Source organism: Panthera leo, chromosome A3 (genome assembly GCF_018350215.1).
Source record: "Panthera leo isolate Ple1 chromosome A3, P.leo_Ple1_pat1.1, whole genome shotgun sequence".
NCBI lineage: Eukaryota > Metazoa > Chordata > Mammalia > Carnivora > Felidae > Panthera > Panthera leo.
The window spans coordinates 60553302-60614249 of record NC_056681.1 but is presented as its reverse complement, the minus strand read 5'-3'; the positions used below and the strand labels follow the sequence as shown (position 1 = coordinate 60614249).

At 39.2% G+C, this 60948-nt stretch overlaps 4 protein-coding genes across 8 annotated transcripts in view; 2 read left to right on the top strand and 2 right to left on the bottom strand.

The window, feature by feature from the left end:
• Positions 1-566: 566 nt before the first annotated feature.
• Positions 567-11467, bottom strand: MITD1 (microtubule interacting and trafficking domain containing 1). 3 transcript variants are annotated; one of them, XM_042932015.1, is made up of 7 exons: positions 11244-11467; positions 5057-5158; positions 2795-2931; positions 2628-2714; positions 1810-1925; positions 855-915; positions 567-742 (listed from the first exon to the last, which is right to left on the bottom strand). In XM_042932015.1, exons 1-7 carry the CDS (start codon positions 11392-11394, stop codon positions 647-649), a joined length of 750 nt encoding a protein of 249 aa, XP_042787949.1. In that variant the 5' UTR covers positions 11395-11467; the 3' UTR covers positions 567-646. The 3 variants fall into 3 exon arrangements, with proteins under 3 accessions (XP_042787949.1, XP_042787951.1, XP_042787950.1); XM_042932017.1 differs by lacking the exon at positions 11244-11467 and adding an exon at positions 7765-8011; XM_042932016.1 differs by lacking the exon at positions 5057-5158.
• A 55-nt stretch (positions 11468-11522) lies between these two features.
• Positions 11523-32564, top strand: MRPL30 (mitochondrial ribosomal protein L30). Of its 3 annotated transcripts, XR_006200624.1 has the most exons (9): positions 11523-11637; positions 15809-15886; positions 17544-17624; positions 21809-21955; positions 22186-22259; positions 22338-22497; positions 30645-30768; positions 31363-31472; positions 32549-32564. XR_006200624.1 is itself a non-coding variant. In XM_042932019.1 (7 exons), the coding sequence occupies exons 1-6, from the start codon at positions 11566-11568 to the stop codon at positions 22468-22470; spliced, it is 585 nt and encodes a 194-aa protein (XP_042787953.1). In that variant the 5' UTR covers positions 11523-11565; the 3' UTR covers positions 22471-22497; positions 30645-30944. The 3 variants fall into 3 exon arrangements, 2 of the variants coding, with proteins under 2 accessions (XP_042787953.1, XP_042787954.1); XM_042932019.1 differs by lacking the exons at positions 31363-31472; positions 32549-32564 and having other exon boundaries at positions 30645-30944; XM_042932020.1 differs by lacking the exons at positions 30645-30768; positions 31363-31472; positions 32549-32564 and having other exon boundaries at positions 22338-22556.
• On the top strand, positions 23629-28710 carry LOC122215949 (the record flags this gene model as incomplete). The annotated part of the gene is given in 1 exon segment (XM_042932014.1): positions 23629-28710. A coding segment is annotated over 1 exon segment (5082 nt), but the record flags the coding sequence as incomplete, so codon positions are not given.
• A 27787-nt stretch (positions 32565-60351) lies between the features above and the next one.
• Positions 60352-60948, bottom strand: part of LYG2 (lysozyme g2) — a 7845-nt gene continuing 7248 nt past the window's right edge. Inside the window, exon 5 of the mRNA XM_042930205.1 lies at positions 60352-60606. Within this exon, the coding sequence (XP_042786139.1) occupies positions 60488-60606 (119 nt within the window). The 3' untranslated portion in view covers positions 60352-60487. The remainder of the gene's footprint in view (positions 60607-60948) is intronic.

The following is a 60948-nucleotide window of genomic DNA, read 5'->3' as shown; positions in this document are numbered from 1 at the left end:
GTTATTAGAACTACAAGCCCATCTCTCTCTTTTTTTTAAACTTTTTTTTCAATGTTTATTTTTGAGAGAGACAGAGCGTGAGTTGGGGAGGGGCAGAGAGAAAGGAAGACACAAAATCTGAAACAGGCTCCAGGCTCTGAGCTGTCAGCACAGAGCCCGATGTGGGGCTTGAACTCGGGAAGGGCAAGACCATGACCTGAGCCGAAGTCAGACGCTAACTGACTGAGCCACCCAAGTGCCCCAAGCCCATTTGTCTTTTAAGAGTACTCTAATCCATGAGTTTTTCCTCCTGGACTCTTTATGTCTTACCCAGAGGCAAGATTAACATCCAATTTATCTTCCTAATAGGTTCTCATTGTTTATTGATTCATTCCCCAATAGTCAAATTAAGAGAAAAGCTGGTAAAATGTTTAAATTAATCATATGACTAGAAACCCTGTAAATCCACTAAATAATGTATTTATAAAAAATATTTAGGATTGGTTACATAACTGAACAATGAATCCATAAATTAGTAGAAATGTAAAAATTTATTATTGAATACATAATTATAGAAATGATCTGTCCAAAGTAAAAAAAAAAAAAAAACCCAAAATCAATGTTCACTTAAAATATAAATATATAATGCAAATTAAGTTACTGCCCATCATATTTTTTTTGTGTGCTTGTTATGAAAAATGTCCACCGTTGTTTCATGACATGGTCTTAAATCAAAATCACAATATCCAAGGGAAAAACGACTCTAAGAAGAGAAGAAAAGAGGTGTTTTGTTTTTTTTTTATAAAAAAGACCAAAGCGATTTGTTAAAATGTTACAAAAAGTGCAACATACTTACTCATAAGACTATATCCTACCTGTGGTTTCTTAAAATAATCAAGTCCCCTTCCAATCTTAATCATCCATCCATTGTTAAACCTATTGAAATAGTATACAGTATTATATTCCAGACATTTAAGTCAGACAGTTATCAAAGGTGTAGTGTAGTAAGTGTCAGCAAAATTTCCCCCTAACAAAGAAAATCATTTTCTCCAGTGGCATGAATTGAACCAAACTTGGAGTTATTCATGGGCCGTGTCTACAATGAAATAAAATGTCCAAAGAAACCATTAGTTGGTTTGATTAGATGGTAACAAGTTTGTCAAGTAAATTATATCTTATTCTTGAATTTCAGATCTCTGATAAAACTTTCCTGTTCTGCTAAGTGTATTCAGGTCAGGCTATGGTGTGTTGCAGGGGTTTCCCTACCTAGAGATGGAGGACATACGCAGGATGAGCTCTGGACCCCGACCTCTGCTTCAACCACAGCAGCTGCATTTTCAGCTGTTTTGCATTTAGGTTGTGCTTAAGTTTTCATTAAAACTAAAGGTGCACTCACTATAAACATATGAAAGCTACTGTGTGAAACAGAGGAACATATTACTAAAATACCTGCATATACTGTCTCCTTGTAGACACTGCTGCATACTGTCATGCCTATGAGATTATTTCATAAAATATAAGTGAATACTAAAAGCATCAGAATATTAAATATTACCACCAGAAAATTATCCCAATACCCCAACACTATATGTATGCTTGAATAGAAAAGTACTTCCTCTTCTCACATGAAACAGAACATGTAAACTATTCCATTAAGAGATATGAAACTCAGATATAATAAGCCAGATTTTTTCCTAAAAAGTGAAAAGATACTAAAATTGTGCTTTATTTAAAATTTTAATAAACTGAATATTTATATGCAATTATATTGCATTAAAATAAATAAGTATATTCAACTGCATAAAAATTAAAATATTGCTATACACTAACCTAATTTCTCGGTCATGTACTGAAGAAGAATATTCTAATTCCAACAGCACTCCATGATTCTTGAGTGACTCTTTTATTTCTTGCAGGCCACTACTTTGCTGCTCTTTCCCACTACCCTGTTAATAGGAAAAATATGATTTTCTGTTCAGTTATTACTATTTTAAATTATCATTAAGCTACACAATGTGTATCATAGATAAAATGGGAAAGATTCTATACTAGTTTCAATGTCTATTATCTCAAAGAAGCAATAAAAGTATGAAGCAGTTTAATGGCAGTTGTTTTTATCAAAATAATTGTTTTTTTCTAATGTACACATAACACGATTCTATCCTATCTCCTAAAATGTGTTTTAGTAAGGCTATTTAGTTATTAAGATGGGGTGCTTTCTTCAAGTTAATCTTAAAATTCTGGTTTATTTAGAAGCATTCCTATTTAAATCAAAATCAAGATAGAGATGCTCACTATCATGCTATGATCCACCAGAAGGCCAATACAGTAAATCAAGAAAAAGATATAATCATTGGTAAAGAGACAAAATTGTCAATAGTGCAGACAGTGTGATCATCTCCTAGAACATCCAAGAAATTAAACTGACAAACTATTTGAATTATAGTTTAGCAAAGTAGCCAAATGCAAGATACAACAAAATCAGAAAAGTCAATAGCATTTTTCTGAAGGTATTTTAGGCCTATTGTTGTACAATTCCCAAAGAAATAGCTCTAGCTGAAGCACTGTGTCCACATTTCCTTGCTCAAACTACATCTCCTAGCTAAACAAAATTCATGAAGAAAGAGTAAATGCTTCCAGATACCTACTTCATCCAGAGAGGTGAGAAGATGAATGGTTTTTACTTTACACGGTCTCTTAATAAGCATCTCACAAAATCGAAGAAAGTTATACAGCTGAAAGACATCATGATGGGTTATTACTAACTCATACATTTTAAGTAACATTTCATCATATTTTTCTACATTTCACCTACCTGATGAATCTGTCTAATATAAGGATCTTGTATCCAAACTTCTGTAACTGTTTCATTAAGATATTCTTGAAAAAGTGACTCGTAACTGAAACCTGTTGCATTCTCTTCTATTTTAATCTGCCGATGATATTTTCCATCTAAAAAACACAAATTTCAATAATAAAACCAGTGACAATTTATTTTCTTTTTATACTATTTACATATAGTGATTAATCAGGATCAGATACAAGTTAATTTTTTTAACTCCTCCACTCAGCAAACATTTCTGAATGCCTCCTACGTGTATATACGAGGCACAATGCAAGATGCTATATGTACAGAAATAAATAAGGCAAAGAATTCCATAAGTGAGTTCTGCCTTCATGGAGGTCAAATGGGAAAGTCCAGAGATTTCTTGGAAGAGGTTCTTGAGCTGAATCCTATAGACCAGGCAGTTTATTCAAGAGAAGTCTATATGTATAATGACAGCTGATAATTCTGTCACCATGAGTAGAACCATAAGCTATATAACTCAGTGGCTATGTGGTCCTTCTCTTCAGATACAAGTCTTTCTGTGTCCTGCAATTTAACAGCTAAAGTATTAAACATATAAATACATGGAATTTAGAAGTCTTTCTTAGAACTTATACAGTATTTAAATTTTTTTTTTGATGGTTTTTTTTTTTTTTTTTTTTTTTAATTTTTTTTTTTCAACGTTTTTTATTTATTTTTGGGACAGAGAGAGACAGAGCATGAACGGGGGAGGGGCAGAGAGAGAGGGAGACACAGAATCGGAAACAGGCTCCAGGCTCCGAGCCATCAGCCCAGAGCCCGACGCGGGGCTCGAACTCACAGACCGCGAGATCGTGACCTGGCCGAAGTCGGACGCTTAACCGACTGCGCCACCCAGGCGCCCCTTTTTTTTGATGTTTTTATTTATTTTTGAGACAGAGAGAAACCAGGAGCTGGAGAGGGGAAGACAAGGAGACAGGAACCAAAGCCAGCTCCATGCTGACAGTAGAGAGTTGATGTGGGGCTCGAATTCATGAGCTGCGAGATCATGACCTGACCCGAAGTTGGACGCACAGACAACCGAGCCACCCAGGCGCCCCATAGGGTACTTTAAGTAGTAATTTTAGCACTTCTTAACAACCCAAGACTAGGATTGCACAGGGTCAGTAAAACAGTTCCATAGTTTTTGTTCATTCAAAATGAATGATTATTGAGTAAGTTATCAAAGATCTTTAAGATTTTTTAAAAAAACATGACCCCTAATGGTAGTTCCTAATTTATGTGATGGTTGCCGATTTAAAGTTTGTTTAAAAAACAGTAGTTTGGATTTTTTTCCTAGTATTTCCACAGATATAATGTTACTAGCAACTATGCATCAGTTTTCAAGCCAAGCTACCCACACAGGTTAACTTAACCCAATGTATTCAAACCACAATGCTGATGGTACTCTATTTCATCAATGTTTTAAAAGGAAATTTCATTGTGAGTTTCAATTTGGGGTGAAGGAAATACAATTTTATTCCCACTCAACAGAGGAGCTCGCTGGGGCGGGGGGTACCCAGGGTAGGGGCTCATATGGAATACTAGGAAGAGGTAGGGGAGGGCCATATAAGGATAGCAAGGAAGAGCAGCTGAGGTCTGGAGGCACTGGTTTTTTGAGGACAGTAGTAACTTTGGCTAAAAAAAGTAGGATTATGCCAGGCAAAGGTGGTAATGACCATTTATAGACATATGTTTGTAAACTGGATGCTCATAAGTAGATTAATAGTAAGTAGGGAAGGACAACTAGTGGCATCTCTGGTCATTAGGAATACTTCACTCCTGAAATGTTTTCATTCACAGCAAAATCCTAAAGAAGCCCCAGGAGTTTCTTTAGCTACTTTAACATTTTGGTCATTTTAGAAAGCGAAATAGAAATAAAATACAGGATTTACATTTCCTATTTCTGCGTAGTATTATTTCAACTGCAGTCCACACATAAGCTTCATAAGGATCTGCAGTGAATTCCTTAAAATGGCATGCAAAGTTCTGCAGTATGTATAGCTTTCATCAGATATTCTCAAGAGGGTGTGTGAAAATCACCTCCCCACCTAAAAGGGTTAAGAATATAGGTTATGTATAGGGAGGTGGAAATGCAGAATAAAACTATAGGCTCCCAGGGATAAATGGTCCAGACCACAAAGACTTACAAAAGGCAGAGCCAGAAACACTGGATGAAATGGGCTTTGTCACACTTACTTATGGACACATTCTATAAAACAGCCTCTTTACCTTCTTTTTCTTGATCCGTGTATTTCTTCACTATTTCTGCTCTATCCATGTAGCTAGAAATTTGTTTTCTGAGATTACATTTCTTTGTAACATCTTTGGTGCCTACAAATTAAAAAAATACACTCTCAAATTTCCAAAAAGTTTTTCTATTTAAACAGGCATTATTTCCAGTTTCCCAACTCTTCCACAAATTTCCTGTCCTATTTAGCATGGTTTGCCTCAATCCTCAAATACACAAATGGGCTCAAATTTGGTTTGATCACCAAGACCTCCATTTTTGCACTAAGCATCTGAAACAGCTTTATTTAGGAGTGGGAACTCTAACACTGTGTCTCACTGCTGGGGATACCAAATTTGATGAGGTGATGACAAAGGTGGCTTATTTTCAAACCTGAGTCTGAGAACCATTTCGTCCTAATCAACCTTAAGTCTGAAATCTTAACATAATCAAAACACAAGAAACAATACCTATCTTTCTTCCGCAAAACCAGCTTCTCTTCCAGACTTACCCATTATAGTTCATGCTCAGTCTTTTTCACAGTCACCCAAAAAATATAAGGTATTTTTTGAATACATATTATCAATAAAACTTACCCCAAGTCCCTCGCCCCCAAATCACTTCTGGTTCCCTCATTCCTTCTTTTTGATATTACTTATATTTTCCAATAATAATTTCATTTTTAAACTCCCACTTTTTAGCAACATTTTACCTTGAATTAATTTTATATTTATGGAAAAGCTGCAATAATGGCACACAGTATCCTTTCACCCAAACTCCCCTAATGTTAACATATCATGTGAATATGCTACAATTATCAGGGTTAGGAAATTAACATTGATACAACATTACTAACTCATCCACAAACCTTATTTGTATTCCACCAATTTTCCCACTAGAGAAAGAGAAAGTTCATTTTCTGGTCCACGATCCTGCACAGCATTTAATTGTCATGTTTCCTTAGTCTCCTCCAATCTGAAATCGGTCCTTAGCCTCTCTACCTTTTATGATTTTGACATTTGGGGAAAACAGTGCAGTGGTCAGTTATTTTGTAGGATGTCTCTCATTTGGGGCTGTTGGTGTTTTCTCATGATTAGATTGAGGTTATGCATTTTGGGGAAGAAAATCATGAAAGCATGCCCTTCTCGGTACATGATGTCAATATATGTCATTACTGGTGAGTTCAAAGATCACTCCACTGTAAAATCACTATTTTGTCCTTCATAATTGATAAGTATCTTGTGGGAAGATATCCTGTTTCTCATCACTCTTTCACCCCCTAATTTTAGCATCCATTGATAGTCCTTGCCTGCAACAGTTATCACTGCAGTGTCTGTCAAACAGAGATTTTCTATTTCCATCATTCCTAATTAATTTATAAACTGGAATGCTACTATAAGGAAGAGCTGTCCATTCTCCCCCATCTATTTATTTATTGAGTGATCAATTTGTATCAGTATTGACTCATGCATATTTATTTTATTTTATGGGTTGTAATCCAATACTATTTTTTTTAAGTTTTTATTTAAATTCCAGTTCGTTTACAGTATAATATTAGTTTCAGGTGTATGATATAGTAATTCAGCACTTCCATACATCACCCAATGGTCATCACAAGTGCACTCCTTAATCTCTATCCCCTATTGTCCCATCCCCCTACCCATCTCCCCCTGGTAACCATCAGTTTGTTCTCTATAGTTAAGAGTCTGTTTGTTTCTTGGTTTGCCTCTCTCTCTTCTTCCCTTTGCTCATTTGTTTTGTTTCTTAAATTCCACGTATAAGTGAAATCATATGGTATTTGGCTTTCTCTGTCTTATTTCACTTAGCATAATACTCTCTAGTTCCATCCATGTTGCTGCAAATGGCAATATTATTATCTTGCCCTAACTTTATCAGCTTTGGCTTTGAGAGCTCCTGCATGTTGGCTGACCCCTGTACTTTCAACATGACCCATTATATTTTGAGCACTTCCTTGCTTTCTGGTGCAAAATGTTCTAAACTCATCTTGTATTTTCCCTGCCCCAGCCCTGGAATCAACCATTTTTCCAAAGCCCTAAATTCCTTTTATTGGAGAATGGTATGAAGAAATCCAATTCTGGGTGCTGAGTATACTTCCTGCCACTAGGGGAGTCCTGTCACTACTTCCAGATCCTTTCAATTTGTGGCTAGAAAGTAAATATATATAGGGTTACTAACACACACATATATCTGCCTTTATTTCCGTGTCTACACATCTGTATATAAAAAACCGTAAGTTCATGATGGTAACTTGGATCCCACAGGGTTCATACTAGCCGTCCTTATCTCCTTATGTGTAACTTCTTTTATTATCCACAATATATATACTGGCTTATTCAGGACTCATATAAAGTAATTTCTGCCTCTGGGAGAAAAACATTTACCAAGTAAAACACAATGTTTGTATATAATTCATTTTGTCTTTAACCTTACAGAATATGGTCAAAATACTATTTTCCAGAGATAATTGAGTTACCTATTTTCTTGTCCACCTGCTTCTATATCACAGTTGAATAATTCAGAGCAGCATTATTCCTTCCTCATCTTGCTACCCCCATTCCCATTCCTTCCTTCTTTGTACCTCTTTTCCACCACCCCACAAACCTCATTAGTTTCTGTTTTATCCTTCCTTTATTTTGAACAAATGAGGAGACACATGAATATCTTCCTTTTTACATGAAGGATAGCATACCATAGATCTCTTTGTCCTTTGTAGTTTTCACCTAACAGTGTATCCTGGAAATCACTCCATATCGCTTCCACAGATCCTCCTCATTGTTTTTTACAGCAGTATAGCACTCCATTGTGTGGATGTACCACACTTTATTCAACCTCTCTTCTTCCCAGGGTATTCAGGTTGTTTCCAACATTTTACTGATATCAATATGGGGCGCCTGGATGGCTCAGTCGGTTCAGCATCCGACTTCGGCTCAGGTCATGATCTCGCGGTCCGTGAGTTCAAGCCCCGCGTGGGGCTCTGTGCTGACAGCTCAGAGCCTGGAGCCTGTTTCAGATTCTGTGTCTCCTCTTTCTTTCTCCTTCCCCGCTCATGCTCTGTCTCTCTCTTCTCAAAAATAAATAAACATTAAAAAAAATTATTGATATCAATATAATTACTGAATTCTTTTCTTTTCAAGTCCTTCTACTTGAAAATTAGTATCGAGATCCCTACTTTCTCATGCCTATACTTCAGTATCTTAAGAAAATCCTAATCTATCCATTTATAATCTATAAATCTCTTGTGAGGAATCCTGTTTTTGCTCCTAAGGTGATATGAGAACTCATATTCTTCTACTAGGTTTATATATATTTCTTTAAACTCAAAAACCTTGAACTGGTCTCTTTATCAGGATTAAGCATTTTATGGTCTCTGTTACAAAGAGGCAGTGTGAATAGTGGTTAACAGCAAAGCATCTGGAGTCACATGGTTTTAGTTCAAAACTTGCTCTGCCACTTTTGGCTGTGTGACCATGGCCAGTTATTCAACCTGTCTGTATCCTCAACTGTAACACGGAAAGAGAAATTGTTCCTTAGACAGGGAGATGATTAATGATCAAAGAGACTGGCTTGTAGGAAATAATAAATTTTGTTAATATCATTATCACCTACATAATTTTTTCCATTCACCATACTCTGGGCTTCCTTTAGAACCAGACTATAATATCTCTTTTCTTAAATTCCACTGTTACTTTGCGACTGCCTATAAATATACTCTATTTTCTCTGTCCTCTGTAAATAAAGTAGTCCTTTCTTAACGATCACCCTCGATCAGCTGGCAGAATTTAACAATGTAGACCCATTCCTCAAACATCACATCTCAGTTTCCTAGGCTTACTTACAGCAGCCATTCCACTGGAACCTCACTCCCACATCTAGTCATGTCCTAATGCCAATTATTCAATATCCAGACTGTCTCCTCCTTTCTTAATATTGGTGTCACCCCTCTGGTTCCTTCAGGCCCTTCTCACCTCTCATCTTGATTCCTGCAGAAGCTCCTCGATTGGTCTGCTTTACTTCAGTCTCTTCAGGTTAGTATCTCCCCCACACTCTTGCCATATTCACTCATTTATTCAAGAATTATTTACTGAGAACTTACCACATGCCAGACATTGTTCTAAGCACTGGGGCTACAGCAGTTAATAAAACAGACATGATTATCCCCTATCATTCAAGTGGGAGGAAAGACAACAATAAAAGGAAGTTGGTAAAATATGTATGTTAGATTGTGATAAGTGCTATTAAATAAAATAAAACAAGGAAGAAAACAAGGGAGTCCTGGGATGGGGTTGTAACTTTACACAGGAAGTCAGGAAAGGCCTCACAGTGAAGGTACTATTTGTATAAAAAACTGAAAGAGAAGAGGGAGTATGCTATGCAGATATTTGGGAGAAGAGCATATTCCTAATAGAGACAAGCCCTGACATGCAACTCTAATTACATCACTCCTTTATAAAAACTTTAAATGGTTTCTCCTTGTCTATGGAAGAAGTTAAAATCTCCTGGCAGTGAAGGTCATCCACACCACACCTCAATCTACTTTACTTCTCACTCTTCATCTAGAGATACACAATGAACCAAAGTGAACCACTTATTTGGTAAAAATAGCACAGACAGAATTTAAACACTCTACGGAATTTCATTTCTGAAATTCTACTTATTCCTCAAAAGCCACCTCCACCTTTCCTCCCCCAAATGACCTTTAACTATTTAAATCCTCATTGTCTATCTGTCTCTCCTGGCACTTATTTCCTGTACTAGAGTTATTTGCATTTGTATCTTAACCTGTAAGATCAGGTCACTGTCTCTGTATAACCTCTGTAGAATCAGTAGAGCACACAGGAGCAAAACTATAGTTCTCCTGATTCAGATTCCCAGAATGCCAGAACTTGAGTAGTGCTTGACCTGGCAACCCTAGAGCACTGGAACTTAAGCAATGATCCACCTGACCAACACTGTACCCTCTCTTTTTTTGGCAGTCAGTATACCAGAGTCTTTAAAGCCTTGGGCTCCCAATTTTGACTAACTGTGGTGGAACTGAAAAGCTTAATTTTATGCTGTACAATGAGGATAACATCAGCTCCTACTTCTCAGGGCAATTGTAAAGATGAAACAAGATCATGATATTCATGTGCTCTGACAGTGCCTAGCACTCAGCACTCATAAATGATAATTACTTTCCTCCATCATCATCATCTCCTTCTTCTTCTCCATCATCATCATCTTCATCTTCATCATCATCTGGGCCTTCCCAAAGTAGTTTTACTAAAGCCCCCAACCCTGAAAAGCGCCCTCTGCTGTCCAAAAGCTTCTGTAATACTTAGGCTAAAAGGCACACAGGGGAGATCTTCGGCCAGACTGGGAGCTACAGGTTGTGGGGACCAGGGGCCGGACTTAAATCAGTTTAATACATAATTACTGAGTGTCTACTATGTGCCAGAGATTGTACTGGTTGTTAATGGTTATTTGGGTACTTCTCAACATTGAATAACTATATTAACAGATCGAGTTTCGCTGTGCCTACCCACAATCCTATGTATTTCTCACAACGAATTTCAGTACACCCGTTATTTATGAATTTTATTCTACCGCTATGTGATTTTATTTTTGTTTACTTCTAACGAAAATATCTAAACATAAAAGCAAAGATAATAGTGTAACGAACACCCTTATTACCGATCACATAGATTTAAGAATTGCTAGAATTCTGCCACATTTGCTCCGGGTTCCCCCCCCCCCCCCCCCTTAAAATTAAATTCAGACATTATGACAAATCCTTCCCAAGACAATTCGGTCTGCATTTCTAAAAATCAAGGACAGTTTTAGAAAAAAACATGCTACCTAACAAAGTCAATAACTTGTTACCCAATCCATATTCAAACTTTCCAAAAAGGATCCAAAAATGTATTTTTACATTTCTTTCGAACCTGAGTCCTATCAAGGCTTATATATTTAGATTTGATTCTGTCTCTTCAAAATCTAGAGTACTGACCCTGTCTTTTTTGATGACATCAATCTGAAAGAAACCAGTCCACTTGTCCTGTAGAATATCAACCTTCTGTTTTGACTGCTTCCTGGTGGTGTACAAGAAGGGTTTTTAACTTTCACTCTACCCCCAGAAACTGCGGATCCAGTTCCTTTCCTCTGGTATCCTCTCCACGGCTCCCTGCTCACCTCTCAGGACCTGCATGAGCAGGTCAATCCCCTCCTGGTAACACACCAGAGCCTGCTGGTACCGGGACTCCGAGTCCAGTTCCATCGCCCGCTTTAGCACCTTGAATGCAGCTGTGCTTTCGGCTTCCTGCTCCTGTCCGGATCTCGCCATAGTTATGGAAACTCCTCTCTGCTTCAAACACTACCAGAGCCGAACCAGCCGCTGCCGCGCCGGGGAGGTGAGGGGGGAGGGGGGAATAACGTGACAGACCTGCGCCTGCGCTCTCTTTTTATGGCCTTGAAGGGGCGGGACGTGGCCGGAACTAAAGTGCCGGGGTTGACTATGAGTACGCTATATGACGGCTGGGTTTGTGTGTTGCGCTTCGTGGGCGCCCGTCTGCTCTGCTTCCCCTCGGTGAGTAAGGTCAGGCTGAAGAATATTTAGGAATATTGCATTTTTGCCAGGAGTGGGTACCTGGGAACGCCGTGGAGATGTGGATTGATTTTCCTATTGGATTCTGAGTTTGCGGGTCGTAATAACCTAAATGAATTTGCGCCCGTTCACTGTCCCTTGGGATCGCGAAAAGCCAGTGGTCGAGCGGATCCGGTTTCCCAGTTCCGGAGCCGCGCGGCTTGCTAAGCCCGGCTCTGGACCCGCCTAGGCAAGATAGTTTAGTGGGGCAGGGAATTCAGGGTTGTTTTGGCAGTTTTTGTGCTTCTGTTTATAACTAATTTCGGTTTCCCACTGGGGGTCCGCGTAACTTGAATTTTTTGTTAATGAGGATAAAAGCTTGCTGATTGCATCTTAGAAGGCAACACCTTCGGGAGTTTGCAGTTAAAATATTTACCATTTTACTAAAAGCTGTAATTTTGCAATCATGTTTTTGATCGCCGCCTACCCAGAGCTGCCTGTTTTGCATATTTTCGCCAACAGGCGCTGATGAAGACTGCCTGTTACTTTTTAGGCGTTAGGAATTAAACATTTTTTGCGTTCAGAGATATCGGTTAATTGAAAGGAAAATTCTATGTTGTGCGTTTTCAGTGTTTTCCTTCCTTTTGTCAGTAAGTAGGTGTCTAAAACTGTTCGGATATTAACTGGGGGCAAAAAGTAGAAAATCACCTTGGTAGCCTTCCCCCCATGGGTATGTTAATATTTTACTGATAGCTTTCCAGAGTTTTTCTGTGTATACATATACAGTCACAGACATTTTCTTAATGGAAAAGGGATCATACTTCTCATGATGCATGTGTTTTCCTATTTTTGCAAGAGAAAAGCTACTGTACAGTCGAAGACAGTATAGTTGCTTCAAGGTCCAAGAGTTGTGTGAGTAATTATTACATTAACCTTTATTTTTTATTAAAACTTACAACTTTTCACTGTCACACCTTCTGAAGTCTGTAAGTTAAACTTAATTCAGCAGAAATTGATAGCGTACCTACTACACAACAGGTGCTGCCCTTGGTAGATGCTTGGGATACATCTGTGAATAGATAGGGCACACCAAGAAAAAAAAATTTTTTTTTAATTTATTGTCCTTGCGGAATTAACATGTTACTGGGTGGAGACAGACAGTAAGCAACAAACCTAACAAACTATGTTAGAAGAGAAGCGCTATGGAAAGAAAATCCAGTGGAGTGAGGAGTGCTGACAATTGTGGGGGGTCAAAATGTTAAACAATGGAATCAGGATAGACCCCACTAAGAAGAGATTTGAGCACCTTATTTTAGCAATAAGGGAACTAACTATATGAATATCAGGAGCATTCCAGGAAAAAAACAGTCCAGAGGAGCTTGTCTGCCTGGCAACTTCTAGGACCTGTAAGGGTGTCAGTGTGTATCCAGTGAGCAAGGGAGCAGTTGGAGATGAAGTCCTAGAGGTAGGGGTTAAGGACTGGCTATTGCTCTGAGACATTGGAGGTTTTGGTTTTTTAATAAATAAGCTTTTTATTTTAGGATAACTCTAAGTTTACAGAAAAGTTGTGAAAATAGTAAAGTTCCTATATACCCCACATCCTATTTACCCTTTTATTAACATCTTACATTAGTATGGTACATATGTTAGAATTGACGAACCAGTATTATTACACTGTTAACTAAAGTCCATATTTCATTCGAATTTTCTTAGTGTTTACCAGATGTCCTTTTACCCCATTTAGTTAGTAGTCATGTCTCCTTAGGCTCCTCTTGACTATGGCAGTTTCTCACTTTCCTTGTTTTTGGTGATCTTGACAGTTTTAAGGGAGTCAGGTATTTGAAGACATACTCCCATCATTTTGAGTTTTTAAGTAGTTCGTTTCTAGTGCTACAAAGTGCTCCAGGTTCATCTTAATATATTCCCTGCGGTAGCCCTATGATTATCCATTTCTCAAAGGAGCCCTGGTTCCTTTTATTAGAGAATGCTAAGATCAGGCGCTGAGTGTGTTCGTTGCTACTGGGATGCCATTCAGCTAACAGAGCTAACCCATATATATATATACACATTCATACCTGTGATTATTTCTATATCCATCAGTATCTATATTAAGCTAAACATGAGCTCAAACTCTCAACTTGTGTCATTGGATCACATGGATTATTCTGGCTTTCTCCTTTTATATGTTACCTTTCACTTCAACAGTGAGAAACCTGGATCATTGGAAGGTTTGGGGAAGAGGAGTTGACATGATTTGATTTGGGATTTTAATGAAATGGTTGCTGCTATGGAGAAGAGAGCTTATGGAAGTTGGACTGGAAACCGGAAGGCCCCTTAGGAGGCTTTTGCTGAAATCTAAATGATAAGAGAAAAGTAATAAAATGTGAAGCCAAATGAATTGGGTTAATATATAATGTTTAACTTAGGAGGAAGAAGTATGGTAGAGAAAATAATTTATCGTTACCTATTTGATTGCAGAGCCAGAGGATTAAATAAGCATCTCTTCTAAGGAAGCGTCGATACAAAATATATATAAACAACCAGCCAAGCAATGGCTGATGATTTGCACTAGATACTGATTTGAACTAGAAATTCTTATGCTGTATAGTAATCTTTGAAGTCTGAATGAGAGTTACGAAATTTTGATATACTTCTGAATTCTGAGTTGAGCAGACCATAGTTCTAACCCATTAATTGATTCAAACATTCATAAACAAACACTGGGTGCCTACTGTTCATCAGATACTGTGCTAGATGCTGAGAGTAGAAAATGAACAAGATAAAATTCTGGCTTTCATGGCACTAAGGATTTAGTAGTTGACTCTTCTAAAACTGATGCATAATTAATTTTGAGAGACTGGTTTAGTTGCTGAGAATTTTTCAAAAGTCTTGGCTCTTTTAATGGGACATCTTGCATTGATTCCCACAACTTCATTGTTTGTCCACATCACAAGAAAGACTTGATGAGCTTGAGTGAGCCAGAATCTGGTGGATTCACCGAAGTACAGCACTTACCCAATTTTAGTGTGTTAGGGTATTCTTATTACAACTTTGTAATAATTTCATAATAGCAAAAGCTACCATTTGTTGAGGGCTTCCTATGTACTAAAAACTGTTTTAGGTGTTTTTAGAATGATTCATTTGGAAGGTAGGTATTATATTCTGTCCTTTTGAAAAAAAATTGAAACACAAATTAACCTATGAAAAATGTACATGTAGTTCATAAACCTTATCTTTCTGCTTTTGTATACATCAGTATAATTGGTTGTAATTATTGCCTGTCTAAATAAACATGACTTTTTTACATCATAGAAGCAATGCATATTCATTAAGAATAGTTTAAAAATACAAGTATTCAAGAAAGAAAGTTATAGTTTACTTTTTAACAGAAAGGTATTATGATTTAGTGAAAATGCACTGGAGTAGGAATTAACGAGAATTGGGTTCCAAACTATATGCTCCTTGGATAAGCTGGATGCCCTTGGATTGGATTGGATTGAAGGTGGATGCCCTTCGAAATGAATGAATTTTCATTTTCCACATACATAGGCTAAGGTGGTCAATTCTAGAGGTACCTGGGTGGCCCAGTTAGTGAAGCATCCACCTCTTGGTTGCTCAGGTCATGATCCCAGGGTTTTGGGATCCAGCCACGCACTGGGCTCCATGTTGAGCTTTTGTGATTCTCTCTCTCTCTCTCTCCCCAGCTGACTTGCTCACTCTCAAAATACATAAATAAACATTTTTTTCTTTTTTTCTTTTTTTTTTTAAAGAAGGTTGTCAATTCTCATTCTAGGAGTCTGGATTTCTTCAGTCCCTTCTAGTCCTTTCATTTTGTGATTTTATAACAAAGCATTCTTTATCTGTGCTCTTTGGTGAAGAAATTAAGTAGTAGTGATTTCTTTGCCCATTTTTGTTGAATCAACCTAGTTTCTAACTCATCTGGCAAAAATGGAATGTGATTAATGTATAATTGCTACGTATGGTTTTGCTGAATTCTGAATAAAACATTTATTATAACTTCTTACTCTTATTGCATTAAAATAACTAGGATTTTACTGTTAAACTTCAGCCAAGTTTATAATTAACTTCTTTAGGTTTTTAATAATATGTAAGTAGGCACCTGTCCATTTCCAATACATATTTGACCCATGGATCTATTTTATGCTTGTCATAGCCTTTGAAGAGAACAGTCACCACACTCATGGCAGGGATTTTGCGCTCAATAGTTCAGAAGCCCCCAGATGGACTCCAAGTAAGTATTTCTTTTCAAGTATCATCTTTCTCTCTTTTTTTATTCCTTAAGAGTGATTTCTCTCTCTTGTAATTAACAAAACAAACAGGCAAGTTAAACTGTACAAGTTCCTTTTTTTATATAGTGTTTTTTAGTGTTGAAGAGCAGTTTTATTTATGATTTATGATCTGCTGTTTTATCACTAAAAATTTAAAAACACAAAAGATCTTTTCCTGGAGAACATGCTGGTAAAAAATGGCCACTGTTGATTCCCCTTAATCTTTTTAAAGTTTTAGGTTTTTCCCTTCAATTATGAAAAGAGTATATTTCCAATCATAGAAAAATATGGAAGAGCAGAAAGAAGAAAAGCCCTCTCCCAGAGATCACTAATGTTTGTATTTTCATGTAATTCCTTCTATTCTTTCTTACAAAAATTGTAGCAGTACAGCCTAACCCATTCATGAGGGCCAGAGTCTAGATACAGACCTGCTGCTGGCCATACATTGGTGCTTTACATACATTGTCTTAACCTTAGATTAATCCTGTGTGGTCAGTATTATTTCCTTCTTAAATAGCTGAGGAAATTGACTCTCTGAGAGGATAAGTGTCTCATTTCTCACAAATGGTGAGCACAGAGCCAGGATTAGAAGCCCATATTTTTCCTTTCTCTCCCTCATTCACTCCTACCTACTGTCTAGTTGTTTGTGGATCTCTGCAGGACAGAGAGGGCATGAAAGGAATGATTATTGCCCATCCAGAGGGGAGTTTCCTGATGGGAAGGATTGGCAGTGAATCCTTTTTCTTTAGCAGACTGAGAGCAACAGGACTGGAAGATTGTAGAAAGGGAATAAGAAATAGGAACTAGGAGTGTTGGCATTGTAGGGACTAGAAAGAAAATTGGCAACTCCTTTTCTTTTACATTGTATTGGTGAAGGTAAATTATTGCACATTGTCTAGAGCAGGCGTTGGCAAACTATGGCCTGCAAGTCAAATTCAGTCCACCTATTTTTGTAAATCAAGTTTTATTAGAACATAGCCATGCCTATTTGTTTACATATTGTTTGTGGCTGCTTTTACCTTACAGTGGCAGAGTTGAGACTTGACAATGGAAACCATACAGCCGTAAAGCTGGAAATATTTCCTGTCTTGTCCTTTATAGAAAAATATTGCCCACCCTGGTCAAGAAGTCTATATTTGACTCATATATGGAATTTAAGAAACAAAACAGATGAACATAGGAGAAAAAAGAAAAAAAGAGAGGCAAACCAGAAAACAGACTCTTAACTATAGGGAACAAACTGAGGGTTACTGGAGGGGATGGAAGCGGGAGGATGGGCTAGATGGGTGATGGGTACTAAGGAGGGCACCTGTCGTGATGAGCACTGGGTGTTGTGGAAGTGGGAATCACTAAATTCTACACCTGAAACTGATATTACACTGAATGTTAACTAACTGGAATTTAAATAAAAACTTGAAAAAAAAAAAGAGAAGTCTATATGTGCTTTTTGCTTTATAATGTTAGTGGTAAGGTGAGATGTATTCACTTAGCTAAGGAGCTGAGATAAAGGTTTGATAATTATAGGTTAAATAAAAACAGACTTTTGTCACCTAAAAATTGGTGAGTATAGATTTCTGCACTAGCCAGAGTTTTTTTAAAAATGTTTTCTATCATGTTTAGACTGTAACAAAAGGTGTGGAGTCTCTCATTTGTACAGATTGGATTCGTCACAAATTTACCAAGTCAAGAATTCCAGATAAAGTAAGAACAAGGGTTTGGCGGGGTGGGGGTTAGCGTTACTATTTTTTTAAGCATGTTATGTTTTCAAATGATACCTATTTGTGTAATATTGAAAACTTTTACATTGAATTATTTGTGGATGTCCATGGTAGTATAGAGTTTAAATAACACATGGTAGAATTTATCTAGGTAATGATTCTTTTTTTTTTTTTTTAATGTGCCACTGGCCTTTGAAGTAGTGGGGTTTTATCATCTTAGTACCTGTTTATTCCTGCTTACGATTTTTGCCTTAATATTTTGTGTTTTCATATCACCATTATCCTCAGGAAAACAGTGGGTCTTCCTCCGGCTCAGACTCTGTCTCTGTGCTTCTTTGTGTTCACTTTATATATTGAGTATTGCAACTTGGGATCTTTGCGTTTTCTTTGCTATACTTATGTGTGCATATCATACTTTTGGAAAACACTGGCTAAGCCCCCTATTAACTTCCGTTTTATTTTGTTTAAATGAATAGACTTTATTTCTTACAGCAGTTTTTGGCATATAGAAAAATTGAACAGAAAGTAAAGAGAGTTCCCATATACTCCCTCCCCCAACATATATAGTTACCCTATAATTAACATTTTGTATTGGTATATATTTGTTAGAATTGATGGACCAGAATTGACAGATTATTATTAACTAAAGTCCTTAGATTGCATCGGGGTTTACTATCAGTGTTACACATTCTGTGGCTTTTGACAAATGCACAATGTCCTGGGTCATTAGGGAATCATACAAATAGTTTCATTGCCCTAAAAATCCTCTGTTCTTCACCTGTTCATCCCTCCCTCTCATCTCCCAACCCCTGGAAACCACTGATATTTTTCCTGTTTTTATAGTTTTGCCTTTTCCAGAATTTCTTATCGTTGGAATCATGCACACATAATCTTTCAGACTGGTTTCGTTCACTTAGCAACATGCAGTTAAGGTTTCTTGACGTCTTGCCACCAGGATTGCTAGCTTTTTGTTAACTATACTTAGTCAAAAGAATGATAAATTGTGAGTTAGCTAAAACATATCTGGATAGAATTAAGGAAAAACACGAATTTGAAAGATCAAGTTATTTTCCATTAAAGTGGCTGGGGACTCAGAAATCAAACAAGTTTCTGGAAATAATGAAAGTTGCATTTTTATAACCTGAGTTGTATGGCTATGCAGTTCATTTCTTTTTATTACAAATAATATTTGGTTTTATGGATGTACTGTAGTTTGTTTAGCCATTCATCTCCTGAAGGACATCTTAATTGTTTCCAGTTCTTGACAGTAGTGAATAAAGCTGCTGTAAACATTTGTGTGCAAGTTCTTGTGGGGACATAAATTTTCAACTCGTTTGAGGTAAGTACCTAGAAATGCAATTATGCAGTTGATGGAATATATGGAAAAGACTACATTTAGTTTTTAAAGTCTGGGTTTTTTTGTGTTTTTTTTTTACCCCAATTTTTTGTATTGCAGCGAAATATATATACAGTGTACCATCTCAACCATTTTTAAGTGTACGTTACAGTGTTATTAAATACATTCATATTGTTGTGCAGTCATCACACCATCCATCTCCAGAACTCTTCATCTTACAAAACTGGAACTCTGTACCCATTAAATAATAACTCCCCAATCTCTTTTCCCCAGCCCTTGACAGCTACCATTCTCCTTTGATTTTTTTTTTTTTAAGATAAAATAGTGTTACCATTGACTATTTTGACACCTTTAATGTGCTTGATGTTCTTATATCAGAAACCTCTTTATTTTTCAAGTCATGGCTTTGCTGCTGCTATGCTTTCCACAACTGTATTGTCTTGTATCTTTTCATGTTTCTTAGTCTGTAAAGTTCTAGAATAAAAGGATAGATACAGACGTTAGCATTCCTTTAAAATGTGTAAGGCGTTGATTTTGATTGTCAGCTGTAGCAAATATGAAAATTCAAACTTCATGGAAATGATTCTGAGATGTGTGTCTTCAGCCCATGCCTATCTTCTGAACTTATTCCTGTATTCTCACATGTTCCTAGACCCTGCCTTGTGGATAATGCAGAGGTATTTCAGGTTAAACATATTTAGAATCAAACTCGTCTTACTTTCCCTCCAAACAACCAAATGAAATAGGATGCTCGTCCTGTATTAGTTATATCAGTTAATGCTACCATCCTTTACCTGATTTCCCAAATCAGGGTGGAGCTGTGTCCATCTCAACCCCTCCTTTTCCTCCACTCACCACAAATGCATCTATTTTACTGTCCAAAGTCCCCAAATGAGTCCCTTTTCTGTTGCAGCTACTGTAGTTCAGGCTCTTAAACCAGGGCTGCAAGTTTCCTGGTACCAGTCTCCCATTCCCACTTCATTTTGTCCTCTTATAAGTATATTCTTTCTCAGTCCCTTAAAATTGTAGTCATATTGCTTCAAGTCTTCAAGAGTTCTGTATCCCTTCTGGAAATTTCTGAAGGCTCAGCACAGTTGAGCAATTTAACTTTATCCTCTACATTGCTTTTCATGTTTTTTTCTACTTGAGCCACACATTTACCCTTGGTTTTCCCAGATATTTTGTGCTCTTTACACTGTTTCTTTAAATCTTTGTTTTTCTTCAGCATGCCTGCCCCATCCTCTGTTTACCACCATTCTTCTCACCCTGCATCTCTTCAAAACCCCTAGAAAATACAAATGAGCAAAAAAAACAAAAAGACACCCTGAATCCCACCACCTGGAGACAGCTTCCATATTCTTTTCTGTTATATGTTTTTAAAGATGTGAATCATCTCATGTAAAATGCTTCTTTAGCTGCTGTCTTCATTTAGCAATATAATGTGAGCCTCTCAGCAGATAAGTTTCTACAATATTATTTTATAATTAAATAATACCCTTTTTGGTCAGAGTGCCACCATGTGTGTGTGTCTGTGTGTCCATGTCCTTCCTTGGTCTGATTTCCCAGAGGTGATATGACTTGATCTAATGTCTTTGAGACCTTTATACATATATAAGTGTATGTATATGCACATATGTATATTACATGATTCTTAGAATCAGTCGTTATGTAGTGTATCCTGTGTACACACTCATGTACTTGGTACAGATGAAACAAATATGAGATCCTACTACACATAGTGGTGTGGAATTATTTTTTTCTCAAGAATGTATTATGGCCATCCTTCAATGTTAGTAGTTGCTAAGGATAGTTAACCTTATTGGTTTTTATGGCAGCATTGTATCCCATGGGATACATCATAATTTATTCAGTTGTATCATATATTACTGGTTTTATTATTTTGTACTAGTTTTAATTCAGATGTATGCCTTGTAATTCCATTTATTCCAGTTATTCCATTTATTCCAGTTATTCTATGAGGAACATGGATGTGGCCTTTAAATTTTTCATTATTACAAATAGTATTACCATGTACCTCTTTATTTAGTACATTTTATATACTCAGGGAAGTTTTTTGTGTGATAGCTTACTAGAACCTTTTGAGTTTTTAGAGAATCAGTATTAATGTCAGCTCTCTTGAGCTGTTTCTGACCCTTTGTAGGCAGTCATTTGTACTAACACGTACTCATGTGTTGTCATTGTAAGCTTATCTTTGATGCCCTGCCTGAATGGGGTGGAGGGATGCTACTGTGCCCTGCTTATCTGGTGCTAATACAATCTCCTGGCATTTGAACTCTTTAATGTCCTTTGGTTACTCCTGCTTTGCTTTTAAAACAAAACAAAACAGGGGCGCCTGGGTGGCTCAGTCGGTTGAGCGTCCGATTTCGGCTCAGGTCACGATCTTGTGGTCCGTGAGTTCGAGCCCAGCGTCAGGCTTTGGGCTGATGGCCCAGAGCCTGGAGCCTGCTTCCGAGTCTGTGTCTCCCTCTCTCTCTGCCCCTCCCCCATTCATGCTCTGTCTCTCTCTGTCTCAAAAATAAATAAATGTTAAAAAAAAAAATTAAAAAAATAAAATTAAATAAAATAAATAAAAAATAAAACAAAACAAAACAGTCTTTGCCTGTGTGATTTTTTTTTTCAGAGTATGCAATCCTTAGATTTTGTCTGAATAATCAGTTTGAAGATGAGGATTTCAGAAAGATTGGGGATGAGATCATGACGTAGATTTTGGGGGGTGGTTAAGAAAGGAAAAGGAAATACATAGAAACTGTGTAATTGAAAACTTACCATTTATAATTCTTCTTTCCTAGGTATTTCAGCCTTCACCTGCAGATCATGAAAAATATGGTGGGGATCCACAGCACCCTCATAAACTACATATTGTTACCAGAATAAAGAGTACAAAAAGACGTCCATATTGGGAAAAAGATATAATAAAGATGCTTGGATTAGAAAAAGTAAGCAGCTGTTTAAGTCCTCTTAAGTTAGTTGTTTAAATTTGCTTTAAATTTTATAATTTTTAAACTTTAAGGTACATTTTTATTACTTCACTCATTTAAATGTATTATTTAGTGTAATTTATTTGAAAATTTGATTCAGACAAAGTGAGTTTCACCTTAACATTTCACTGTAACATGGGACCATCTGCTTTGAAATGGATCCATAACCCTGTTTCCTTTGTTTATAGGCACATACTCCTCAAGTTCACAAGAATATACCTTCAGTGAATGCAAAACTGAAAGTGGTTAAACATTTGATAAGGTTTGTTGTTTGTTACTTCAGCTATTTAAAAAAGTGTATTACCTAGTATAATTCTAAAAGCATTTTCTTATGTCACAGAATCCAGCCCCTGAAGTTGCCGCAAGGACTTCCAGCGGAAGAGGACATGTCTAACACGTGCCTCAAGAGCACTGGGGAATTAGTGGTGCGGTGGCATCTAAACCCTGTAGATCAGGAAGCAGTTAAGTCCTAATGCCAGAGCAGTTTCATATTTAAAAATGTAAATCATTTTTATTTAAAGATAGAAAGTGTTCTTATTAAAATATATTTTAAATTCTAGCCATTTTCACTGGCTAAACATGGTGTGATTTCTTCCTTATATAGGCTTGGAAGTTTCAGTGCTGGTATTTGATTTAACTCTCTTTTCTGTCTGATAGTTTCACTGCAGAATGGGCTGGGGTGGTATTGTTTAAACATCTGGGTTCAGATGTCACCTTAGCAGTCACCATTGACTTGTTTAAAATATTGTTTTCTCTTTTAATTGAACGCAACAAATTCCTTGAGTGTCCCTTTGAGTGAGCAGTGTGTTACGTGTTGGGGAAATGCACAGCAGACTGAAAGGGCGGGCCTATGCCGGCCGACTCCATCTTGTTCTGTGTCCTTCACCTTGACCACACCTCCTCCCCTTGAGTAACCTCCCCCCTCACCTGTCTAACAGGACTCGGACCCTTCCCCAGCCAATCGGCTGAGGCCACAGCCGTTACCTCACCAACTGCCCCTGGGCCCCAATAAAACCTTTGTCCTTTTGAAACTCGCTCTCTCTCCCTGGTATCTCACCGCTGCGTCGGTGCAGGTAGGGGATTGAGCTCGAGCTAGCTCGAATAAAGGTTCTTTTGCTTTTGCATCGGACTCGGCTCCCTAGTGGTCTTTGGGGATCACGAATTCTGGGCATAACATTTGGGGGCTCGGCCCGGGATCCCCAAGACCCCTGAGGGACCCCCGACCCGGAGAGCCTGACTGGCCACGGTTAGTGTCTGTTTGTTTGTTCTGTCTTTTCTGTGTGAGCTCACTTCTGGAGTTCTGGTAGTGCCCGACGCGGTCTAAGTGGACGCACTGGAGGACCACGGGCCGGGAGTTTCGGAAGACGTTCCGATTCTCCCTTCTGGAGGGACGTGGAATCCCCTCAAAGGTCTGAGACGAGGCGGGTCGCTCCCGCTGGTCGGTGTGAGGCCGTCGTCTTTGGAGGGACGTGGAATCCCCTCATCGGTTTTGGAGGGACGTGGAATCCCCTCAAATGTCTAAGCTAGCTTTCAGTGTTGCTTCCATGGAGTTGGAAGATTTTCTAGGGGCCCTCTGTTTGTCTGTTTTTGTGTTTCTCTGTTTTGTTCTGTGGACTTACTGGACGGACGTTATGGGACAGACTCAGACTACTCCTCTAAGTATTATGATTGATCACTTTAAGGATGTGAGGGGAAGAGCTAACAACCTCAGTGTGGAAGTCCGAAAGGGTCGGTGGCAGTTTTTTTGTTCTAGCGAGTGGCCAACTTTCAATGTCGGATGGCCACCAGAGGGGACCTTCGACCTCCCTACCATCCACCGAGTCAGGAGTATCATCTCTCAGCCTAAGACGGGCCATCTTGATCAGCTCCCTTACATTATCACTTGGCAGGACCTTGTGGAAGACCCACCCTCTTGGCTTAAACCCTTCCTAGCCCCGCTCCCTCCGGAGCCAAAACCCATTCTTGCTTTGCAGGGGACAAAGAAGAAGAAAAGTCTTATCCAGCCTTCAGCACCCCTCTACCCTGTCTTACAGGGGGGTACTGAAGAAGAATTAATTTTTCCTCCCTCGTATAACCCCTCTAGGATGCTGGAAGAACACCATCCTCCCCCTCCGGGGGAGGCAGATGCTGTTCCGAGAGCGGGAGGCGGAAACGCTCCAGTGGGAAGCCCGCCCTTCACCAGACAAAGGGCTCAGAGGGAGCAATCCGCCTCCGCCGCCGACTCCACTATTCTGCCCCTGCGAGCCACCGGACCCCCAGACGCGGAGGGGAACCAGCCCCATCACTATTGGCCTTTCGCCACTAGTGACCTCTACAATTGGAAAGCTCAGAATCCTAAGTTTTCCGAGAAACCGGCAGGGCTTATTGATTTATTAGACTCTGTTCTTTTTACCCATCAGCCCACGTGGGACGATTGCCAGCAGCTTTTGCAGGTCCTGTTCACGACTGAAGAAAGAGAAAGAATCGTCAACGAGGCCCGAAAACTAGTTCCGGGCACAGACGGGAATCCCACCACCAACCAGGCTCAGATAGATGCCTCCTTCCCCTTAACTCGGCCCCAGTGGGATTTCAACACGGCAGAAGGTAAGGAGAGGCTCCGGGTCTACCGCCAGACTCTAATGGGGGGTCTCCGAATGGCTGCTAGAAAGCCAACCAATTTGGCCAAGGTAGGAAATGTACAACAGGGAAAAGATGAATCTCCGGCTGCCTTTTTAGAACGGATCATGGAGGCATTCCGTACCTATACCCCCATGGATCCAGAGGCTCCGGAAAGCAAGGCAGCTGTTATCATGGCCTTTGTAAACCAATCGGCCATAGACATTAGGAGAAAATTACAGAAAATAGATAGACTAGGAGAAAAAAGTCTGCAGGACTTACTGGTGGTAGCCGAAAAGGTATATAATAACCGGGAGCTTCCTGAGGACAAGCAGGCCCGCGCCATGGCGACTGCCAGCAGTAAGCAGACTCGAGACCTGGCCAGAATACTACTAGCTACCACTGCTGACTCCCCTGAGGAACGAGACCGCCATCTCCGGCAGCTGGCAGACGACACAAGAAAAGGTAAAAGAACCACCAAGGGGGGGAAGCAGAGGCTGCAGAAGGATCAGTGCGCATACTGCAAGGAGATAGGGCATTGGGCCCGAGATTGTCTGAAAAGGGCCGGCGGGAAAGGAAGCAAGACTGATCGAGTAAAAGTCCTAGAGCTAGATGAACTAAGTGATTAGGGGAGTCGGGGTTCGGACCCTCTCCCCGAACCCAGGGTAACTCTTAAAGTGGAGGGGACCCCTGTTGACTTCCTTGTCGACACCGGAGCACAACATTCGGTCCTCCGCACCCCACAAGGAAAACTAGCCAGCAAGAAGTCCTGGGTACAAGGGGCAACTGGTATGAGCCAGTATTCATGGACTACCCGAAGAACAGTAGATTTGGGAACGGGCCGGGTATCCCACTCCTTTATGGTAATACCAGAATGCCCCTACCCGCTGTTAGGACGGGACTTACTGACCAAGATTGGAGCTCAGATAACTTTCAGACAAGGGGGGCCTCAGGTCACCGATGGCAAGGGCCACCCCATCCAGGTCCTGACCATGAAACTGGAGGATGAATACCTCCTCCACCAGGAGGCGCTCCCGAGAGAGGATAATATAGACAGATGGCTACAAGAATTCCCCTCGGTTTGGGCAGAGACTGGGGGGGGGATGGGACTAGCCGCTCATAGGACCCCAGTCCTGGTAGAGCTCAAGCCAGGAGAGAGTCCGGTAAGGATCAAACAATACCCCATGTCACAGGAGGCCCGGAAGGGGATCCAGCCACACATCCGGAGACTACGAAGCCTAGGGGTACTAGTTCCTTGCCAGTCTGCCTGGAACACCCCCTTACTGCCGGTCAAAAAGCCTCACACAAATGACTACCGACCGGTACAAGACCTCCGGGAAGTAAATAAGAGGGTCGCGGACATACACCCAACTGTTCCCAACCCATATACTCTCTTGAGCTCCTTGGCGCCCTCCAGGGTCTGGTATACTGTACTAGATTTAAAGGACGCCTTCTTCAGTCTGCCGCTGGCACCCCAGAGCCAACCCTTGTTCGCCTTCGAGTGGCATGATCCGGAGGAGGGCTACAGTGGGCAACTCACCTGGACACGGCTACCTCAGGGATTCAAAAATTCACCCACCATCTTCGACGAGGCACTACACGAGGACCTGGGTGAGTACAGAAGGGAGCACCCTGGCCTCACCCTCCTACAGTACGTAGATGACATCCTGATTGCTGCTGACACGGCCAAAGACTGTGAGCGAGGGACCCAGGACCTGCTGGCTACCCTGGGAGCTTTAGGGTACCGGGCATCCGCGAAGAAGGCTCAGATATGCAGGGAGAGGGTAAGTTACCTGGGATATATCCTGGAGGGCGGACAGCGGCGGTTATCAGATGCCAGAAAAGAAACTGTCCTAAAGATCCCTACTCCCACCTCCCGAAGAGAAGTGAGGGAATTCCTAGGATCAGCCGGCTACTGCCGCCTCTGGGTTCCAGGTTTTGCTGAGATCGCCAGGCCCCTATATGAAGCTACCAAAGAGGGGAAAACATTTAAATGGACTGAAAAAGAAGAAATTGCCTTTAATCAGTTAAAAAAGGCCCTCCTAAGTGCCCCAGCCCTGGGCCTACCAGACATTATGAAACCCTTCCACCTCTTTGTAGACGAACATAAGGGAATAGCAAAAGGGGTTCTAACTCAAGCCTTAGGCCCCTGGAACCGCCCAGTGGCTTACCTGTCTAAGAAACTAGACCCAGTGGCTGCCGGCTGGCCGCCATGCCTAAGAATTATTGCGGCGACAGCACTCCTAGTCAAGGATGCAGACAAACTGACCCTAGGACAGGAGATCTGGATCACAACCCCACACGCCATTGAAGGGGTCCTGAAACAGCCTCCTGATAGATGGATGAGCAATACACGTGTGACTCATTACCAGAGCCTCCTACTCAACCCTCCACGAGTGCGGTTCCACCCCAGTGCAGCCCTCAATCCTGCAACCCTGCTGCCCGACCCTGACCTAGGTGCTCCACTACATGACTGTGCGGGAATCCTGGAACAAGTACATGGATTCCGGATGGACCTGACCGACCAGCCCCTCCCCGATGCCGAGGCTACTTGGTTCACTGATGGCAGCAGCTTTGTGCGAGATGGACACAGGTATGCGGGTGCAGCGGTGGTCACCGAAATGGACACCGTATGGGCGGAGGCTCTACCCTCCGGAACGTCAGCCCAGCGAGCGGAGCTCATAGCCCTCACCAAGGCGCTGATGCTGGGAGCTGGAAAACGGCTTAACATCTACACAGACAGCCGTTATGCATTTGCCACAGCTCATATTCATGGGGCAATTTATCAGGAGAGGGGGTTACTGACGGCAGAAGGACGGACTATAAAAAATAAGCAGGAGATACTTAACCTGCTTACGGCCTTATGGCTTCCTGCCAAGCTAGCCATTATCCACTGCCAAGGGCACCAAAAAGCTGATAACCCAGTAGCTAGAGGTAATCGAAAGGCTGACCAGGCAGCCAAGGCAGTAGCCCTTACTCCAGTCCCCACCATGACCATACAACTACCAGACCCGGGAGACCCAGTTTTACCAGACCAGCCCAAATACTCCCAGGAGGAGTTACAGCGGATCAAGAAACTCCCCATGGCCCAGGAGATAAAGGGATGGTGGTATACACCTAACAAGGAGCTCGTGCTGCCAGACCGGCTCGGAGTCTCAATATTAGAGCACATGCATCGGTCTACTCACATGGGGGCCCGAAAATTAAAAGACTTAATCCGACATGCCGGAATCAAGATTCACCAACAGGACACCAAAATAGAGCAAGTTGTATCTGCCTGCAAGACCTGCCAACTCACCAACGCGAAAGCCACATCAAATAAAAAAGGAACCAGGCTCAGAGGCACCAGACCGGGAGCCCAATGGGAAGTCGACTTCACTGAAGTCAAACCAGGAAAGTATGGTTATAAATATCTTTTAGTATTTACAGACACCTTCTCTGGCTGGGTGGAGGCATACCCAACCAAGCATGAAACGGCTCAGACGGTGGCTAAGAAGCTACTAGAAGACATCTTACCCAGGTATGGTTTTCCTGCCATGGTAGGATCAGACAATGGACCAGCTTTTATCTCTCAGGTAACACAGGCAGTAGCCAAGGCGGTGGGGGCAAACTGGAAATTACATTGTGCTTATAGGCCCCAGAGCTCAGGACAGGTAGAAAGAATGAATAGAACCCTAAAAGAGACCCTTACCAAATTAACCATGGAGACTGGCGGGGACTGGGTGACTCTCCTACCGTACGCCCTTTACCGGGTTAGAAACACTCCTTACACTCTGGGTTTTACTCCCTACGAGATCATGTTTGGCAGGCCACCCCCTGTTATTCCCAGCCTTCGAGCTGAACTTCTTGCAGAGTTTAAAGATCAAGAACTTTTTCTTTCCTTGAGAGGGCTCCAGAGGGCGCACGAGGATATTTGGCCGCGCCTCCGTGCCATCTACGAGGCTGGCCCGACCCCGACACCTCATCAGTACAAGCCGGGAGACTGGGTCTATGTCAAGAGGCACCACCGAGAGACTCTCGAGCCGCGCTGGAAGGGACCCTACATTGTAGTGCTGACAACCCCCACCGCTCTCAAAGTAGACGGCATCGCGACCTGGGTCCATCACACCCACGTTCAGCCAGCGGACCCCTCCTCGATCCGGAAGGACTTCGTCACGCGATGGGCCATCAGTCGGGACCAACACAACCCGCTCAAGCTCAAGCTCAAGTTACAGCACATTCGACCCACCTAATATTGGTAACTCTGTTAACTCTGCTTGTCATTGCTCATGCTACTGGGAGTCCCCACACCCCCCAAAACATCACCTGGCAGATCATAGATACCAGCTCAGGGACAATACTTAATTAGACCTCCCAGAGCCACCCCAGGGACACATGCTTCCCAGAACTTAGCGTAAACTTCCAAACTCTGTTCCCCTTGTCACCATAAATGCAGCCGGTCCCATGATTGGGTCCGTAAGTTACATGACAAGGGGGGAATGAAAGGGCGGGCCTATGCCGGCCGACTCCATCTTGTTCTGTGTCCTTCACCTTGACCACACCTCCTCCCCTTGAGTAACCTCCCCCCTCACCTGTCTAACAGGACTCGGACCCTTCCCCAGCCAATCGGCTGAGGCCACAGCCGTTACCTCACCAACTGCCCCTGGGCCCCAATAAAACCTTTGTCCTTTTGAAACTCGCTCTCTCTCCCTGGTATCTCACCTGCGTCGGTGCAGGTAGGGGATTGAGCTCGAGCTAGCTCGAATAAAGGTTCTTTTGCTTTTGCATCGGACTCGGCTCCCTAGTGGTCTTTGGGGATCACGAATTCTGGGCATAACAAGACCAGAACATGGTCCCTGCCCATCAGGAGTTTAGTCTCTTGCTAGAGAACAGAGATTCGGCCACAGTCATTAAACATTGGGTGTAGCTAGATTGACTGCTTTGTGCTTTAGTGTCTATAAGTATATATGTAGAGTTGGCTGCATTTTATTCTTAAATTTAATACCAAAAATAGTATCTTTTTCTAATTATAAATCTGAATTGGCCCAAATTTTATTGATGTTCTTTGAGTTCCTAAGAAACCTCTGCCAACAGTTGAGGTAATATTTAAAAGATGAGAAAGAAGGGAGAAATCTTTTAGGGAGAATTGTTTTATTTCCTTTTTTTTTTTTCCTATTTCAGATACCTGGAGGGGTTGGGAGAAGTAAGAATTGTAGGACAGGTTCAATAGTGGGAAGTTTTGTGGCAGCTAATCAAAGATGATGGTGAAGAATCTCTGAATTCTAGTTGCCTATTTCCCTTTGTCTTTTGTGAGGCTTAGTTTGGGCAACAATAACATTGGCATACTACTCATAATTTGTGTAGTATTCATCCTGTCATAGGTCTTGATGTTTTAGAGCATTCAGAATTGCTACCTGAAATGAGCCAGATATCATTAATTACTAAGCTTGAATGCAATTACAGTTTCAATTCAACAATTATGAAATATCTAGTATATGTAAGGCCTGGAGGAGACCTTAAAGCCAGAGGACACTAACTTTAGAGAGCTCATTCTAGTTACAGAAACCTGTATGCTACAACAAAATGTGTCCTTGCTGGAGGTGGTTTGAGGATAGCTGTGTTAATAAAAGCTGGTCCCTGCTAATTTATTGCCATCTCTTTCGCTATACTAATATTAATGTTTAAAATGGGGACAAGAACATTGGTTAATTTTTACCCAAAGATTCTAATAAAGTTTAGGTAAGTAATTTTAACCTCAACAGTCCATGACTAGAAAAAAGGACCTAAATGTTAAGTTGAATATTTGTAAGTAAAATTGTCTATAAGGAGAAAAGTATAAGGCACACATGGGTATAAGCTAGTGCATTAGTTTTCTATTGCTGTGTAACTAATTACCACAAACCCAGTTGCTTAAAGCAACACGCACTTAATCATCCCACTGTTTCTGTGGGTCAGAAGTCTGGGCTTAGCTGGGCTTAGTCACTTACGGTCTCACAAGGCTGAGTTCTCCTCAGCCTTGACTGGGAAAGGATCTGCTTCCAAGCTCTCTCATTTCATTTGCTTGTGATTGTAGGATTCATGGCAAGTTGTTTCTTCAAAGGCAGTCAGTGTTGAAGAGAGAAACTAGCAAGATGTGTGCTAATGAGGGAGCACAAGGCAAGCTGACAGACCACAAACACCCCCCACAACCCAACCAGGTGGGATATGTGTGATACTCCTCAGGCACTCCTGGCTGCCCAAGAACAAAGGAGAGCGGAAAACAAAAGGTTAACTGAAAGAGATCATAGTCCTTCAGGACCTAGGTCTCCGCTAGCCCTCCACAGTGGGAAACAAAGGCAGAAGGAAATGGCAGATAGAACTCCAGTCCCTTGTAACATGCAGCCCATTGACAAATACTTGAGGCTGGCAGAGTAAAATGTTTCTTTAGGAACACCCTACTGTCTTAATGTTTTGCTAGAAGGAAAAACAGCCTTAGCTTGACAATAGCTAGGCCTCCAGTGTCCTGTGAGTCTTTAGCATATGAAAATCTCCCTGGAAACTTCCCCTGGACTTTACCTCCCCCAACCCCATAGTATATAATCAGTCTTTCCTCATCGTCCAGGGCAGGGTGCTTAAATAAAATCACCTTTTTGCACCAAAGATGTCTTCAAGAATTCTTTCTTGGCCATGGACTCCGGACCCTGTGAATCCCACTAACACCTCCAAAAACCTCATCATGTGCTATACTCTTAGGTAATCATGCAAATGTAGTCATGTACATTCCATCACCTTTGTTGCATTCCATTGGTTAGAGGCAAGTCATAAGTCCAGCCAAACTCAAGGAAGAGGGGAATTACACAAATGTATGACTGCCAAGAGGCAAGGATCCTGGGGGCCTCCTTAAAGATTACCTGCAAGCATGGTAAGTCCATCGCCAAGTAGACCCATGGAAATCCCCATATTGTCATTCCTTTGCTTCATATCATTTCAAAACCTTTTAAGGACTTCTTGCTTAGTTTTGTCTTTGGGTCTCCGAGAAGTTACCTGAGCGCTAGCACTACTTTTAAGGACCATTCCAGTTCTCTTGACATCTTCTCAATCTAAAATTGCACCTCTTCCAGGGGCATCTTTTGTCATCGCAATACTAATACTTAGCATCCTAACTAGCACAGTTTCACCAAGAGCAGTTCCACCAAGTGGAATTGCACTGGCCATTTTGAGGAGCTTTTGACACAAATAATAAGATGGTGCATTTAGGAGGTACCTTACAACAAAAAAAGCGAAGAAATCCCATGAAGAGATTATTTGTCCTGTTTTTCTAAAAAAGAGATAATTTTGCTTAATATAGGTGGTATCCTCTCCTTCCCAAACTTCCAGGAGTAACAAGTACTGGTTTTTTGATCACACAGCTTGATAAAATTTTCAAGGGTCCAAGTTACTGTCTAAACCATCTGTCACTCTTTATATATGTATATACATCAAAACTTTTCTGCATCTAAACTTTTCTCTCTTGGGGCTCCTGGGTGGCTCAGTCGATTAAGTGTCAGACTTCGGCTCAGGTCATGATCTCATGGTTCATGAGTTCGAGCCCCACAAGAGGTTCTGTGCTGATAGCTCAGACCCTGGAGCTAGCTTCAGATTCTGTGTCTCCCACTCTCTGCCCCTCCCTCCCTCATGCTCTCTGTCTGTCTGTCTCTCTCTCTCAAATAAATAAACATTAAAAAAAAATTTTTAATAGATGAATAATTCTTCATATTCTGTTCTCTAATTTTCTTCATTGTATGGAGAAAAAATTTGTTGGTCACTTAAGTTAAAGATAATATAAAGTGTTAAGAATGTTATATGTTATACTAATTGTTAACACTTTATATATTATAAACAATATAAATCAGGTACAATAATTACAGAGAAATACAAATATGTATGTAGCATAATGAATATGATTTACTCCTTATTAAGATGGTAAATTTAATATGTATACTTTTTTTTTCTTTTAAGTATTTGAGAGAGAGAGCGTGCGCTCACACAAGAGAGAGCAGGAGAGGGATAGAGAGAATCTCAAGCAGGCTCTGTGCTGTCAGCACAGAGCCCAACACTGGGGCTCAATGAACTGTGAAATCATGAAATCATGGCCTGAAATCAAGAGTTGCATGTTCAACTGACTGAGTCACCCAGGTACTCCTACATCTTTTATTTAATATAATTATAAATTATACTTTTTTTTAAAAGTTTATTTATTTTGAGAGAAAGAAAGGAGAAGCAGAGAAAGAATCCCAAGCAGGCTCTAAGCTCAGCATAGACCTGAGGCAGGGCTTGATCCCATGACCATGAAATCATTACCTGAGTTGATACCAAGAGGTGGACACTTAACTGACTGAGCCAGCCAGGTGCCCCTGACAAATTCTATTGTAAAGCAATAGATACAAACTTAGGTTTATTAAATATAAATGTCCATGCCTAAATACATATAAAGGTATATTAACAAATTATTGCAATCTGCATGAATAATGTAAAATGAAGGTAAAATCAAGTTTGAGTAAACCAAGGTATTTTTGTCTAGAGAATCATTATTTCCTATTTTTTTTTTAATTTTTTAAATAAATTTATTTATTTTGAGAGAGGCAGAGATAGCACAAGTAGGGGAGGGGTAGGGAGAGGGAGGGAGAGAGAATCCCAAGCAGGTTTCGCACTGCCAGCTCGGAGCCCAATGTGGGGCTCAAACTCACAAAACTGCAAGATCATGACCTGAGCCGAAACCAAGAGTCTGTTGCTAAACTGACTGAGCCACCCAGGCACCCCTTTTTCCTATTTTAGATACTTAGCACATATCTTGTCCTCTCTCAAAACTATTCTTGATTTTGCCTTTCCCAAAGTCATACCCAAAATTTGAAACAGTAAAATTATTAAGATGTATTTTATTCTTAAACTGTCTATGGATTTTCTTTCTTTTTTTAATTTTTTTTTTATGTTTATTCATTTTTGAAAGAGAGAGACAGAGCACAAGTAGGGGTGGGCAGAGAGAGGGGGGACACAGAATCTGAAGCACTCTCCAGGCTCTGAGCTGTCAGTACAGAGCCTGACGTGCGGCTCAAACTCACAAACTGCGAGATCATGACCTGAGCTGAAGTTGGGCACTCAACCAACTGAGCCACCCAGGTGCCCCTGCCTATGGGTTTTCTAAAGTGGCCATCAGATAACAAAGATTTGCTGTTCACCACATAAAAGTAAAAGCAGTAGGGATGATTGTCTAAAAATTCTCCAAACTTGAGTTCAAAATGATTATGAGCATTTTTGTCTACCAAACTTAGTATTGACAGAAATCTGACAACTTAGAAAGAGTTGATCTCTCTAGATTAATTACATATAAGTAAAGTCTATTAAATATCTTTTAATGAATATACATTTTTTCAAGTTAAAAGAAATATGATTGGACACAAAGATACAATAACTACCTTCCAAAAGATTGTTTCCATTCTAGATTCACAAATTCTCCCCTCTCTCCACCCCCTTTCCTTTCATTACAAATCTGAACAAGCATTAGGGAACTGATTCAATTAAACGGAAATCATCAGAGGTCCATTGCTGTATTTAATCTTGTTATATCAGTAGCCAAGACATATACATCCACCTTGTTAAGAACTGTAGCAGCAAAAAAAGTGTGAAAGCTTCAGTTGATTTGGTTCTAGGGTCTCTACTACACTTAATAGTACAGACTCTTCCACTGACAACTAACTTGGTATTTTTTGGCGAGTCCCCTGACGTATGAAGTGTTGTTTCGGTCTCTTTATACATCACTGTCCAATACTGCAACACTCAAAACCCTATTACCTCTCTCCTATGGGTCTGTGGTGTCATGCATTAATCTAAGAAATTCAGACAAAAGGACCAGCCCTCTGACAGCATGGACCCTAAATACATTCCTGTTGGGATGTTAAATTATTTTTCCATTGTATTTATTAAATTCTCTGTTTAGTCTGTCTGTAGTCATGCTCGTTCTACTCTTTTCCCTGAGGTTAAAGAAATCCTGTGTTTTTCTTTCTCATCTCAGGTTTGAGGAGTTACTACTTTTGTTCAAACTTGTCCCCCATGATACTTTGTCACTAAGATCCACATCTCATTTATTGCCTTGTTCTCTGGTTCAGAGATAATGGAGTTCTTAGAGAGGGTCTCGGAGCCACTGACAGGGACTGGTACTTTTATTAAGGCATTTTCTTATTTACAATACTAATTTGGTAAAATCTGCCTGAATGCCATGTTTCAACTTAGTACAATGCAAGAAACTACCTTTCCATAGGATGAAATATAGAATAGGACTTGGAAAGGCCCCTCAACCAAAAACTCCCTCCCATCACTGTTAGGGAGTCTGACATTCCTCTATTAGAAATGCAGTCATTTAAAGAAAAAGCAAAATTGTCTTTATTTTCAGATGACATAATTTTACACATAGAAAAATTCTAAAGACCCCCCCCCACCAAAACTGTTAGATCTAATAAACAAATACAGTAAAGTTGCAGGATTCAAAGTCAACATACAAAAAACTCAGCGTTTCTATTAAATTATCTGAAAAAGAAATTGTTACAATCTCATTTACAATAGTCAAAAACAATAAAATACTTAGGAATAAATTTAACCAGAGAGGTAAAAGATCTCTGCTCTTAGGGGCGCCTGGGTGGCGCAGTCGGTTAAGCGTCCGACTTCAGCCAGGTCACGATCTCGTGGTCCGTGAGTTCGAGCCCCGCGTCAGGCTCTGGGCTGATGGCTCGGAGCCTGGAGCCTGTTTCCGATTCTGTGTCTCCCTCTCTCTCTGCCCCTCCCCCGTTCATGCTCTGTCTCTCTCTGTCCCAAAAATAAATAAAAAACGTTGAAAAAAAATTTAAAAAAAAAAAAGATCTCTGCTCTTAAAACCACAAAACATTAATGAAAAAAAATCAAATAAGATCTAAATGGAAAGATATTCTGTGTTTATGGACTGGAAGAATTAATGTTAAAATGTCCACACTATTCAAAGGCATCTATAGATTCAATGCAATCTGTATCAAAATTCCAATGGCATTTTTTTTTTTTTTTTTTTTTACAGATATAGAGAAAATAATCCTAAAATGTACATGGAACCACCAAAGACCCAGAATAGCCAAAGCAATCCTGAGGGAAAGAAAAGTGGGAGGCATCATACTTACTCATTTCAAGCTATATTACAAAGCAATAGTAATCAAGCAGAATAGTACTGGCATAAAATAAATGTATAAACCAATAGAACAGAATCGAGAGCATAGAAATAAGCCCATGCATATACAGCCAACTGTATTTGACAAGGGAGCCAAGAACACTCAATGGGGAAAAGACAGTCTTTAATAAATGGTGCTGGGAAACTTGGATATTCACATGTAAAAGAATGAAACTAAATCTTTATCTTAACACCACTCGCAAAGAATTAACTCAAAAGGGATTAAAGACTTAAATGTAAGACTAGAAACCATAAAACTAGAAGAAAACAGGAAAAAGCTTGACATAGGTCTTGGCAATGACTTCTTGGATATGATACCTAAAATGCAACAAAATCGATGAACAAGTGGGACTACATTAAAAAGCCTCTGCACAGCAAAGGAAACCATCAACAAAATGAAAAGACAACCTGTGGAATGGAAAAAAATATTTGCAAACCATATACCTGAGAAGGGGTTAGTATCCAAAATATGTAAAGAGTCCTACAACCCAATAGCAAAATAAATAGTCCAATTTTAAAACTGGGCCAAGGGCCTGAATACACATTTTTCCAAAGGGGATCTATGAATGGCAGGTACATGAAAAGGTGCTCAACATCACTAATCATTAGGGAATGCAAATCAAAACCACAATGAGTTATCTCATATTAGAGTATATACCATCAGGGGGCACCTGGGGTGGCTCAGTGGTTAAGTGTCAACTTTGGCTCCGGTCATGATCTTGCAGTTTGTGAGTTCAAGCCCCACATCAGGCTCTGTGCTGACCACTCAGAGCCTGGAGCCTGCTTTGATTCTGTGTCTCCCTCTCTTCCCCTCCCTGACACTGTTTGTCTCTCTCTCTCTCTGTCTCTCTCTCTCTCAAAAATAAAACATTTTTTAAAAAAGCTATCATCAGAAATATAAGAGATAACATGCTGCAAGGATGTCCAGAACATTGTTGGTGGGAATGTAAATTTGTACAGTCACTATGGAAAACAATATGCAGTTTCCTCAAAACACTAAAAATTGAACTACCATATGATCCAGTAATTCCACTTCAGGGAATGTAATTGAAGGAAATGAAAACATTGTTGAAGAGAGATTCTGCATCCTAATGTTTATAGCAGCATTACTAACATAGTCAATACATGGAAACAACCAAAGTATACATCAACAAATGAGTGGATAAAGGAATTGGGTATATGTGTATAACAAGTATTATTCAGCCATTAAAAAAAAGGAAATCTGCCATTTGCAACAATATGGATGGGCCTTGATGGCATTATACTGAGAGTAGTCAGAGAAAAACAAATACTATATGATCTCACTTGTATGTGGAATCTTTTTATCTTAAAAAAAAATTCATAGAAGAAAACATCAGATTTGTGGTTACCAAGGGTAGGAGGTGGTGGGATGGGGAATTGGATGAAGGTGGTTCAAGGTACAAAATTCCAGTTATAAGTACTAGGGTTGTAACATACAAGACGGCTATCCTTAACACTGCTGTAAGATATATTTTAAAGTCAGTACTGGAAGTCCTAGCCTCGGCAATCAGACAACAAAAAGAAATAAAAGGCATCCAAATTGGCAAGGAAGAAGTCAAACTTTCACTCTTCGCAGATGCCATGATACTCTACATGGAAAACCTGAAAGACTCCACCAAAAAATTGCTAAAGCTGATACATGAATTCAGTGAAGTCACAGGATATAAAATCAATGTACAGAAATCGGTTGCATTTCTAATACACCAATAATGAAGCAGCAGGAGATATCAAGGAATCAATCCCATTTATGATTGCACTAAAACCCGTAAAATACCTAGGAATAAACCTAGCCAAAGAGGTAAAAGATCTGTTCGCTGGAAACTATAGAAAGCTTATGAAAGAATTGAAGACACAAAGAAATGGAAAAACATTCCCATGCTCATGGATTGGAAGAACAAATATTGTTAAAATGTCAATACTCCCCCACCTGTTGGGATGAGCACTGGGTGTTGTATGGAAACCAATTTGACAATAAATTTCATAATAAATAAATAAATAAAATGTCAATACTTCCCAAAGCAATCTACATACTCAATGTAATCCCTATCAAAATAACACCAGCATTCTTCACAGAGCTAGAACAAGCAATCCTAAAATTTGTATGGAACCACAAAAGACCCTGAATAGACAAAGTAATGTTGAAAAAGAAAAAGCTGAAAGCATCACAATTCCGGACTTAAAACTGTATTGCACAGCTGTAATCATTAAGACAGTATGGTATAGGCACAAAAATAGATACATAGATCAATGGAAGAGAATAGAGAACCCAGAAATGGACCCACAAGCATATGGCCAAATAATCTTTGACAAAACAGGAGAGAGTATCCAGTGGAAAAAAGACAGTCTCTAGCAATTGGTGCTAGGAGAACTGGACAGTGACATGCAGAAGAATGAAACTGCACCACACAAAAATAAACAAAATGATGAAAGACCTAAACATGAGACAACAAATCATCAAAATCCTAGAGAAGAAAACAGGCAGCAACCTCTTTGACCTAGGCCACAGCAACTTCTTGCTTGACATGTCTCCAGAGGCAAGGAAAACAAAAACAGAAATGAACTATTGGGACCTCATCAAGATAAGCTTCTTCACAGCAAAGGAAACAAAACTAAAAGGCTAACGACAGAATCGGAGAAGATATTTACAAATGATATATCAGATAATGGTTTAGTATCCAGAATCTATAAAAATCTTACCAAACTCAACACCCCAAAAACAAATAATCCAGTGAAGAAATAGGCAGAAGACATGAATAGACACTTTCCCAAAGACATCCAGATGACTAACAGACACATAACAAGATGCTCAACATCACTTATCATCAGGGAAATACAAATCTCATTGTGGTTACCACCTCACACCTGTCAGAATTGCTAAAATTAACAACTCAGTAAACAACAGATGTTGGCAAGGATGCAGAGAAAGGGGAACACTTTTGCACTGGTGGTGGGAATATGACCACTCTGGACAACAGTATGGAGGTTCTGCAAAAAGTTAAAAATAGAACTACCCTATGACCCAGCAATTGTACTACTAGAAAGGATACAAAAATGCTGATTCGAAGAGGCATGTGTACCCCAATGTTTATGGCAGTGCTATCAACAATAGCCAAATTATGGAAAGAACCCAAATGTCCATCGACTGATGCATGGATAAAGAAGATGTGGTATACATACATACATACATACATACAATGGAATATTACTCAGCAATCAAAAAGAATGGAATCTTGCCATTTGCAACAACGTGGATGGAGCTAGAGTGTATTATGCTAAGTGAAATAAGTCAAAGAAAGATATCATATAATTTTACTCATGTGGAATTTAAGAAACTCAACAGATGAACATAGGGGAAGGGAAGGAAAATGAGATAAAAACAGAGGCAAACCATAAGAGACACTTAAATACAGAGAACAAACTGAAGGTTGCTGGAGTCGGAGGGTGAGGGAGGGATGGGTTAAATGGGTAATGGGCATTAAGGAGGGCGCTTTTCAGGATGAGCACTGGGTGTCATACGTAAGAGATGAATCACTGGGTTCTACTACTGAGGCCAAGACTACACGGTATAGTATCCAACTTGAATTTAAATAAAAAATAAAAATCAATAAGATAGATCCTAAGAGTTCTCATCACAAATTAAAAAAAATAACATTGTTTTTCTTTCTATAAAACATGATGGATGTTGACTATGATCATCACTTCACAGTATATATAAGTCAAATAATTATGTTGTGCACATTAAACTTACACAGTACTGTATGTCAATTATATCTCAGACTGGGGGAAAAGGTAAATAAATGTTTTTAAAAAGAGAAAGAAATGGAGTCCTTTAATTTCCTTGCGTCTTCAAGAATACAAGTGAAGGGGCAACTATTCAGAAAAGTTACCTCTGAGCTGCTATCTGATCTCCTCAAGTCATCATTTCACTGCAATGGAGGAAGGAAGTGGAAAAGTGGGGTCATCAGGGAGCAACAGCCTCAGCGGAGCACAGACAGGTGGAGCTCCAGGGAGGAAGCCAGAATTGGGTAGAAGAAGTGTAGAGGTGCAGGGCAGAAGCCCTGATAGAGAGGGGACCCAGAAGGGCACATTTTGCCTTATAGCAAAGTATGAGTTTGGATCATTTACATGCTAATAAAATAAAAATAGTACCTTAATCTCCTCTAAAGTTCTATAGCCAAAATCCCAACAGCCAGCTGAACCAACCTTCACTGCTTTGCTGTCATACCTGCCTCAGCCCAAAACTATTTCCTGTATCTCCCCAGCTGTTTCTGAGAATTCTCCCAGCAAGACCCTCCCATGAAATGATGGCCACAATGAGTGATGGGCCCACAGGAAACCATTTTGCAACCTCTTGGATATTGGCTTTGTAGGCTAATATCCTTTGAAGATCATTGCTGCAATCATTTTGGAAGCAATAATCTCTAAGGACAGGAGGAGAGAGAAGGTGCTGTCTCTAAAATGGAACATGCCTTCCTGAGAGGGAGAGCACAGTCCACTGGGGTGAGGAAAATAAGTATTGGAAATTTTATTTCTATTTGTTTTTTCATCTAATCCCTCAAATTTATGTTTTTGTGTATATTTCATAATGTCAGAATAAAGTGTATGTGAAAAATGAGCAAATGTATAATTGTATGTATAATCAAGAAACTGTTGATATATGTCTTTAGGTAAGCTACTTTAAAGAGATCATCTGTGTCTCTAAGGTTTTTTAAAGTCTCTGAGGTTTTTTTCAAAGGCATCACCCTGGAAAGGACTCCTCTTGGTCTGCCAGGTTGGAAATTCTTCCCTTGGACCAGTGTGGTGTCCATATGAGTTAAACCTGGCTCATTCAAACCATAAGAGAGTTATAAAAACTGAGAATAATTGATGGGGGGTGGGAGGGAGAGGAGGGTGAGTGATGGGCATTGAGGAGGGCACCTGTTGGGATGAGCACTGGGTGTTGTATGGAAACCAATTTGACAATAAATTTCATATTAAAAAAAAAAACCTGGCTCATTAAACCTCTACATTTGAATGAAAACAACCTTGGCAGGGTTAATCACATGATTCTTAGTTTGTGTGTTTGCTTTTTGCAACACCTGACTCCAAACAACTTTTGGAGGTTTCCAAATATCACATCTACCTTTCCAGGTAACCTGGCTTCATGGGTGATATTTAAAAATTTCTTTTAAGAATGTTTTAAATTAGGCTGAGAATTTTCAAGGTAACAGAATGAAGTAGGGGAGCAAGGTTTTGGAGAGTATAGGAGCTATTTTTTAAGTTTTTATTTTAATTCCAGTTTGTTAAAATTGTTACATTACAGTGTTATATTAGTTTCAAATGTACAGTATAGTAATTCAGCTATTCCATACATCACCCCTTTAAGGTGTTGTATTTTGCATTTCAAAATTAGCCACATTTTACATGTCTGAAACTGAATAGGGTTTTTTGTTTGTTTGTTTGTTTAATACATAAAGTATAGGAGGCATCTGAGGGAGGGAAGGCTTCAGAGAGATAATTTCAAATCAACATTTGATTGATACCCTTTTGCAGACATTTTAATCAGCTATATACCTTATGAGGTCAACCAGAAATTGTGGGAGGAGACATTGGAAGTGGCAAATCCAAGATATAGACAGAATGTCATTACTGCACACACAGAACATCATCAAAATTAAGGGCACATCCTAGCCCTGTTACTGGCTATGGAACTTCAGAAAGTAATTTAATCTCTGGGTTTCAGTTTTCTCATCCTTACATTGAAGATGATAAATATCATAAGAATAGAATGAGGAAATAAACATAAAGCTACTGATTTACTGCCTAGAACACAGTAGCTGTCGTTGTTTTTGTTAATAATATGGTAGGAATATGTTTTCTTCAGAAATTAACATGGTCATTGACCCTTTTAATATTTCACCTCTGCCCCCATGCTAAGGACTAGGCTATCAGTGACACCAGCCTGTGGGGAGAACCTTAGACAGGTCCCTCCTTTGGCCAAAGTTTTGAAGGAGAAAAGTGAATTTTAAGGTTCTTTGAAGTTCTAGCTTGGTAAGTGGGCATCCTCATTCTCCAGATAATTAGAATGTGGAATATAGACTGCAGCAGCTAGCACTGCACCTGTCTCCAGAGTAGGGGTTACTTCCTAAGTATTTGTGCAATTGAATTCTATCCATAATCCTGCCACTGTGCATAAGAATCTAAGCTCATAGGAGGCGCCTGCGTGGCTTGGTTGAGTGTCTGACTTCAGCTTAGGTCATGATCTGTGACTGTGCTGACAGATCAGAGCATGGAGCCTGCTTCAGATTTGTGTGTGTGTCTCTCTCTCTCTTTGCCTCTCCCCCACTTTCTCTCTCTCTCTCTCTCTCTCTCTCTCTCTCTGTCTCTCTCTCAAAAATAAATAAAAACATTAAAGAATTTGAGCTCATGGGACAGAATTGATGTGAAATTTTTAAAAAGGAGCCTGATATTTATGTGCTGATTTGGGGTATCTGGTGCCTAAAATGTTTATGCCCCTGTGCAGACATGGTAGTTAGTTTGCTTACCTGAGATTATCAGACCCTCTGGAAGGTTATCACTGAAGAGCTTAGTCTTGAACTTAGGTAGATCAACAAAACACCCATGCAGTTTCCTCCTTCTCAAAACCATCTGAAAATGAGTGTTGGATGAGGGGCAGAGAAATGACTATGTTGGCCAAGGCAGAGTTGCTATTCTCAAGGGCTGAACTTGCCTTTTGGAAATTCTGTGCCCAGCTCCAAATCTTCACATTGTACCAGAAGGCAATGGGCTAAACTGATGTTAAGGCCAGACCTGGAAAAGGGAAAAAGCAACGTACAAAAAGCAAAGAGCTTCTAAGGGAAAAGGTCTACGTTGTACCTACAGCAACTATGTATCGGTTTTCTTCATTATCATGAGTTTTAATAATTGAATATACTTTGACATTAAGAAAATCTTCCATCATTCTTCCTTCAATAAACAGCTTTGTGTGCAGAAGGATCTTATTAGTAAAGGTATTTAGACAGATCTACTCATTGAATATTGATCAATGTTGGCAAATTAATCTTATTCTCTAATTAATATACTCCATACTCTGATCTAATCCATGCCCTTCTGACTGTCCTACCCACCCCCCCCCCTCCCCACACACACACCTTCATGCTGAGCCACCTTCCATACAGAGCTCACTCTTAGGTATACCTTCATCTTTCTGCTCGTCTTTAATCAGAAGGCTCCTCTCCTCTCAGACCATCCACCATACTCTGAAGATATCTGAGGCTCTCACAACCTCCCTCTCTGACCCCCTACTGTGGGGATGAGACCTGGCCTTGGGATGTTACACAGGGTTTCACTGGTAAAGACATTGAAGACCTCCTGAGATCTCCACAACATGGATGCTCGACCCAAGACTCAGCTCAGGAGCACCAAGGCCCTGAAGTATCAGTAAAATCCATAGCCTCAGTATGCATGAGAATATGAGATAAAATGAGAATAGAACCTATCTCTTAGCACCACTCTATAAATATAGATATGCTTAAAACAACTCATGCACTACACATAAGAGCAAGTCTTTGCAAGAATGGTATTGAACGGCTATGAGGAAACCAGTGTTTCTTCACATTATAAACAACACAATACATTCAAAACTATATTGGGTTTAAGTTGTTTCTTCCCTTAAGATACTCTGACCAAAATTCTATAATGCACAGCAATCTCAAGTTCAGTTAATTATACTCTTAACAAAAAAATCAACATAAAAATGTGTACATACTCAAATTTGACTTTAACTTTTATGCTTTTAGGGCTTTTTAATGAATACAAGTTCACATATTGGAACAGATCACTTATCTGATTGTTTTAATTTTAGACAGCATGGACACAAGCTCAAAGGACATCTGAGCAGAGACCTCTTTTTTTTTTTTTTTTTTTAATAAAACTCCAAAAAATCCTCAGAGATGTAAGTGATAAAGAATTAACTTGTTCTTTACCTGTGAAAGTGCTAATCCAGACTCTCTGGCTCCAATTCCTTAAGTTTGAGGTAATAAAAATACTTCCACTGAGGTCACTTTATAAAACGTCTTTGTTTTAATTTTAGAATCCAGTGCAATAAAGAACTAGGAAGTAGTGACAGAAGAGCTGGGGAATGGAGGATGGGGGATTCCAAGCCCATGGCAGACCCTTAGCAATGGGAGGAGATTGGTGCAGACCCAAGGATTCAGGAGGGGCAGATGACCTGGGGAGCAGATGGAGGAGCATAGATTCTGGGGAGAGAAGGCCGTGTATGTGAGAGAGTGAAGGACATGATGGGAAAGAGAATTATGCAGGATAGGAGAGGATGTGTTTAGGAATGGAGCCATGTAGAGAACTGGGGAAGCCAAACCCCCAGCTTTCCATGGCATTGACTTGGGATGACCAAATGGCTAAGACGTGATGCTCACAGCCATGACCCCTAAAACATTCCACATGTTTTTGCCAGTTTCAAATTATAGCGAACAGCCTACAGTTACTTATTTCATTCTTTAAAAATTAGAAAAGGCATTTTAACATTCAGAATGTATTTGGCAAAGCTAAGCCCTACTTAGGTGGTTACTTTTTGTGGCTATTAAATTACAGTTTGTCAGTTAATGAGGAACTCACCCCCTATACAACCCACAAAGAAAGAGAAGCAAGTAGAACAGAAATGAGCAAATGCATCCATGCCCAGACTTCAATCACTCTCTGTATGTGCAGCTCTTCTCAGAATGCTGAAGCTTGCAGGTCCTTATAAAGCTTTCTAATTCCCTGACATCAAAGGCACAATTAGTAACCATGTCCTCTCCCACCCCTTTCTGCATTTCACACTTTCAAAGCTTCAGCCATGTTTTAGCCTTTCATCTTCTTAAAAGTAAACAACATGGCTTTTTTTAAGAAACATATTAAATAAACCCAAATAACACTGATGTTCGTGTGGCACTGTATTTTGTTTGAGACTTTAATCTCTGTTTTGTTCTCTCAGTTGCCAGGCCTTTGTGTTCTTTTTTTTTTATTTTTTTTATTTTTTTTTATTTTTTTTATTTTTTAATATATGAAATTTACTGTCAAATTGGTTTCCATACAACACCCAGTGCTCATCCCAAAAGGTGCCCTCCTCAATACCCATCACCCACCCTGCCCTCCCTCCCACCCCCCATCAACCCTCAGTTTGTTCTCAGTTTTTAACAGTCTCTATGCTTTGGCTCTCTCCCACTCTAACCTCTTTTTTTTTTTTTTTTTTTTCCTTCCCCTCCCCCATGGGTTTCTGTTATGTTTCTCAGGATCCACATAAGAGTGAAACCATATGGTATCTGTCTTTCTCTGTATGTCTTATTTCACTTAGCATCACACTCTCCAGTTCCATCCATGTTGCTACAAAAGGCCATATTTCATTTTTTCTCATTGCCACGTAGTACTCCATTGTGTATATAAACCACAATTTCTTTATCCATTCATCAGTTGATGGACATTTAGGCTCTTTCCATAATTTGGCTATTGTTGAGAGTGCCGCTATAAACATTGGGGTACAGGTGCCCCTATGCATCAGTACTCCTGTATCCCTTGGATAAATTCCTAGCAGTGCTATTGCTGGGTCATAGGGTAGGTCTATTTTTAATTTTCTGAGGAACCTCCACACTGCTTTCCAGAGCGGCTGCACCAATTTGCATTCCCACCAACAGTGCAAGAGGGTTCCTGTTTCTCCACATCCTCTCCAGCATCTATAGTCTCCTGATTTCTTCATTTTGGCCACTCTGACTGGCGTGAGGTGATATCTGAGTGTGGTTTTGATTTGTATTTCCCTGATAAGGAGCGACGTTGAACATCTTTTCATGTGCCTGTTGGCCATCCGGATGTCTTCTTTAGAGAAGTGTCTATTCATGTTTTCTGCCCATTTCTTCACTGGGTTATTTGTTTTTCGGGTGTGGAGTTTGATGAGCTCTTTATAGATTTTGGATACTAGCCCTTTGTCCGATATGTCATTTGCAAATATCTTTTCCCATTCCGTTGGTTGCCTTTTAGTTTTGTTGGTTGTTTCCTTTGCTGTGCAGAAGCTTTTTATCTTCATAAGGTCCCAGTAATTCACTTTTGCTTTTAATTCCCTTGCCTTTGGGGATGTGCCGAGTAAGAGATTGCTACGGCTGAGGTCAGAGAGGTCTTTTCCTGCTTTCTCCTCTAAGGTTTTGATGGTTTCCTGTCTCACATTCAGGTCCTTTATCCATTTTGAGTTTATTTTTGTGAATGGTGTGAGAAAGTGGTCTAGTTTCAACCTTCTGCATGTTGCTGTCCAGTTCTCCCAGCACCATTTGTTAAAGAGACTGTCTTTTTTCCATTGGATGTTCTTTCCTGCTTTGTCAAAGATGAGTTGGCCATACGTTTGTGCGTCTAGTTCTGGGAAGAACCATATGATCCTGTCAATCGATGCAGAAAAGGCCTTTGACAAAATCCAGCACCCTTTCTTAATAAAAACCCTTGAGAAAGTCGGGATAGAAGGAACATACTTAAAGATCATAAAGGCCATTTATGAAAAGCCCACAGCTAACATCATCCTCAACGGGGAAAAACTGAGAGCTTTTTCCCTGAGATCAGGAACACGACAGGGATGCCCACTGTCACCGCTGCTGTTTAATATAGTGCTGGAAGTTCTAGCATCAGCAATCAGACAACAAAAGGAAATCAAAGGCATCAAAATTGGCAAAGATGAAGTCAAGCTTTCGCTTTTTGCAGATGACATGATATTATACATGGAAAATCCGATAGACTCCACCAGAAGTCTGCTAGAACTGATACATGAATTCAGCCTTTGTGTTCTTTTGATTGAGGTCAGCATCTATTCCAGGCATTTGTTTTTGAAAGCATGAAATTGTTAAGGGGTATTAGACCAGAGAGAGGGGTGAGAGGTATTTTGGGGGTTGAGAGAAATGAAGTTCTGCACCCCACACCTAAGTAGAGGCTCAGAGTGACAGAGCCCAGAGAGGGACATCTAACAGGTCTCACTCCAGACACAGGACTTTTACAGAGATTCCTGTGTGCTAGCAGGAGTCTGAAGCAGCTAAAGTGTTTGTGCTAAAGAGGCCCTTTCTTTCTTTCTTTCTTTCTTTCTTTCTTTCTTTCTTTCTTTCTTTCTTTTTTATTTTTTTTTTTTTTGCCTTGTTATGCTGGATAGGACCACCACTAATTATTGAGTAGAAATGATAAGATCACATATCATTGTATTTTTCTGAGCAACAATAACTCAAGCTCAACACGAAGACTTGGGCTTGGAGTAGGCAGGTGGGCAGAACCAGGAAAACTTCACACAAACACCACTAAGCTGCTACGACTTTCATTTATTTGTTCCTTTCAACAGACTAAACAGTACCTGCTTGCAAGCCAGGGGAATGGGATGGATGGCTGCTCGGTCCAGAGATTGGTCATCCTTCTGTCTGCATTAGCTGCTGCTCACTGCTGGCTGGTACACTGCTGGCTGCTCACTGCTGGCTAGTGCCCTTTACTGTGGATGTCTTCACAAAAGACTGGAGTCCTTTTATGGTGTGTGGCAGTTTATGGCTGGTTCAGTGCACTTCAGAGTAAAAGTTTGTCGGAGAGGGCGGGGTGTGGTGAGCTGGGCTTAATATGCAAACTAAAATGGCCCTCAGCACTTGGAGGGCACCTCTCAGTATATGGTCCGCAGCAGATATGAATATCATTCATATTCTGATTGGTTTCGCCTCAAATTACCAAACTAATTTCATAACTGTTTACATATTGTGCTTACAAGTTATGCAATTTTTTATCAGTATGTTTCAAAACATGGCTGTACTTTCTAAAACATGCTCATTACAACTTATCTACAACTTTGAGGTGAAACTTTAATAGCAAGAGAGCATTCCAAATGGGAAAGCCAATTTCAAACAAGGTCAAGACTTTATAACCTACATTAAAATGTAGGGTGAAATACCTTTTACAAGTACCAATTTATATATAACACACTAGCCTTGTTTCTGATATAAGGAAAAAATCTTTAATTTCACCAATAAGTATGATGTTAGCTATAGATTTTTTTTGTTGTTGATGTCCTTAGTCAGATAGAGGAAGTTACTTAAATACTGGATTGCTGAAAATTTTTATCATGGATGCATGTTGGATTCTGCCAGCTACTGAAATTTATGTATTTCTCTCATTCTGTTAATATGGTGGATTACTTAGATGATTTTCAATTTTAAATCATCTGTGAAGTACTGGAATAAACTCCACTATATCATGATTAATTACCCTTCTTACACATTGCCAGATTTGGTTTGCTAACATTTCATTATGGACTATGGCATTTAATTTTCTTTTCTTGCAGTCTCTTTATCTGAGTTTGGTATTAGGGTTAGTGTGTACTCTTAAAATAAGTTGGAAAGTATTCTTACTATTTTCTGAGAATTTATGTAATACTTGTTTTAAGTCTTCTGTAAACATTTGATAAAAAATTCTCAGTAAAACCATTTATGCCTGAAATCTTTTATACTGGGGGTTTTAGGTAGATAGTAGATAGGAGAGAGAGAGAGAGATACAGAGATTGATACAGAGATAGAGAAATAGATACAGAGATACAGATAGATATAATGGTTGAGGTTTTTTATTCCATTCTAATTTTTCAAGATCTTGTCTGTTTCTTTTAAATTGCTAAGTGTATTTGTTTAAAGTTGTTCAGAAATTCTATTACCATTTTATTTTTAGAAAATCTAGCAATATCCCTCCATTCCTTCATTTCTTTTTTTTAATTAAAAAAATTGTTTTCCATTCCTTCATTTCTAATATTGGTGGTTTGTGTTTTCTTTCTTGATTAGTTTGTAATCAATTTAATCAAATTTGTTAATATTTTGAAGGAACCAACTTTTGGTTTGGTTAATTTTCTCTATTTTTTGTCTGCTCTGTCTCATTTATTTCCACTATAATCACTGTTATTTCCTTTCTTCTGCTTAATTTTGGTTTAATTTGTTTACTTGTTTTCCAGTCTCTTAAGGCATAAATTTATATCATTGATTCTAAGCATTTTTTTCCTAATGTAAGCATTTATTGTTTTTTAATTTTTTTAATGTTTATTATTATCGAGAGACAGAGAGGCACAGAGAGTGAGCAGGGGAGGGGTAGCAAGAGGGGGAGACACAGAATCTGAAGTAGGCTCCGGGCTCTGAACTGTCAGTACAGAACCTGACACAGGGCTCATGACCTGAGCCGAAGTTGGTAGCTTAACCAACTGGGCCACCCAGGCGCCCCGTAATGTAAGCATTTAAAGCTATAAACTTCCCACCAAGCCCTGATTTTGCTGCTTACCTCTAATTTGGATGTTATGGTTTCGTTATTATACAATTTGAAATATTTTCTACTTTGCTTTGTGATTCCTTCCTTGACCATAGGTTATTTAGGAGAGCATTGTTTAATTTCTAAATATTTGGGTATTACTCTTTTTGCTTTCTAATTGAATTCCATTGTGGTTAGAGAACCTCCTCTGCAAGATTTCTTTGACATTTATTGAGATTTGTTTTATGGCGCACAGTTTGGTCTATCTTGGGGAACTTTTCATATGCACTTGCAAAGAATATCATTCTTCCATTGTGTGCTGGAGTATCTATAAATATCATTTAGGTCAAGGTGTTTGACAGCATCTTACACAGCTTGTAGATCAATTTACTATCCAGAAAAAAATTCTAATGTGAGCCACATATGGAATTTTAAATTTTCTGGTAGCCACATTAACTCAAGAAAAAAAAAAAAAAAGATGGAATTAATTTTTAAACTATATTTTATCTAACCTGAAATATCTAAATATCATTTAACATGTAACCCATATAAAATCATTAACAGGATATTTTACATTCTTGTTTCCTATTAAGTCTTTGAAATTCAGTGTGGATTTTACACTGCCCAGTACATCTCAATTTAGACTAACCACACTTCAAGAACTCAATAGCCACATGTGATTCTAATAGCTATTGTATTAGCAGCAGAGTTCTAGATTCTTGCTTATTTTCCACTTATTTTATCAATTGCTTAAAAAAGGATGTTTATGATTATGGATTTGTCTATTTCTCCCTTTAGTTTTGTCAGTTTTGTCCCATTTATTTTGAAGTTTTGTTGTTAGGTGCAGACACATTTATAATTTTTATATCTTCCTGATGATTGGCTCCTTTTTCACTATAAAATGTTACTTTTTATCTCTGATAAAGAGAGATGTTTTGCTGTCTGTTATGTCTGATATAGATATAACCATTCCAGCTTCTTTATGACTATATGCATAACATATCTTTTCCTATCATTTTAGTTTCAACTTATATGTGTCTTTCCATTTAAAGTGAATCTTTTGTAGATAGCATGTATTTGAGTGTTACTTTTAAAACTCCAATCTAATAATTCTTTTAATTATAGTGTTCTATTCACTTACATTTAGCATAATTGCTAATGTGGTTGGATTTAGAGCTGCCATTTTACATATTTGTTTTATATTTTTCTCATATTTAATCTTTTTTAGCTCTGTTTTTATACTTTCTGGTTAATTTTTTTTTAACATTTTGTGTTTTTATTTTTCTACTGACTGTATTTCTTGCATAATTTTTAAATGCTTGCCTTAGGATTACAATGCACTTTAACTTACCCCAAACTACTCAGAGTTAATACTTCATAATAAATATAGAAATATTTCAATAGTATAATTCCGTTCACCCCCCCCATTCATACTGATATTTTTGTCATGTATAACTACATACATGATAAACTGCACAGTACAACATTATAAATTTAGCTTTGACTTTTCATATATCATTTAAAGAACTAAAAATATATATATAGTCTTATATAGTCACTATTTCTTGCAATATTTTTTTTCTGTAAATTTGCGTAACCACCTGGTGTCATTTCCCTTCAGCTTGAAGAAGTTTCTTTAAGATTTCTTCAGTACAAGTCAGCTGGTGATGAATTTCCTCAGGTTTTGTTTACCTTAAAATGTTTTTTTATTTAGTATTTTATTTTATCTTATTTTTTAGAAGTTAGTTTTCCTGGATACAACATCCTGCACTGGTTTTTGTTTTTGTTTTTCTTTTTACTTCAGCACTTTAAAGGTGCCTTTTAACTGTATTTAACTACCTCCCAGTGTTTCTGATGTAAAGTTCACAATCTTTAAGTAGTTCTCGTGTATCTGATGTGTCATTTTTCTCTGGTTGCTTCAATGTCTGCCTTATCTCTGGATTTCAGCAGATTGATAGTTATATGGCTATTTTGCTTTTCTTTATATTTATGCTGTTTGAGGTCCATTGAGCTTCTAAAATCTATAAATGGATGTCTTGCATTAACTTTGCTGAGTACATTATAACCATCATCTCACTGTGCCACTTATATTACATTGAAAATCTCACTTACTTCACAGATACAATGTACAATGTGATATAAACTATTTTATCCATTTTTATAGAAGAGTGATCTGATGCTCAGAGTGGAGGAGAAACTTGCCCAAGACTGAAGATCTGTTAAGTGATAGAGTAAGATTTTAACCTACATCAGTCTGACTCCACATTCAAAGGTCTTGTTAGGTGCTAGTGAAGTCCAGCATTAAAAATGACTCATTCTCTGGGGTGCCTGGGTGGCTCAGTCAGTTAAGTGTCTGACTTTGACTCAGGTCATGATCTCATGGTGTGTGAGTTCGAGCCCTGCACTGGGTTCTGTGCTGACAGCTCAGAGCCTGGAGTCTGCTTTGGATTTTGTACCTCTTTCTCTCTCTGCCCCTCCCCTACTCATGCTCTCTCTCTCTCTCTCTCAAGAATAAATAAACATTTAAGAAAAAAAGAAAGACTCATTCTGCTTGAGAGGTCCATGAAGATTTCAAAAGTAGGGCAGCACTTATTCTGAGTCTTGAAGCATGAGTAGAGAGAGGGAAAAAAGGGTATTTCTTTCAACTTATCCTCTTGGTTGTTTGATATAAAAGTTGGAAACATAAAATCAAGCAGTTTTTAAGCAACTGTAAGTTTTTCAGCTTTTTGGAAAGGAAATGCTTTAGTACATCCTAAAAATAGGCATAGAATAACTAAAATATAGTCAAATCCCACTGATGGTGGAAACTGGATATAAATCTATCTGAAGGTGGTCAAAGGGTCTTTAAGTCTTCAGTTGCTGGCCATGTCTTACCTTCACAGTTTTTTTCATGATTGTGTTGTTGACATGTGACACGTGATTCCACTGTGCCATAATTAGTAAAGTTTCATAAAGAAACTTCATTAGTATTCATTTGAAATCATCTGGTATCACCAATCAGCCATCTTGGGAGTACCTGAGATTGTCTAAGTGAAGGAGTGAAAGGTAAAACCAGATTCCCTCCCCTCCAATATCTGTTTTTAAAATAAGAAGCAAACATTAATATTTTATAATGGCCTATTTGAATCCCTCCAGTGATTTTTCCTTTGAGTGTTTGATTATGGTTATTACTGTGGTTAGGGTTGCTTGTTTAGCAAAATAATCTCCTAGAGCATTTCTTTAGTCTTACCTATTTTCTTTCTCTACCTCTTCTCCCTCCTTCTGGACAGGTCTCAATCCTTATAATAGCCACCTCTCTTGGAAGTAGGAGCACCTTGATGTTCTATGACTTGTCCATTTTGGATGGGAATTCCAGCAGGGGTAAGAAACACCCTTTGTCTCCACAGCATTTCAAAGCCATGTACTACTCTAAAAATATACTTGCTATCTGTATACGTTTACCCTCTACTCTTTGGATAGTTGATATGCTCTCATTGGTGCAGTAAGTTTTGCTACCTAGGCTAATTTTACCTGATGGAAAACTATTTTCTAAAGGAGAGCTTACATTACTTATAACATATTTTGCTTATAACTTCCAGTTTTGGTTGAGGTATGATCAATCAACAAATCATATTAGGTCAAGGTTCTCAATGGAAGAGAAAGTTCCCTGAGTTAAGACTATCATGAGATTATTCTTCTTCTGATAGGGGCAAAAGGGTGGCAGGATTTAGGGGTTTGCAGTGGTAAATAGAAATGTGAGAGAAAATAATAACAGAATCTCAATAGAGGTTGATCAGCTGTCTGGACAGTGTTGTGTTTTCTCAGGCAGAAGTAATGTTTATACCACAAGAAGAACCATGAGCTCAAGCAAACAGTTTAGGATTAGTTCAGCAAAAACATCAAGTTATTTAGCAACTGAGTCTAAAGTCTATATGGGGAAGGAAAGATCCAGAATTGCCAACTCAATATTGAAGAACAAAATTGGAGGGACTGATACTACCTGGCCTCAAGATTTACTATAAAGCTACAATAATCAAGACAGTGTGGTATTTGAGAAAGAATAGACATATATATTAATGGAACAGAATAGAGAGCCCAGAAATAGACACACGTAAACATAGTCAACTGATCTTTGACAAAGGAGCAAAGGTATTACAATCAATGGAGCAAAGATCATGATGTCAACAAATGATACTGGAACAATTGGACATCCACATCCAAAAAAAAAAAAAAAAAAAAAAAGGATCTAGACACAGACCTTATACTCTTCACAAAAATTAAATCCAAATGAATATATACCTAAATGCAAAATGTAAAGCTAATACTCCTAGAAGATAACATAGGAAAAGACCTACATGACCTTAGGTGTGTTGATGACTTTATTTATTTATTTTTAGTACTTATTATTTTTGAGAAAGACAGAACACAAGAAGGGGAGGGGCAAAAATAAAGGGAAACACAGTATCCAAAGCAGGCTTTAGGCTCTGAACTGTCAGCACAGAACCCAACTCAGGGCTCAAACTCACGAACTACAAGATCATGACCTGAGCCAAAGTCGGATGCTCAACCTACTGAATCACTCAGGTACCCCTGTTAATGACTTTTAGTCACTTTGGTGACAACACCAAAGACATGATCCATGAAAGAAAAAATTGGTACTGGATTTCATTAAAATGAAACACTTCTGCTCTGTGAAAGATAGTGTTATGAGAATAATAAAACAAAGTGCAGACTGGGAGAAAATATTTGCAAAATACACATCTGATAAAGGACTATTATCCAAAATATACACAGAATTCTTAAAACTCAACAACAAGAAAATAAACAACCTGATTAAAAGATGAGCCAAAGACCTAATAAGCATTTCACCAAAGAAGATATACAATGGCAAGTAAACATCTGAAAAGGTGTTCAACATCATATGTCATTAGGAAGGGGTAAATTAAAACAACAGGATCTCTACATACATATTGGAATGGTTCAAATACAAAACACTGTCATTACCAGATGCTGACAAAGATATGGAGCATCAGAAACTCTCATTTATTCCTACTGGGGAAAAAATGGTATGGCCACTTGAGAAGGCAGTGTGACAGTTTCTTACAAAACTTAACATACTCTTTCCATGTGATCCAGCGATCATGTTCCTGGTATTTACCCAAATGAATTGAAAATTATGTCCACACAAAAACCTGCACAGAGGTGTTTATAGCAGCTTTACTCATAATTGCCAAAATTTGGGGCTGAAGATGACTTCAGCAGATGAATGGATAAATAAATCGTGGTATGTTTAGATAATGCAGTATTTTTCAGTGCCAAAAAGAAATGAGCTACAAAGCCTTGAAGAGAAATGGAGGATATGGAGGAAATTTAAATGCATATTATTAAGTGAAAGAAGACAATCTGAAAAGACTACACACTGTATGATTCCAGAAGTATATAACATTCTAGAAAAAGCAAAACTATCAAGACAGTAAAATGATCAGTGGTTGGGGGGAAGAAGGGAGGGAAGGATGAATAGGCTGAGCCCAGAGGATTTTTAGGGCAGTGAAACTCTTTTGTATGATACTCTAATAATGGATACATGTCATTATACATTTGTCAAAACCCATAATATGTACAACACCAAGAATGAACACAAATATAAACTATGGACTTCAGATGATAATGATGTGTCCATGTAGGTTCATTGATTATAACAAATGCACTTCTGTGGTCTAGGATGTCGATACTGGGGGAGACTGTGCGTGTGTGGGGACTGAGGGTATTTGGGAACTCTTGGTCCTTTTTCTGCTCAATTTTGTTGTGAATCTAAAACTCCCCTAAAAAACTAAAGCTTATTAATTAAAAAAAAGTCCTACCAGTTATTTTTGTGGAACTTGACCAGCTAATCATAAAATTTATATAAAAATGTAAGGAGAAAAACAAAGTTGAAGGATTTGCTTGACCAGGAATCAAGACTTACAAAAAAGCTATACTAACTCAAGTAGGTTGGTCTTGCTAGAAGTAAGTAAACTGATGAGCAGAAGAGAGAAATTAGACATAGAGGTGGTAGTGCAGGGCGGTGAGGCAAAGATGATCTTTTCAGTAAATGTTTTTAAGACAATTTTAGGTATCCACATGGAAAAACATTTAAATTGGATCTTTAAATCACAACACACCAAAAATCCAGTGCTTTACAAAACCACATGTGAAATATAAAACAGTAAGGCATTTAGAAGTAATGTAGGAGAATATCTTCATAATCTGATGATGAAAAATATTTCTTAAATAAGGCATGAGAAACATTAATAATAAGGCAGGGGTGCCTGGATGGCTCCATCAGTTAATTGTTGAACTCTGATATCATCTCATGGTCCTGTTGTCAGGAATCGAGTGCTGCATCGGGCTCTGTGCTGAGGGGAGCCTGCTTGGGATTCTCTGTCTCCCTCTCCCTCTGCCGCTGCCTCACTTGTGCGTACTCTCTCTCTCTCAAATAAATGGATAAACTTAAAAAAAGAAGAATAAGATAATATTTATATAAGGTACTTAGAATAGTCAAAATCAGGAGTGCCTGAGTGACTCAGTTGGTTAAGCTTTCAGCTTCTGCTCAGGTCATGATCTCACATTTCCTGAGTTCCAGCCCTATGTGGGGCTCTGTGCTGACAGCTCAGAACCTGGAGGCTGCTTCAGATTCTATGTCTCCCTCTCTATGCCTCCCCGCTCATACTCTGTGTCTGTCTCTCTCTAAGTAAATAAACATTAAAAAATTAAAAAAAAAAAAGAATTGTCAAAATCATGGAGATAGAAAGCAGAATGGTAGTTGCCAGTGGCTGAGGGGTAGGGAGGAAAGGGGGTTATTGTTTAATGAGTATAGATTTTATCAGATGAAACAACTTATGGAAATGGCTGGTGGTGATGATTGCACAACATTATGAATGGATTTAATACCACTGAGCTGTACACTTAAAATAGTTACAATGGTAAATATTAGGTTATTTATTTTACCACAATTTAAAAATTGAAAAAAAATAAAGGGAAAAATTTAGCAGCACAATAAATGCATAATTTAACAATGCCCTTTAGTGTTCTATGAATATCCAGTGGGGTATTTTATCTTCATGAGACTTGGAGTAAAATATTAATGAAACTACATAAAAAAACTTTATAAAAACCAATTAAAATATCACTTTGGGCCCTCCCAAAAGCAAATATATTGATGTATTAGACTACAATAAAATATTTACTTGTTAGTTGAAATGTCTTCTCCTGTTCTGTGGTTAGCCTTTTTTAACACTGTTAATAGTTTATTTTGCTAAACAGTTTTGTTATTACATGTACTCTTCTGTATGTGTATTATTTCACAATTTAAAACAGCATTTTAATTTTTTTAATTTATTTTTTAAAATTTATATCCAAGTTAGTTAGCATATAGTGCAACAATGATTTCAGGAATAGATTCCTTAATGCCTCTTACCCATTTAGCCCATCCCCCCTCCCAAAACCCCTCCAGTAACTCTCTGTTCTCCATATTTAAGAGTCTCTTATGTTTTTGTCCCCCTCCCTATTTTTATGTTATTTTTGCTTCCCTTCCCTTATGTTCATCTGTTTTTTATCTTAAAGCCCTCATATGAGTGAAGTTATATGATATTTGTCTTTCTCCAACTGACTACTTTCGCTTAGCATAATACCCTCCAGTTCCACCCACACAGTTGCAAATGGCAAGATTTCATTCTTTTTGATTGCTGAGTAATACTCCATTGTATATATATATACACCACATCTTCTTTATCCATTCATCCATCGATGGACATTTGTGCTCTTTCTATACTTTGGCTATTGTTGATGGTGCTGCTATAAACATTGGGGTGCATGTGCCCTCTCAAAACAGCATACCTGTATCCCTTGGATAAATACCCAGTAGTGCAATTGCTGGGTCGTAGGGTAGTTCTATTTTTAATTTTTTGAGGAACCTCCATACTGTTTTCCAGAGTCGCTGCACCAGTTTGCATTCCCACCAGCAGTGCAAAAGAGATCCTCTTTCTCCGCATCCTCGTCAATATCTGTTGTTGCCTGAGTTGTTAATGTAAAACAGCATTTTTAAAGATAGGATTTTAAATTCAATACAAATAAGCATCAAGATGGCAGCTAAAAAGAAGTAACTGATAGATAATTTCACCCCAAGAAGACAAACTAAGGGCTGCTTCACAGGCCAAACCCAATGGGGCTGGCAAAGAAGGGTATCTCAGTCAGTCACTTTTAGGGTCTTTTAACTTTCAGAGCTCCCTCTCTCTCAGGAATCCTGTGTCCTTATGACCCCCTGGCTTGCAAAACCCCTCACTCTGGGGATGCTGCCACCACGACATATCCAATGATTATTTAGTAATTTCTCAAATATTTTTTCCTTCAGTCTTCACAATAGTCTTCACAGGCCCTGAGGCTGGTCTTCTTATTAGGGCCATTTGTCATCTATGTTCTTTTAGTATATCTGTGACCTCTAATAGTGTTCTCAGCACTGACCGTCAAGAAAGAGATAGGATGAGAGGGTAACCATGAACAAGTCCAGCTAGGGAAATGGTTTTAGATATTTCTTTTTTATGCTTTGAAAACTATTTATAAGAGAATCTTCTTCATTTTCCAGAGACAGCTTAGTTCTTAGACAACAAAAAGAAGTGACACTATGCACACTAGGATGTAAACATAGAGCCATTCATTATCTCTGAAGAGGGTACAGGCAAAAAATATAAAGAAAATTGAGGATTACTGAAAGAATATTTAATGGAGCCACATTTGAGTCTAACATCTCTAATATTGTTCTCAGTATCAACAGGAAAACAATAGAGTGGGACAGTTTATTATATCTAATTAGTAATTGTAATAGATTATGGAAAAGCTTGACATGGAAATCATGAGGCATAATGAGGCTTATGTTTATTTTATATTGTTCTTACTATGTTGTTAGGTTATGGAGGAAAGCAAACAGTGTTGGAGGGATTTTTCCAACCCCCACGTATCTCTAATCTGTGAAGTCGATGCTGCCAGTGCCTTTCCCATATCCCTAGATAGTTCAGGATTCTCAGGTGATTTCCATCTGCCAGTATCTGCATCTCTATGCCTACAATCTCTTTTCCTTGGAACTGCAGAAAAGTGTGCTGCCTACTTGCATGGCAGACCAGAGGAGCAAAGAATTAACATGCCCTCCCTTGGCCCCCAACAGAAAAATCCCTCAATCAGTGACTGAAAAATTGTATATAAACACCCCAGCCCCTTGTCCTTTGGGTAGAATAATTCTAAACTGTGTGTTGTACATTCCTTGAGGTGTGCTTGGAAGGTAGAGTCCCAGTATGCACCATGGTAGCTGGCTTCATGACACTTCAGGCTTTTTTCCCTTCCCTGTATCACCAAGCCACTTCACACCAGTATTCTCTGCACCTCTCAGATAAGCTACCTGGATCTGTATCCTTTGTCTCAGGTGGGAACCAAACTAAGACACCTTAAATATGGACTCTCCTATAGAACATCTCTTGGTATCCCAGTCATAAAGAGAATACTGGGGGAATCAATTCAGAGTCTAATTCAGCATACTATTTCTTATTTTTCAAATTACTTGGAAATTATCTCACCTAGATGTACTTTATTGCTTAGTAGTAATAGTGAAGGGGCTGGCAATTAGGTGGAGTACATGCTTGTGGAGGAAAGTCCAGAAAAAATCATTCTTGAGCAAAGGGAACATCTAAAGAACATTCTGGATTGCCCACATATAGGGATGATAATCAAAATATTTAACAACTGGTACAGTATGGTCCTCCACCAATCATAAAAGATGGACTGTATGCTGCATGGCTGCCATACTAGATGACCATTGGCTCTGCCCAGTGAAACACAAGGGACCCGGTTCTGCCTTGGTCAGATCTTTAGACTGGGTTGAGAGGTTGTTGGGCAGAAAGGTTTACTTGGCTTTTTCCGGGTGCACTGGAGTGTAGGTGGGTTTAATTTTTATTCCTCCTCAGAAAGAGAAATAATGAGTAGAAACTTTTATCAAATATTCCCAAAGGAAGCTAAAGGCCAAGCAGGAGCCATGTTGGCAGGGACTTTGAGGGATTTACACTCCAACATTATTATTTGTGTCCTCTCCTGAGTATGTAAGGAAAGCCACAAACTGCACCAAGTTTCATTCTAGAGAACCGTCTCTTTTCCATCACGGATTGTTTGCGCAAGACCAAAGAGCAAAGTAGCCAAGGCATAGGTATGTAGATGCCCCAAGATAAGCCCGTCAGAGCCTCTCTCCTGGGACTATGAAAGTGAAGCAAAATGATGAAAGGATGGGAGAGAAAGTCTCTGGAGTCTATTTATGTAGGGAGAATGCTAATCTATTCATGCAGTGGGAATGCTATCAACTATGGTCAACTGGTTCCTGCTGCCCAGAGTTGCCTGGTTTCTGTTCATGTCCTTGACCTTGTTGTTTCTGGGAGCCTTTTGATGTCCTTCTCATAATAGCCATTCATTCCTTAAATTTTCCAGAATTGGTTACTTTTGCTTACAACTAAAGAACCATAACTCAGTCAGGTCCTATATGCTTATCTTCAGTCATGTTTTGTGGGAAGTGGACTTGTTCAACAAGTGTGTGGCAGGAGTTATTGAAATAAGAAGCCAGTCCCTGGATTTTCAGCAAATAAGAGGAAGAAGACAAAGAAGCTTGATGTGAGTCAGGGATGTGGAGTATATCACTTCCAGATCAGCTTTACCACAGTCAGCTCTCAGTTACTTGTGAAGCTAGAATTCCATCTCTAGCTTCTCCATTGTCCCACAGGTTGACTGGCTTATGAGTAGGCATATCTCACAATCACACCCTGGTGGCTTAGACAGATACTTGGAGAAAGACAAAAGCTCAGATCAGGCTCTCTTGTTAACAATTCCAGTAAAACAAGGGTCAGTTTATCCCATTGAAATCATGGGATAAAATAAGACCTCACTGGAATATGTAGATGTCAGTCACCATGATATTCACACTTAAAATAATTATGCATATGTCTATGTGCGTTTCATGGGAACTATACTATGAACTGGGTGGGTTTCCTTTTCTTTTTTTTTTTTTTAATTTTTTTTTTTAACGTTTATTCATTTTTGAGACAGAGAGAGACAGAGCATGAATGGGGAAGGTCAGAGAGAGAGGGAGACACAGAATCGGAAACAGGCTCCAGGCTCTGAGCTGTCAGCACAGAGCCCGACGCGAGGCTCGAACTCATGGACGGCGAGATCATGACCTGAGCCAAAGTCGGACGCCCAACCGACTGAGCCACCCAGGCGCCCCTCCTTTTCTTTTTTAATGCTTATTTGCGTTAAGAAAACTGAGATATGAATTTTCTGTCATAATTGCAGCTATTTCTTTGCCAGTGTTGGGTATAACGCATCCATATCAAACTCTCGAAGGGGGGCCATCTGAATACCTGCCAACTCAGCCCACCCATAGAGCTTTGCTAGAAGCCATGTCTTTTATAGAATTTAGCTCGGGCGAGAAGATCATTGACCAAGTCATTGTCTATGTCCACTGGGTTTGCAATAGCATCGATTCCTGACTTAAAGGCCGAGAGACCACCTGAAATGAAACAGAAGTTCAGAATGAAACATTAACTTTCAGCAGAAATCAGCTTTGAGCATTCCCAGGATGTAAGCCCCCTAGGTACATCTTCCAAAGCATGCAGTCCCAGATCCTTCCCTTTTCCTCCCCTCCTAAAAGGATCAACTACCCCAAGAATCTCTGGGAAAATTCCAGATTGCTTTCCTTCTCTCTCCTTTTAAAAGTCCTTTGTATTTCTTGCTACAAAAGTCGTATTTGCTTCTTATACAGTCCAGGTCTGGCAAAAGTAGATCCTCAGCAAATCAGTCTGAGAATGCTTATAACATTCTCTCAGCCATTAAATAGCTTACTCATTTTTAA

Coding starts and splice junctions, on each gene's coding strand:
- MRPL30 (XM_042932019.1), top strand. CDS start 11,566: ATGAGTACGCTATATGACGGCTGGGTTTGTGTGTTGCGCTTCGTGGGC. Junction 11,638..15,808: donor GTCTGCTCTGCTTCCCCTCG/GTGAGTAAGGTC, acceptor TGCTTGTCATAG/CCTTTGAAGAGAACAGTCAC. Junction 21,956..22,185: donor AGATGCTTGGATTAGAAAAA/GTAAGCAGCTGT, acceptor CTTTGTTTATAG/GCACATACTCCTCAAGTTCA.
- MITD1 (XM_042932015.1), bottom strand. CDS start 11,394: ATGGCGAGATCCGGACAGGAGCAGGAAGCCGAAAGCACAGCTGCATTC. Junction 2,715..2,794: donor ATATTAGACAGATTCATCAG/GTAGGTGAAATG, acceptor GATGTCTTTCAG/CTGTATAACTTTCTTCGATT. Junction 916..1,809: donor GTACATGACCGAGAAATTAG/GTTAGTGTATAG, acceptor CTATTTCAATAG/GTTTAACAATGGATGGATGA.